Source organism: Salvia miltiorrhiza, chromosome 7 (assembly GCF_028751815.1).
Source record: "Salvia miltiorrhiza cultivar Shanhuang (shh) chromosome 7, IMPLAD_Smil_shh, whole genome shotgun sequence".
Taxonomy (NCBI): Eukaryota; Viridiplantae; Streptophyta; class Magnoliopsida; order Lamiales; family Lamiaceae; genus Salvia; species Salvia miltiorrhiza.
This window is the reverse complement of record NC_080393.1, coordinates 14407925-14477992: the sequence shown is the minus strand read 5'-3', so window position 1 is coordinate 14477992 and position 70068 is coordinate 14407925. Positions and strand designations below refer to the sequence as shown.

The window sequence follows — 70068 nt, the reverse complement described above, 5'->3', positions numbered from 1 at the left end:
GAGCAAAGTAGAAAGACATCAAATATAACAAAGTAGCAAATCATAAAATATGTCAACAAGTTTAGAAATTCAGTATTCAAAGTATAGTATCAAACAAACGATAGTAAATAATATAATCAGAGGTCCGGGTGGGTCCCATCAGAGGCGTCGGAGGGGGACTGTGCATGATATCCTCGCATGAGGAGGGCGATCTGGGCTTGCATCTCCTGTATAGCCTTGCTCTGAGCCTCCTCGCTCGCTCTCCTGACCTCTAGCTCCCTCTGTGTGGAGCTCAGCTCCTCCCTCAATGTAATGAGCTCATCTCTCGAGGCAACAGGGAAAGGAAACTGGGAGGTGCTAGTGGAGTGCGTGCTCGACGAATCGCCGCTCTCAGTAATCGCCCTAGACATCATCATGCCTAATCCCATGATGCGCCCCCTCGAATCAGGAGCGACGACCTCTCGGAAGATGCGCTCTACATCTACGGGCGTGACGTCTTCCTGTGTTTGGCGAAGCTCTGCCAATCGCCTCTCGACCTCCAACTACAATACAAAAATAGTTAGAATAGTTGTAAAATAATTTATTCGAACAAAGGAATTTAAACATACTAAATTAACGTCATACCCCGTGCTGCGCAGGTCGTCCAGCGGTATACTGTCCATTCTTATAATGCATCCGTCGAAAAGTCGCCCAAGTAGCCTCGTCAAAAGAAATATTGCTCTCCCGAGCCTGACAAAACACATTAAAAATATAAGTAACAATTTAGTAATGCATAAAAATTTTAAATAAAACGTTGTAAAGTTACCAGATGCTCAGCATGATCTAAAGCACTGCGCGACCCTCCATGATGGATAGCCATCCCTGTACCCGGACCGCCTGGCTCTGAGCGGCGATTCCTGGACGCCTGAGCAGACCTTGCCTGAGTATCAGGCAAAGCCCAATAAGCCCTCCAAGCTGCCTCAATGTTAGGCTGAAGATATTCAATCTTCTTCTTATGTATCAACAGGACCTTCTTGCAATTGCTGATGTAATCCTTGTACGCCACTCGAGCTGACTTAACCCACGCTTTCTTAATAACATGCCTGGTATGTTGCGTTTTATCCCAACAAAATGCTTTCTATTTAAAGATATTGCAAATAAGAAAAAAATTAGTATTGTGATTGTTTGTTTAGAATATAAAAATTGTATATGAGATGATCGTACCTCAAACTCATCAAAATAAAAATCCCTCATCCCCTCAGTCAAATTCTTCCAATTGGTGCCACTTTCATGTGGCATACCTTGAAAGCTATCAGTCGCCCTAGCCCGAATAGCTCCAGTCGGCCTCAGAATACTTAAAGTGTTGAAATTAAATTTAGAATTAATGTACAAAACAATTTGAAGTTAACTGATACATTGTGAAACGTACCTACGAGTGAAATAAACCCATGTCCGCCCATCACTAGCAACACGTTCCTCCTCCACATTAGGGTTTTCATCCACTGGCGGCCTATTATCGAAAATAGGACCAGAACCGGATGGACCCGAACCAGATGGAGTAGAACCGGATGGACCCGAACCAGATGGAGTAGAACCGGATGGATTAGACCCGGATTGAGTAGAAGCATCCATCTATATCCAAATTTGAAGTAATTAGTACATTAGTTTATTATTTAACACATTAAATATATAAAATGTTCAAATATGTTTTATTTGAAGTCATTAATTACTCAATCTGATTCAGTGTTAGAAGACTCGGGGGATTGTAAAATAAGGTCTTCATCATCTTCATCATCATCATCATCATGATCTATGTCCACCTCGCCTCCATGTGGATGAACCATTGTTGAAATGTCATCTATATTCGTAAGAGATATTCTGCCTACGACTTCCTCTTGAAAAGGCAAAGACGTTGTTGGAAGTTCAGTTGTGGAAACTTCAACAACTGGCCTTGCTTTCACTTTACAAGCGGCCAACCAATTGCTTCTGTTGTTATTTTTACTTGGATACAAGCAATAATAAACTTGTGCAGCTTGATTGGCGAGGATAAATGGTTCGTATTTGGAATAACGACGATTCTTGTGCACCGAAACCAGATTGAAGTCACGATCAATGTCGGTTCCAGTTGGAGTTTGAGGGTCAAACCACTCACATTTGAATAATGTGGTTGTTTTTATTGGTAGCCCAGGATACTCTAGGACAACAACCTCTAACAAACGACCATAGAAATCTAACTGGACACCGTTCAACACTGAACCCTTAACGCACAATCCACTATTATCAGTTGATTTCTTCGAGCCATAAGAAACCGTATGAAATTTGAATCCGTTGACAAAGAATCCTTGGTATGTAGTAACTCTGTGCAGAGGTCCCAATGACAAATGATGCAAAAATGAATTGACTAGCCCATTTGTTGGATTTGAAGCCTATTCAATGAAAGAAACTGATTAGTTACAAACAATTGTAGTATACTTTGACATAATACGTTGAGTTGAAGTTCATTGGATGAAAGAACTTACATATGCTTTGAACCATGTGGGAAATTCTTTCTCAAGTTTCTGTTGAAGTTCATTGGATGAAATATCACGAAATTTGGCCCGCATTTCATCCTCAAACAACCTATTGATTAATATATATCATATTTATTAAACAACCTATGTGTAGATTAATAAATTTAATAACATATGCTTTGTACATACCCTGTGTAGGTTTCTGTAACTTCTGTGCAATTGTTTAGCACGTACAAATGGGCGGCGTCGTGCTCTTTAGGTTCTAGAAATCTAGTTGTCATCTTTCCAAATGGTCTCCCAACATACTTGAAGACAGACAACATGTCAGGGATCACATCAACACCACTACCTTCAAAGTTTCGAGGTACATTCCGTTGCTTTGTCTTAACATGATCTTCAAAGTAATAACAACAGAATGCTGTAGCCTCTTCCACAAGATAAGCATTTGTAATTGATCCTTCAACTTTGGCTTTGTTTTTAACTGTTTTCTTCAACTTTCCCAAGTACCTCTCAAATGGATACATCCATCTATACTGTACAGGGCCTGCCATCATAGCCTCATCGGCCAAGTGTATTGGAAGATGCTCCATAGAGTCGAAGAAACTAGGAGGGAAGATTCTTTCCAACTTACAGAGAATGACAGGAATATTTTTTTGCATCTGAAGAAGATTGTCAACTTGAATGTTTGGTGAAGTCAAATCTTTGAAAAAGAGACAAAGATCTGTAATTGTTTTCCACACATTGAATGGTAGAAGATCTTTTAGTGCGACCGGCAATACTCGTTGCATCATCACGTGACAATCGTGACTCTTCATACCAAACATTTGAAGTGTACTCAAGTTGACACATCTACCCAACGAGGATACATAGCCATCAGGAAATCTAAGCCCTTCAATCCACTTAAGTAAGATTCTTTTCTCATCATTATCAAGCATATAACATGCTTTAGGGTACTTTCCTGTTTGTTCATTGGCTTCTAACTCAGGTCTGCGACAAAACCTATTCAATTCTTCGCGAGATTTGGCCGTATCCTTTGTTTTGCCTTTAGTGTTCATAATGGTGTTGAACAAATTATCAAAGACGTTCTTTTCTATATGCATAACATCAAGATTATGACGTATAAGCAACGAACTCCAATATGGCAAATCCCAGAATATACTTTTTTTCCTCCAACCTGATTCATAAGTTCTTTGTCGTTTAGATATCCGTAATCGAGTCTCTTCAACTGTCAATTCTGTTACTTTTTTAATCCCCAATCCCTCAATCTCAGCCAACAACTGGTACCCATTTTTTGTTTGTGGAGGACCTTTTCTTACTTGAGCATTTTTTATAAACGCATATTTGTTGCGTCGAAAAGGATGATCAGTGGGTAAGAACCTCCTATGACAGTCAAACCAGGATTGTTTACCACTCAAAGGTAATCGAAAAGAATCTGTATCATCACAACAACGTGGACATGCCAATCTACCAGCTGTACTCCAACCAGAAAGCATAGAATAAGCGGGAAAGTCACTAATTGTCCACAAAAGTGCAGCACGCATTTGGAAATTATTCTTCAATGATATGTCATACGCTTGGACACCCACTTCCCAAAGATGAGATAACTCAGCAATCAACGGTTGAAGAAAAACATCAATCATATCCTTTGGATTGTGTGGCCCAGGGACGACAGCAGTGAGAAATATGTGTTGTTCTCTCATGCACATCCAAGGAGGAAGATTGTATGGAGTAAGTAGGATTGGCCATGAGGAATATTGCTTTCCAAAATTGTTGAATGGCGAGAATCCGCCAGTACAAAGCCCCAATCTCACATTTCTGACCTCAGCCGCAAAATCAGGAAATGTGTTGTCAAAATGTTTCCATGCAGGTGAGTCTGCAGGGTGTCTCACCACACCATCATTAACTGATGTAGCATGCCATCGCATATCAGCTGCTGTTGCTTTAGATGCATATAACCTTTGCAATCTTGGAGTGATGGGAAAGTAATGCATCTGACTTACTGCAACTAGGCGTCGTTGACGACTACCACTGGGACCAGAAGATTCTTTGTAACGGTTTGCATCGCAAAACTTACACTCGTTCAAGCTTTCATCATCCCCCCAAAAAAGCATACAATTATTACGACAACAATCAATCTTCTCAACTGGCAAACCCATCCCACGAAGCAATTTCTTTGCACTGTAGAAATCTCCAGTCACCAAATTATTATCGGGAACTATTTCTTTAATCAACTCCAAAATCTGATCAAAACATCGCTCAGACATATTATTATCAGATTTTAAACTCATCAATCGAGCTACAAGAGATAATTGGGTATGGGTTTTACAGCCAGGCCACAACTCTCTATCAGCCGCCTTTAACATATCATACAAATGTTGGGCTGTTGGGTTTGGAGATTCTTCAATTAGATCATCGACATTGTGAAATTGAGCTGTCGCTACATCCATCACCATCGTCTCATAACGATTAACTTCTCTATCTTCCTCAATGGTTACAATACGCCTAGCAACATCAGGGACTTGCACTAACGCTTCACCATGCATCGTCCATATATGGTATCTAGGGATAAAACCATTCTTTGCCAAGTGAACCCTAACAGTCATTGGAGTATCAAATTTTTTGTTCTTACATTTCGTGCATGGGCATTTGATCTTATTTCCAATCATTAAGTCCGGTCGAGAAAGTGCATAATGGATAAATACTTCCAATCCATCCATGAACTCTCCTGTTAGACTACCTTGAGCATATCGCCTATACATCCACCCTCTATCTAAACTCATGTTTATATTTCCTGCATTCATATATTATTAATGTTTTAATTAGTTCACACATTAGATATAAAATTAAGATGATGAATAAGAGTGGAAATTAAGATTAGAAATTAAGATTAAGATTAAGATAAGGATTAGGAATTAAGATTAAGATTATGAAATGAGATTAATATTTGAATTAGGAATTAAGATTAAGATTAGGATTATGAAAGGAGATTAAGATTAGTATTTGGAATTAAAATTAAGAGTATGATTAAGAAAGGAGATTAAGATTTGGATTAGGAATTAAGAACTCAAATAAGGTCGGAGATTAGGATTATAGAAGGATGACCGAAGATTACGATTAGGATTTCAAGAAGGATGATTGAAGATTGAAATTTCAACACAACAACAAAACCAAGGCGGTAGTCATTGCTACCGCCTCCGCCTCTCCCCCACCGGCGGCCCAAACTCCAATTAATCACAATCATACTTAATCGCCTCTCCCCCACCGGCGAAACTATCATGCTTAATTATAATTAAAACATGCTCAACGCAATTAATCATGCTAAATCATATATTTCGCCTCTCCCCCACCGGCGATAAAGCGAATTAAATAAATTTAAACATTATAAGTTCTTTAAATAGAAATTAAGCTTCCTAAGTTCTTTAAATAGAAATGAACCTAACTAAGTTCTTTAAATAGAAATGAACCTAACTAAGTTCTTTAAATAGAGATTAACCTAACTAAGTTCTTTAACTAAATCTAATATATATAAACCTAACTAAGTTATTTAAATAAATCTAATATTTACAAATAAACCTAACTAAGTTCTTTAAATAAATCTTATAAAATAAATTATCTTACTAAGTTCTTGTTCTTTAAACAAATCAAATACAAATGAACATATATATAATTAACATATAATTTCACATTACATTCAAACTAAATTCACATTAATTCACATATACTATACAACACAACAACCAAATTTCACATTAATTCATACTAATATAATTAACATAAATTTGAAACATAGCCTACATTAATTCACATATAATTTATACTAAGTTCTATGTAAATTTCACATTAATTCACATATAATTAACCTAAATTCATATATACTAACATATCAATATTAACCTAAATTCAAATTAATAGCCTACATTATATAAGTTACACGAACTAACCTACAATCTCTTATTCCGGCAACGGCAGGAGCTTTCCGGCGAGGGCAGGGGCGGTCCGGCGAGGGCAGGGGGCTGGGAATTAGAGTTAGGGTTAATAATTGATGAAATCTATAAAAAATAATTAATTAACTTACCGTAGAGTATCACGTCGACGGAGAGCAGCGGCGTCGGACGGAGAGCGGCGGCGGCGGCGCGTCGGACGGAGAGGAGCAGCAGCGGTCGCGTCGCGTCGGACGGAGAGAAGCAGCAGCGGTCGCGTCGGACGGAGAGGAGCAGCAGCGGCGGCGTCCGGTGGAGGTGGCCGTTCGATGGACGGAGGCGGCGGTGTCGGGAACGGCGAAATCGGCGGAAGGAGGTGGAGAATCGGAGGAGGAAAGGGTGGAGAAGAAAATGGGGGAAAAATTAGAAAACCTAAGTTAAGTCCGCGAATTCAACGACCGAATTTCAATTTAACGACCGTTTTTCGGTCGTTGCTAATTTTAATTAAAATATTAATAATTTTCGGTATACAACGACCGAAACACGGTCGTTATAAATAATTATTTCGGTCGTTAATATTAAATATATTTAAATAAATTAAAATACAACGACCGTTAAAAAACGGTCGTTAAATATTTCCGAAAACTTAAAAATATCAGAACTCAAATTTAAATAAATTAAAATACAACGACCGTTAGAAACGGTCGTTACATTAAAAATATATCAAAATTCAAAAAAAAAACCAACGACCGTAAAAACGGTCGTAGTTACGGTCGTTATAAGTTAACGACCGTTTCGTTCGGTCGTAGGAAATAAAAAAAATAAGATTTAAAATATTAAACAAAACGGTCGTTAATATTAAAATTTCGGTCGTTACGGCCGCCTTTTTAACGACCGAAATTTTCGGTCGTTAATTTCGGTCGTTGGAGTCGCTGTTTCTTGTAGTGATAATTCCCCGATTTAGTGGAGATAAATGTACAAATATATTTGAAAATAATAAATTATCAACGAGAATTAATGTAATTTTAACTACTAGTATATGATATTATCTTCGTCCACTAATTGTTGATTCATTTTGTCATTTTGGTTCGTCCACCAATTCTTAAACCCAATTATATAACAACATGAGGAGAAATATTTTATTTCAAAACATATACTCCCTTCGTTCCACTATTTGCATCACGTTTTTCATTTTGATTCGTCTCATTATTTTTATTTATTTTTGCATAAGATAAGAATTAACTCTTGAAAAGAGACGAATCCTATCAATTTTATTCCATTTTTATACTTTTTCTTATTTTTTGTGCTGAAAAGAAAGAGCCACAAATATCTGGATAGAAAGAATAGTAGGAGTATTCAAAATTCCTAATCAATGCTGACTTGCAATACAGAAAGCTTCTGTTAGAAAAACAACAAAATAATTCCACTACTTATTTCCTGTATATGAGACTATGAGTAATACTCAGAGCTTCAACATATCTAAAAAAAATGCCTCAAAAGAGTCCAAAATTGCCACAAAAGGAAAAAGAAAAGAAACGAATCCAAATTCACAAACAATGTGTATGGCACAATGCAATAACCAACTTCTAGGTTGATCCCTTTTCATTATACTGCAGATACGATATTTGCCTTTGAAGCTTCATCTGCTTATAAAAATTAGCGATAAATTCTTCCGCCTTCAAATCAACTTCTTCATCGCCAATATTCACTTCCTCATCCTCATCATCCTCCTCCTCCGCGCCGTAGCCATAAATTTCATCACGATCGTCGTCAAACTCGAAATCGTAGTCGAAGTCGACGTGGGGTTTGATGCATGGTATGTGCGGCATCTTGAATCGAAGCGAGGAAGGGCGGTGCATCTTGACGTGTATCACCGGAGTGTCGTCGAACGACAGCTCCCGCTCGCCGTAGACGAGCGGCGGCGCGTGGTGGTGCGAGTGGCGGAGCTTCCTGATCCCCTTCTGCAGCAGGCTCATGTTTATCGCCAACCGATTTTTGAAAACCCCGCCCCTCCGGGCCCACAGCAGAGCCAGCCGGATCACGTCCCACGCCCTCCGGCTTCTCACTGAACTCTTTCTCGACATTTTTCTTTTTTGCCGATCTCCAACTTTTGTGTTATTTGCGTGTGTGTGTGTGTGAAAAAAAGAGTTTTGCTTTCGTGAGATGTGATGGGAAAATGTGGAGGTATTTATAGAGGAGCTGTGATTGGATTTTTGTTAACGTTACGCGGTCTGAACGTAGGAAAATAAATATTTTTTAATTTTAATTTTGTTTTATTTTCGAATTTAGGGTGGTTGTGTGGAAAATAATGTCTTGTGTTAATGTTTTTAAGTAAAATGGGCGGCGCGAAACCTGGTTGTCGACGCGTCTCTACGCGGCCATAGCATGTTATTTTGTTTCCTAAATTGCCCCTGGACCAGCAGCAAAAAGGAAAGTTTTGTGGAAAATTAAGCAGCAATTCACGAAAATAAATGCCGTACCACTGTACCAGTAATTACTAGAAAAATAAGATTTATTTTCAAGAGAATTTCCCATCTATAGAAAAATTAGTTATACATATTTTAGGTTTAGTATAGTGAGTGACAGACTTTTCGTTTGTTACAAATTTAATTTCATGTATGATACTAGGCCTAATTTGCTCGAATGTGAGAACCACCATTTATAACTTCCGCGTCTAATTAAAAAATTAACACAAAAACTCTTGTAAAATCGATTTTACGGTAACATCGATTTCACAATGACACTACTTCAACATACAAATGACACTGTAACATTTTAAAGTGTCATTTATATGTTGAAGAAATGTCATTCGCAAAACCGATTTCACGAGAGACCACCAGAAAAATTAAACCAATTGTCAAATATATAAATTAATAGTACTATATTTGTGTATGAAGATGAAAATTAAAGTAATGCTCCAACAAAAACGAAGGGATGTACCTCATTCGTTTTTTATTGAATGTCTTCATCGGTTAAATTACACATCAATAAAATGAGGAAATTTGCATTTGTAATTTTATTAATTATCATGATAAATGCATGTACACAACTTATTTATTTATTTATTTATTTCAAAAATATTAATTAAAGATAAAATGAACAAAATGTCATAATTATATTTTTAAATTTTAAAATGAAACACTTGTTAGAAAATAAAAAATATATACTCCTACAAAGTAGAAACTCAATACTCAATAAAAAATGGAGGGAGTATAGTTCAAGATCTAACTTAAGGGTATCTCCAGTGAAAATAAATTAATTCGTTTCGGTCGTATCATGTTGCAATAATTAATTCCTACTACAATTTTATCAACATTTTCTGCTACATGATTTAACTCGGCACGGTGCAATCATTAATAGCTTACTTAACAGTACAATGATACAATGGATTCATAAATTCGTAAGTACAATAATTGTGGGCACTTATTTTATAAAAAAATAAAATAATAACATATATACATATAAGAGCATCCGCAATGGCCAATGGGCTTACTTGATAGCTTACTTGATAGGGGAGGATCACATTGAATAAGTAGTGCTGCATTGGGGTTACTTGATAGCCTACTTGATTTTTTTAGTTTTTAAAGAGAAGAGAGAGATTTTTAAAGAGGAGAAAAGAATTTAAAAAAAATAAATTAAATTACTCGTGCATACTCGAATGATCGAGTAGGCCTCGAGTAAGGCCCCCCTGTAACGCCTTACTCAAGTGCAACGCTCTACTCGAGTAGGCGCTCGAGTAGATGCGTTGCAAATGCTCTAATGTCCGTTTTGTTATTTTTTTTAGGTGGTCTCCTGTACACCTAAGTGTACCGTACACCCGAGTTGTACCCGACATGAATCCTGACCCATTTGAACTATATTCATGATTCATTTTTTCTTGAAATAACACTAACACTAACACGATCTTAGAATGACACTAACACTATTTTGTTTTGCAAATTACACAATTTCGAAAATAACACTAACATTATTTTGTTTTACAAATGACACTATTTCGAAAATGACACTAATATTGTATTAATGAAATGACACTAACACTATATCGAAATGACACTAACACTTGACATTCGAGTAGGATAATCCAGTTAAGTCAGATCCAGATCAGGATCCGTATACGACCTAGATATACTGTACACCTGGATGTACAGGAGATTTTTTTTTTTTTTTTTCTATGTAACTTGACTCTTAATTGATATAAATATTTTCTTTGAAATAATAGGAACATTTGCAGTCATATACTTATATATTAACCAAAACAAAATTTTTAGACAATTATGAAAAGAAAAACCCATTAAGTAATAAAAGGGGCAGTTTTGGGCAAAGGTAAAAATCGGTGGATGATTTTTTTTTCTTTTTTCTTTTACAAGAAATCGGTGGATGATTAGAAAGTGGAAAAACGCAGTTATCCAGCTAAGCATATAATTTGTTGAGGTTAGTTATATTCCATATTTTTATACATAGTTCACGTATTAGTAAGTTTGTTTCTATTTACGTTCTCAAAAAAAAAAGTTTCTATTTACGTGTATTCAACGCGTTTCTATTTACAATTATGTACATAAAAAAGCTAATCTATATCTATATATATAAAAGCTCAACTACTTATATAAATAGTAAATTATGTTTTTTCGCCAAAATCACTTCACATTATGATTGTGTATCAATTATAATTTCAAAAAATTAATTATAACATAATCATAGCTCTATAATTTATTAGATTAGTTATTTTTAATCTCTTAAATATGATATAGGTAATAGTTATATTATATACTCCCTCCGTCCCGGCTTTTGGTATCCAGTTGAGAACGACACGAATTTTAATAAAGTAATTGATGTGTTGTGAGTGGAATAAGGGTCACACATTTTATGTGAGAGTTAAAATAATTAAAGTGGAGTAAGGGCCCTACCTACTTTTACCAAAAATAGAAATGGATACTAAAATATGGGACGACCAAAAAAGGAAAGTTGGATACTAAAAGCTGGGATGGAGGGAGTATAATTTTTTAAAATGAAATATATAGTACATATTTTTGTATAAAATGATCACGCATGTTCAGTAAATGTAAATAAAATATTTAGTAAATGTAGGTATTAGAGATGTAACAAGTGGTGGTGATAATGATAATTATGCATCTACCCATCTCCTTGGGGATATATTACTTAAAGCATCTGCCATCTGATGTCATTCCAATACAAGACATCATTTTAAACACTTACTCGTCGTACTCTAACAACATCAACAATATATAATTTTTATTTGAAAGAACGAGCAATAAATGTTCCTACTCATATATTGTACAACATAAATTTTTTAATATTAAAAAAAAATTAAAATTTTAAATCTACATAATACTTTAAAATAATATTTTATTATAAAATAATAATATTTCTCGCACGGGAGCCAAACTACATATGTATATATTTTAGAACTGTATATATTTCAGTAAAAATTGTGTATAAGTTATTGAGGTGGTCTCCTGTACACCCGGGTGGTACGTACACCCGGATGTAAATGACACTAACAATAACACTAACACTAACACTATTTGGTTTACAAATGACACTATCATGTTATACAAATAACATTATCTCGAAATAACACTAACACTATATATAAACTGCGATTTTATTATAAAAAGAAGAAAGACCTAAAGAAAAACCCTTGAAAGCACAAGAAGAGCCGACTAAGGGCCGGGCCTCATTAAAACCTATTTACGGAAAACTCAGAGGGAAAAACCGTAAACAGGAAAAAGAGTACCCGTCTAAAAGACGAAAACAAAAGAGGGAATGAGCGGAAGGGAAAGTTTCCGGAACTCCGGCCTAACCATCGTTCCCAAATAGACCCGGCTCCCACCCCACGAGAACAGAACGAAGGCAGAAGGCCGGTTAGACGCCGTCGCCTAAAGCCAACCACAACAGACCGAAAAGACGCCGTCGTCGCGAGCACAAACCACAACAAGAAGAAAAAGCCTAACCAAACTAAGAAGAACTACACGGCCGGTTATATGCCGTCGCCGTGAGCTCACAAGGGGAGACGCCTTACCCAACAAAGGAACAACACGGCCGGTTAGACGTCGTCGCCGTGTGTCCACAGAAGGCAACTCGTCACTATTGAAAAAATGAAGCGGCGAAGGAGCATAGCGGAACCCACCCCGGCAGGGCCGCAAGAGAGTGAGAGCAGCGCCGCCCCAAACCCACCAGCAGCAACACCAGTAGAGACCAACACCAAGAAACCCAAAACGACCGACCGGGGCAGCAGAAGCAGCCATCAGTCCAACCTCCCAACACCTCCATAGCAAAGAGCACACTCACGCTCCAACAACAACCAGCAAACATCCCCCCCAAGTGTTCGACAAAACGACCCACTGAAGGTAGGACTACAACTTCACCCGATCGAGGCAGCAGAACCTCCGAACAGCCCCACAACAACAAACGCGCCAGCGAAACCTGTCGACCCTCTTCTCCCAAGAGTTCGAAAAAACGCCCCACCCAAAGATACGAGTATGACTGTGCGACGACATGTCCAACCGCACCGCCTCCTTAATGACACTAACACTATATTGAAATGACACTAACACTAAATGACACTATTATATTATCGAAATGACACTAATACTCTGGGTGTACAGGAGATTTTGTGTAAGTTATCTTAATACGATGTGTATATATTATATCATCTTTAATTTTGTCATATATTTTTAAATTTGAACGAAATTAAAATTCAAGGCAAATTTTGAAATGGGCTAAAGTTTATGTATTTATATTACAACTGTATATAGTTGAAAAAATACCAAAATTCACTAATACATTGTGGATTTACAGTCAATTAATGCCTAAAAAAATATATGTTGTTAAATGCAAATAAGTAAAAAGTAGTAATTAAAAGTTCCAAAAACTCTTTCAAGACTAATAGAAAAATTGAAAGAAAAATATTTAGATATTTTGGTGAAAATTTTAAATAAATAATAATAATCATTAGATAAAAAGTTTTTGTCAAAATCCTCATCATTCATTTGATTAGCCTCCAACTATAAGATGGTTTCATCTTCATTTAATGTTATTATCGTTATTAGAGCTATTTTATAAAATAATACTATAGAATTTTATAATCTAAACATAATATTTTAAAAAAATATTTTTTTTACTATTTTGATTAAGTAGGTATCACCGTGCATCGCACGAGAGTTATACTAATATAACTTACAATGTCAGTTGACAACATGCTAACTGAGACATTCCTCATTTTAATTAAGTTTAGTTCTCTTAGGTCTTAATTTTTTTATAAGAAATGAAGAATATAAAAAGATTTCAAAATTTTATCATCCTCATTTTTCTATCTCGTGATCTTTAAAATGAAAAACATAGTTTATCACATCAATATACTCCAAGACAAATGTTATCACATCAATCGCCTATGATAATTGAAATAATCACATACTCCCTCCGTCCACGAAAAAGTGCCCCATTTGGGTGCCGGCACGGATACTAAGAAAGCTGATAAAGTTGTTTTGAGTGGGGTAAAAATTACAATAAGGGTAGTTCTAATGACATTGATTAGTTTGTTAATATTTTCTTTTCTTTTAGTTGTTGAGAGTTTAATCAATCATATTCTTTATTGAGTTCGATTTTAATGTTAAAGACTAGTATTTAATTTTTATGCCTCTTTTAATTCTTGCGTTTTTTTTAACATATTCATTCTTGTTTTTTTTATGCCTATTTTAATGTTAAAGACTATTTAATTTTTATTTTATTGTGTAATTGTAGAGAAATCAATTGATTAGTTGGCACTAATATATAAAAATAAAATTAAATTTACTTTAATTTGTCAAAATATAAATATGAAAATTATTATCCACACATATATTATGTGTGGTTTAAAAAAAATAATAGAGGTGCACACCAAATATAAAAATAAACTTTATTAAATAAAATAAAACTTAAAAAAGAATTACCGCCATATAATAATTGTACAAATAAATTTTCTGCTACACGTTTTAAATGTCAATAATTAATTGAAAGTTTCAAATTGTTTCACCTACACATTTTTCAAAATATGTGTGGGTAAAACATCAATTAAAATTTACATAAATAATTAATTAAAGCCAAAATATAAATGTAGCTAAAAATATTTTCCCACGTTTCTTACATGTCAATAATAAATAATGATAAAAATTCATTACCCACGCATACATAATTTAGAATTATGTGTGGTTAATAACTTTTATTAGTTTGCCACGTTGGCACAACAAATTTAAAAATAAATTTTATTATACATAAATAAAACTTAAAAATAACCGTAAAATAATAAATGTCACGAAAATATTTTTGCCACGCATTTTAAATGTCAATAACTAATGAAATTTTTTTGTGTGAATTACCTACACATTTTGAAATTATGTGTGGCTAAACTACCACACATTATATTATGTGTGAGTAAAAACTCAATTTCTTGTAGTGAGGAATTCACACGTGAAGTCGAGTTAATTTTCAGAACATATTTATTATTCCATTGAGCTAATCAACAAACACACATAGCCCAAAAGCAATTAAATCGGGTTGTAGATACAATTGGAGATACAATTTGGAGGGTTTGTGTGTATTTCTTCCACTTGTTTGAGTTCAGAGAAAGAATAATTTAATTTTGGGAGAAATAGGATTGATTAAGCGTGGGGGAGTTGGTTTTGTAGTTTTAATTAGTGAGTTAATTGTGTGGGTTAATTGCATAGATTAAATAAAAGTGTGGATTTATTAATAGCATAAGTTGTAAATAAATTGAAAAGTAAAGGGTATGAATGTACAAAAAGGTAAACATGACACTTTTTCGTGGACAAAAAAAAAAAGGTAAGTAGGGCACTTTTTCGTGGACAGAGAGAGTACTATTCAAGCACATAAAATCCCACATACACAAAACGTGAATATTTGTAGATAGACTGAATCAATAAATGTATTACGAAAAATAAAGAACAGTATACCAAGATTATTTACTCAATTCGATAATTAAATATAAAAAATAAAATATATGAGTTTTATAATTATTTTATCATATTATAGCTAGCCATGGCCATACAGCCTTTTCCAATTTTTATTGGGGAGGAATTTATGATGCTGGAAGATTTTTAATGGGAGACATGTCAAATTTTCTCTCTAATCATTAATGTGTTTGAAAACTTCCACTCAATCATTGCATCATAGATTTTGAAAATAGCGGGTTTCACACGGTATTTTTTTTTAAATTATTAATTGCTCCAAAAAATATTACTCCCTCCGTCCACGAAAGAACTTCCTATTTTTCTATTTCGGGACGTCCACGAAAGAACTTCCTACTTTTTCCTATTTTGGGACAATACCCCACCACTTAAAAAATACTCCCCTTTTAAGACAATTCTCACCACTCAAATAACATTAATTAAAACAACATAATAAATTATTAATACTTTTTCACAATTCTCAATACACTTTACAACTTTTTCTCCACTCTCAATACACTATACAACATTTTATTAAAACTCGTGTCACTCCCTCCTAGGAAGTTCTTTCATGGACGGAGGGAGTACTATAAAAAGTAAAGTTGTATTCATATATAAATATTGTTGAAAGTTGAAACATTACCAACCTGACAACAGTCAGCTAATAATTTAAATTTAAACCTAACAACTGCCAATATTTGTTTAGTTTATTAAATCTATCAATTCTATAAAGCAATACATTTTAGACACACCACATTCATCCTCAATCCTAGGTGGCATCTTCTCCATTCACTATTCTTTGCTATCTTAATTCATTTGTCCCACATTGAAAACATATCAAACTTTAGCAATTCATTACCTAAATAAAAGGTCATTCACACATTCTTACATTAGTCATTCATTATTCCCACATTGATATTATATTTAACTTTATCATGAGAAAATTTGAATTACTACAAAATATAATTTTTTGTATCCACCAAGTGAATTAAAATTGTATGTTTGGTATATAACTATGACTTTCATTATAATACATCCATAACATAAAATTAAATATGAGAAAATAAATTAAATTCCTGCAAGATATGAATATAATAGGCTTCAAATGAAACATTTAAAATCTATATAGTAAGAAAATGATTACAAAAATAGTAATAATGAAAATACGTCACAATTAAATTTATAATTTTTTATTTTTATTCATCAAGAAAATTAGTCCCCGCGTCAAAATTTTAGTAGACCTAATCATTTAGATATAACTTAATCAAAAAAATAATAACATTAAATTTCGATTTCACAAGAGAATATATTCATCCTCAATCATGGTTCAATCAATTAAGATGATGACTATTATTCTATTAATCTTATTGTTCTTTTGATTACGTTATCTAAATGATTAGGTCTACTCAAAGTTTGACATGGGATCTAAATTTTTGATAAGTTTAAATAAAAAAATTATAATTTAATTATGATGTATTTTCATTATTACTATTTTTGCAATTATTTTCTTACTATGTTATATTTTAAATGTGTCATTTCATATCTTGCAACAATTTAATTTATTTTCTCATATTTTATGTTATGGATGTATTATAATGAAAGTCATAGTTATATACCAAACATACAATTTTAATTAACTTGGTGGATATAAAAATTTATATTTTGTAGTAATTCAAATTTTTCCATGATAAAGTTTAATATAATATTAATGTGAGAATCTTCTTTATAATAGGAAAATGGTTTACTATGTGGCATATCTAGAACATCACCATTTCAAAAATTATCTATTATCTTTATTCTCATTTTTTTTCACAAGTTATCCCACATTGATTTTTAATCAAACTCCATCTTGATCACATACTATATAAATACTTGTGTAGTATTTCATTTCATTATGTATATATTTGCCCCATCAATTTAATTTGGTTAATTAACTTTTAGTTGACCAAATAGGTAGTTATATTTTTTATTAAAAAATAATTTAATTTATCTAGCATTATTTTGACCAATAATAAAATTTAGTCAATAATGTGAGTCCACGTATTAAAATAATGAATTAATAAATTTAATTTTTCTTACATTATTTATATTTTTATTAATTCTATAATTCAATATTTAGCGTTATGATATTTTAAAAAAGTGTAAAATCTATATAAAAACATATTTATAAAAATAAAATTATGCAATTTGAATTTCATAATGATTTTCATGACACTTTTTTTATTTCTTTTTAGAAAATGTAGAATCTTTGTAGAAAAAAGTATATATTAAGATACTCCACATGTCTTATGACATTGGAACCTATTTATTCGCAAGTTCATATTGACTACAACCTATATAATATTTGTATGTGGTATCTCATCTTTTATATATTTGCAACGCCAATTTAATTTCGTCAATTAACTTTCAGTTTGTCAAATAAATAGTTATATTCATATTAAAAATTAATTCAATTTATCTAATATTACTTTGGCTATAATTATATTTAATGAATAATGTGAGTTGATATATTAAAATAATGACGTAATACATTGCATTTTTCATATGTTATTTATATTTGTTAAATAGTTATATTTAAAAAAGATCAAATAATTTAGCTTTGTTATTTCCTATAATATTAAATCAACCAACTATAGTACATTATTACTATTGAATTTTTAAAAGCTAAATATGCTACTTAGTTTGATTGGATTAATTAATAATCGGATTGAAAAATTCAATTATTTGATATATGTTTAAGGAAAATGTAGTTTGGCGTAGATGTGAAAACTCTAAATTTTTAGTTATCTAATTCAATTTTAAAAAATGACGAGTTTACAACAATATTAACATTGAGAAAGCTGAAAATTATAATTGTGCGTTAAACATAAGATGATTTTCTAATCACTAACATTTATATAAATAAACTAAAATATAGTAAATTTTGGCTTATTATATTTAAAACTAATTTATCTTGATATGTCTGCATAAGTTTTTTATTTATTCAACGTAGAAAATTGTCAATTGTACTAAATTAGTGATAATACAAATTGATTAATTTATTTATAAGCATTTTCGCTTGGTATATGTTTTTGTATAGCTCTAAACAAGATGATTCTTAAAATTCACTTTTGATCTTTCAAACTCCGGTTGAAAGATAATGTTAAAAAATCAGAGATGGTCTATCAAGCTTCATTTGAGATGTACTCAAAACTCAATTTTGGCTCCAAACAATATAATGCTCATAAGTTATAAGTGCTTTGTCAAACTCCAAAGGAGATGATGTTTATAACTAAATTTTGGTCCTTTAAGATTCAAATAAGATAATTCTTAGTACTCATCTGCGGTCCTTCAAGCTCCAAATGACTGATGCTTAGAACTCAGATTCAATCTATATCAAACTATGAATGAGATGATGCTTACAAGTCAATTATATAGTCTTTCAAGTTCTACACGAGATGATACTTACAAGTCAGTTATAGTCTTACAAGTATTTTGGCTTCTAACAATATGATGCTCACAAATTAGATATAGTTTGTCAAGTTCCAAACAAAATGATGTTCACAACTTAATTTCGGCCTTTGAAGCTTTAAATAAGATAATGGTTAGCACTCAGCTCCAGCCTTTCAAGCTCCAAGTGAGTAATGCTTAGAACTAAGCTCTGTCCATCAAACTATAGACGAGATGATGTTCACAAATCAGTTATGGTCTTTCAAGTTCCACACAAGAAGATGCTCACAAGTTATAGTCTTTCAAGCTTCGCACGAGATGATGCTCACAAATCAGTTATGGTCTTATGAGCTCCAAAGATGTTGCTTATGAGTTAAGTTTTATCTTTTCAAGAATAAGATGAGATGATACCCATAAGCCAAATCTCATATAACAAGCTTCAAAAAAAGATAATGATTAGAAGTTCAATGTACAAAGTTTAATGTGATATTTCAAGCTACAGATAAGATGATGTTCAAAAGTTTTATAAGGTTCCGATGAGATGATATTCATATATAAGACATGGTCTTAAATTTTGTCTATCAATTTATAAAAATTACACTCCTGAAAATTAGTAATTTTTTTTATATATAATTAACAAAAAAATACGATGTGTCAATTCTTCATCATATATTATGTCAAATAGACCTAAATCTTTTTCTTATTATTTTTTAAAATCGTCAAGCTTACATCAACTTTTTATGAAATTTCATCAAATAATGTATAAAAAGACAATCTATTTTAACTCTCAATAAGAACTATAACTAGCCAAAAGGCTTGATCTATACTAGCAATTTATTTTGATAAAATAAAATTAAAATTTTAAATAATTTATATAAAAATTATTTATATGTTGTAATAAAAAAATGTACAATAATAATTACAACATAAAGTGGCTCCCCGTCGAATTTCGACGGGTTACACACTAGTTTAATTGAAAGGACCAGATGAAATGAATGGCTAGGATCCTATGAAATCTTAGAAGAAAATGTTGCGCACCATTTCACTTTATTATTATTATTATTATTAAGAGCGTGACCTCGAATTCAATAACATCATTTTGTTAGAATGAAATAATATAATTCGCACTAAGTTGATTGTTTCCAATAAATTGACAGAAAAATAATTTCAGTTACAAATTAATAAGGGAGAGCTGGCAGAATTGGATCATTATTGTGTAATCAAGCTAATCAACGAACATTCTAATATGTACTGTAGTCCTAGTCAAAGGTAACTAGAAAGTGGTGGATCATATGGAAGAAGTTAGAATATGCGAGTGATTATGAGATGATGGTTATGTTGTTAATTACTACTCATGCAATGTACGACTTTTATTTATATTTTTATTCATCGTCATATTTGGTTATTGAATGACTCGAATCATTAATCAACTAGTTCAAAAAAAAAAAAAAAAACATCTTCAACAATTGCACTTCATCATTATAGGCTTGCCACGATTAAACCGGAACCGGCGGGCCGACCCTGAATCGGCCCCAAAATCAACGGTCCGGTTCGGGGACCGGCCCGCCTAGACGCACGGTCCGGTTACGGTTCAGGGGAGGAGAGGCCCGCGGCCCGCTGGTTCGGCCCAAAACCGCCGGTTCAAGCCCTTAATTATTTTTTTCCCCTCTTAGACAACTTAATTCATTTTGGAAATTGAAATTAGTATAGTCAAAGTTAATCAAATATCAATTACTAGTTATTTAGTTAGTATTAGTTAGTTTACTTATTCAATTTTTAAGATTATGTAATTTGTATTCTTGTAATATTTTTTTGGTACATAGAATAAATTCAATAAAGAGCTCTATTTTTATGAATTCATTTGAATATTTGATTGTCAATGTCTGTTAAATATTTTTCTTTTATTGTATTTCAATTCAATTGTCATTTAAAAAAAATATGGCATAAAAAATAGAACAAACTAACTAGTAAGTTAGTTTCCACGCATAAAGAAATAAAGACTAACTAGTAAGTAGTAAGTTAGTTTTCAATTCAATTGGTATTTTTCCTTTATTATAAATTTCCACACATAAAGAAATAAAGAATAAGATTTGTTTTGCATTTTTGATTGTCACTTGTAAGTTACTAAGTTATTATATTATTTAATATTTTTAAGTTGAGTAAATTTGAAAATTATTTTACTTGAGTAATTACAAGCTTTAAAAAACACAACATATATTTAAAAATTATATGACTATAGACTATAGTATAAGATTAAGTTATTAAGTAATTTAAGACTTTAAGTTGAGTAATTTTAACATTTAAAGTTTTTTACATCATAATTTATAAGACTATATAGTATAAGTTGAGTAATTTTAACATTTTCAACATTTGTAAAGTAAAAATTATGAAATTTAAACACAAATCATTTAATTTCATTAAAAAGAATACAAAAAAAATTAAAAAAGAAAAAAGACCGGAAACCACCGATTTTCGACCGGCCCGGAACCGGCAGTTTCAGGCCCGAAAACCGGCCCACTTAAAGACCAAAAGGGCCAGTTCAGGTTCGAAGATTTGGCGGCCCGGAACCGATGGGCCGAGGCCCGGTGGCAAGCTTACATCATTATACGTATTGATATAATAAAAAATATTCATATATTTTAGGACGCGCGAGAAAAATATTTCTTAATTTCATTCTCCGCATGAGTTTATATAGATTTATGTCTTATTTCTTCTCTAAGGATGCTTTTGCTTTGATGAAGAAAGAGAGAAAATATATTTTCATCATTTTTTTTTATCATTCTCATATGTTTATTATGATCAATATTTTCTCATATTTTCATAATTTAGTAAACATATGATAAAAACGGAGGAAAATATAATATTTTCAGATATATTTTATTCATTATTTTCAAATTATATATACAATTAAAGCAGACGCGCTCTACTTAGAGCAACTCCAGTGCTTGAGGCGAAGCTCGCGTCGATCCGGTGCGCTGGAGTGTTGCTCGCGCTGGAGACCCAGCCAGTTCCGAGGCCGAGGCGAAGCAGAGATCCGGGGCGAAGGCGAGGCGTGTTTGGCACGTCCGGCGGACGCGCCCTTTTTTTTTTTAAAAAAAATCGAAATTCCTATATTTTTTCGTTTGATAATTATTGTAATTTTATTTTATTTATAATTTTTTATCGAAATTTATGATAATTATCGAAATTCCTATTTATTATAATTTTTTTTCTTTAAAATATGACCGTTTGATACACATTTGGTCTCGTTTTGGTCCGATTGAGCCCTAGAAAATTATTGTAATTTTTTATTATTATTATTGTATTTAAATTATGTCTTTAAATTATTGTAATGTAGAATTTTAATTTTAATAAAATATGAATTTTAAAAATAAAAGTGTAGAAATATGAATTTTGTGGAAATGAGGATCTAAGCACCCACCTAAGACACAATGCATTGGAGAGGGGTGTGTCTTAGGTGGGGCCCACTCCTAAGACACCCCTCTAAGCAACAAGCATTGTGGACGCTCTTAGTTTGATTTTGATTGTCACGCAAATATGATAATGTATACATAGTGGAGTATATATTATGCGTGGGTTGCAATTGTTGCATAGGAGTAGCTACAAATTTCCATGACATAAAGAGGAAATTATATAAAGTTTAATATTTGCCTTCACATCTAAAAAACATAAATTTTGGTCATTTTTTTTTTATATTTTAAGATGGTTTTGCCCTTAATTAGGGCGGATCGGATTTAGATTTTCGCGCAGGTTGGGGTTTGTGTTGGAGCATGCGGATTATAATGGTACAATTGGTACAAAAGAGTAAATTCGTGCCAATTGTGTTATTCATAATGTACACTTGACACAATTATGTCTATTTGTCCCAAATGTGACTGAAAATTGAATGATGGTACAATTGATATAAATGGATAAATTCATGCCAATTGTATCATTCATTAGGTACACTTAGCACAATTATGCCAATTTATACCGAGAAGGGGAAGGGGGGAGACAGAGGGATAATCACGTGTACGCGTTGGGCTGGGTACAGTAGGATCCGCGTGGTCAAGGGTATTTTGGACTAAAGTTGTAAAAAATGATCATAATTTGTATTTTTCATATGAGTGACCAAAAATTAAGTTTTATTGCTCAATATGATTATATCAATGCATACTCTCTAAATTTCTTAAAGTGTCATTTTTGTTAAGTTCTTTAAGTTAAAACTCCACAAACTTAAGAAAAGTAAAAGTTTAACGGCACATAGTAATAAAAGAAGCATGTGATCAAGAAACTATTATTGTTTTTATATTTTTTTTCAAATAAAATTATGTATACGTATATACTATATAGGAATGAGTTTTAGTGGAAATCATTTCTTCTATTGAACTAACAGGCCATCATACCTATTCTATTTAATAATTTGGAATATACGGCTAAGATAAATTTCAAAATGAAGCGCACAAGAATGAACAATATTTATTTGGTGTTGATGTTGTAGCGCAAGTAAAGGTGAAACAAACTTATATATATGGTTATTCCTATATGACTTCCTCGGTTCCTCTAATCATCCTACTATTAGAATTTAGATTATATAGTTATTTATCGTCCTACTATTAGAATTCAGATTTAGAATTCATCGTGAATTTATATAAGAATTGATATTTTAACTTTTATAAGCTAGTAATATTCTTTACATTTAACATAATATGTTGAATTGTTTAAATTTCTCGAGCTATTACGCATTGTTTGTTTAGTTATTTATAGTGAATTAACTTATTAGATTATTTCAAGATATACTATGTGATAATTATATCATATAATTAAAGATCATTTAGTTATTTGAAATATGAATTAAGGCATATTTAAAAAAAATGAATTTAATTATGAGCGCTATATTCTAATTTTAATATTGTGATATGGTACTATGGTTGTATTAAAACACCCACTCACACACCGAAAGAGAGAGAGGGAGAGAGAGATGGCATGATTGATATTTGAGGAGAGTGATATTAATGAAGCAGGCTGAATCTTCTTTGATGGACTGACTATTCATCATTTCCCATAAATAATTCTTTTCATATCAATGTCTTTCGTCGATATTAACAATAATCTAATCGGAATGTCTCATTGTCTTTACCTCTACTCCTTGTTCATCTATGTATATCTTCTTTCTATCTATCTCTCATTTGTTACTACAACTTATGCTCCTTTTTAACTTGGTCTATAATTGTTTGAAATAGTAAGATTTATTGTCACATTGCGGGGATAGCTCAGTTGGGAGAGCGTCAGACTGAAGATCTGAAGGTCACGTGTTCGATCCACGTTCACCGCAAAATTATTTTGTTTTTTCGTTTCTCCCTCTCCCTCTTTTTGGGCTACAAATATTCTAAGTTTGTTTTTAAGGCCCAAATGGCTATGAGCAAGTTCTTTTTAAGGCCCAAATGACTAGCTCTGCTTTTGGGTGGCCTACAAATGTTTTTTAATTAACATCTTCATGTGGGCTGCAAATATCTAAAATTTGGATTATTTATTTTCTGCCCAATTGAATCAATTGACTATGAGTGGGCTTTTATGAGCACACCTAACCGAATATGAGCACCAAATTCTTTCACTAACTCAAGTACTCACTCTAATAAACTCTAATAAATCAACCGTTACCCCAATCAAATTGTTCAATATTGATTTCACATCACATTTTTTTGGCTGATTATTAAACAAATATTCATTGAAAAAACACAACTTTGCCCCTAGGATACAACTTGTTTTACTTGTGCCATCTGTAAAATGTTTTGCACGATGCTGAAATATAAAATAATCTAAAATAAAATTAGTTGTAGAATTTAAAAATAAAAATATAATGAAATACAAAGGCAAAACACAAACACACGAAGTATGTCGTCCATAAACAATTTGGGCCTGAAAGAAAAAAATAGCATAACCTGTTGCCCACCGCATTACACCAAACATAATCCTACGGTGTCGTAGAGCTTGCTGAATCACGGCCGTTGGATATCATGCACCAGTGATGGTCCCACCTGATGTCAATCTCCAATCGGACGGCAGATATTTGGCACTCATGCGCACGATAACCCCCTCCCACCGTTCGGCGCACGATAGTTCACCCGCGCCACTGACGAAGTGACGATTATCTTCCTCCATGGATGAGCACTCTCCCTCTTCCCGATCTTCGCCGCCCTTCCGATTTCGCCTAAATTTTTCTAATTTTGAAAACTAAGGCAGTTTCCCCAATTTTTGCTTATCCCATCCTGTTCTATACTAGACATTGCATTGGAAGTTTTTTTTTTAAAAAAAAAGATTTTTGGAGCTGGTGCTCATTCCGACTGCTTTGATGCTCCTTGAAATTATTTTTCAACTGGATTTTCAGTTGCTCAGAGTCACATATGAAAATGTTTACGAGTCGTTTTGGAGAAGCATTTGGAGGTTTTAGGGTTTGGATGATCCGGAGACTTTAGCTGGTAAACAATACTTGACTTATTTATTTGGATTATGTTCGAATTTATGAATGATTTGACTGAAGATACTTTACGATTGTGATTATTTCACAGAATGCAATTGTTGATGATTATTCCGATTCTTAAAGGATATATTTTTTTAATGTTGCATAAGTTTTTGGTTTTTTCATAATATTATTTCGTGATTGTAGAGTCGTTTATTAGTTGCGCAGATTGATTAGGCTTATTTGATAAAAATTCTATTTGAAGGAAACTAGGGTTATATCACATCTGAAATTTGGACTATTTTATTTGCAGTCGCCATATGTGGATATTGTTCTGACTGTGGTGCTTAAGATGACTGAGCAAACTGATATACTAAATGAAACATCTGAGAATGGATCAGATTCATCTCGAGATGACAATGGCACTATAGAGGAAATGCCAGAAGACACCATCTTGTCACGACAAACGTCGGTGAATCTCGTGCCTTTCATTGGACAGAGATTTGTATCACAGGATGCTGCCTATGAATTCTACTGTAGCTTTGCTAAGCAATGTGGCTTTTCAATTAGGCGCCACCGGACTCGTGGGAAAGATGGCGTGGGTAGAGGTATTACGAGAAGGGATTTTACCTGCCATCGTGGCGGTTATCCGCAGCTAAAGCCTTCAGCGGACGGGAAAATACAGAGAAATAGGAAGTCGTCGCGCTGTGGGTGTCAAGCTTATATGAGGATTGTTAAGAGGGCTGATTTCGATGTCCCTGAATGGCGAGTCACTGGTTTTAGCAATGTCCACAATCATGAATTGTTGAAGTTCAATGAGGTTCAGCTGCTTCCAGCATATTGTACGATGACTCCTGATGACAAGAGCCGTATTTGTATGTATGCTAAAGCTGGGATGTCTGTTAGGCAAATGTTGAGGTTGATGGAGCTAGAGAAAGGCATTAAGCTAGGTTGTTTGCCATTCTCTGAGGTTGATGTCAGAAATTTGCTCCAGTCATTTAGAAATGTGGAACGGGATCATGATCCAATTGACCTTCTCAAAATGTGTAAGGAGAAGAAAGATAGAGATCCAAGCTTCAAATACAACTACCGCATAGATGCCAATAACAGGTTGGAGCATATTGCGTGGTCCTATGCTTCATCTATCAGACTGTACGAGACTTTTGGAGATGTTGTAGTATTTGATACAACTCATCGCTTGGATGCTTATGATATGCTTCTTGGTATTTGGATTGGAGTGGACAATCATGGCAGTTATTGCTTCTTTGGTTGCTTGCTCATTCGAGATGAGAACGTGCAGTCGTTCTCTTGGGGAATGAAGGTACTCGACTGCATCTTGGGTTTTGTTTGAGCATATATATCATCGATTATTCCTGCCCTTACATTCACTTGGTTTGCTGATTTTCCTTGTAATTGAAGGAAACTCAACTCGTATCTTCTGTCATCTAATGGAATGTTTTGTTAGAACACTGCCTAATGTTTACTTCTGTATCTTAAAGAATCCAATGAAACCAGTGGGATATAATTACCTGATTTGAAAAAGAATAAGATTTTTCTGGTGCCAGTTAACAAAGATACAAAAGTGGAGTTGTTTAAAATTAGTTCAATCCCTCTCATGTTCACTCGTTTTGGTTGTGGTTGGCAGACATTCTTGGATTTCATGAATGGGAAAGCTCCGGGAACAATTTTGACTGATCAGAACACATGGCTAAAAGAAGCACTTGCTATGGAAATGCCAGGGACCAAACATGCCTTCTCGATTTGGCATATCATATCAAAGTTTTCTGATTGGTTTTCTGTCACGCTAGGGTCTCACTATGATAACTGGAAAGCTGAATTTCATCGCCTTTATAATCTACACAATGTCGATGAGTTTGAAATTGGATGGAGGGAGATGGTTGACATATATGGCTTACATGGAAACAAGCATATTGTCAGCTTGTACGCCCTTCGTACATATTGGGCACTACCATTTCTAAGATCGTATTTCTTTGCAGGAATGTCAAATACCTTTCAGTCGGAGACGATTAACTCCTATATCCAACGGTTTCTTAGTGCACAATCTATGCTTGATGATTTCGTAGAACAGGTACCAACATCTTGACATCTTCTTTTATTCATCTTCTCTCTTTCTCTTTTTCATGGATAATTAAGATTCTGACATTTTGCTCTTTCACAGGTGGCCTCACTTTTAGATGCTAGGGATCGAGGAGCAAAACCAAAGACGTTACAAAAGGTCCCAAAAACATCCCTCAAGACAGGATCACCAATTGAATCGCATGCTGCTACTGTGCTTACACCATATGCCTTCTGCAAACTACAAGAAGAACTAGTGCTGGCACCACAGTATGCAACAATGTTGGTGGATGATAGTTATTTCATTGTGAGGCACCATACAGAAGTTGATGGTGGGTGCAAAGTCTTATGGGTCCCACAAGACGAGTTCATCACATGCAGCTGTTGTCATTTTGAGTTCTCAGGCATCCTCTGCAGGCATATTCTCCGTGTCCTGTCAACCAATAATTGCTTCCAGATTCCAGATCAATACCTACCATTGCGTTGGCGTGACTCGTTGTTTACAAAACCTGCACGGACATCTTCAGGGAAGGTGCAGTTGTTGCAATCAATGATTTCGTCTCTAATTACAGAATCTATAGAGACTGAAGATCGCCTTAATGTTGCCTGCGATCATATTGCTTTGGTTTTGGCCCGCATCAAAGACTTCCCTTCTGCTGCAGCAGATGACAGTAATGGTGTTGCTTATACCAGCCCTTCTGGCTCTTTCATTCTCCCAGATGTCGAAGATTCTGATAGTATTGCTCAAAGTTTCAGCGGAAATCCCCACGAATGTTTAGCATTCGCCAAGTTAAAAGACAGAACAACTAGGGATGAAATAGACATGTACAGGAAGAGAAGGCGTTGTACAGTCCCTTGTTGCGGGCAATTTGGCCATGAAATTGGAAATTGCACCATGGTGGCAGATGACGATTTAAACACAGATGGGCTAGGGTTTCTGTAGGATTTTTGTAAATGTGGCGCCTCAATGTCTATGCAGTGACAGCTTGGAAAAAATTCTCAAGTAACAGCCACAAAGGTTGAATATATTCTTGTCTCTTACAATATATTCATCGCGTGATTAAATAGATTCATGATATCACATAATTTGTGCTATTCAGAACTGAAACTAATGCATTTATCTTTACTATGCTATGAGAGAGAGAATTGCATATAAAATCTGAAAATTCTAGAGTCATGACATGCTAGAACTATTTTAATTTCTCTGAACTCGTACATTAGAGAAGATAGACTGCTAGTTTTCAGTTTCATCAGCTACGGTAACTTTGCTCAGCCTACTTGGTAGTCTCGTATTGTTGATATTTCTGACCCTTCTACCCCTTCTTCGTCGTGGGCTCGACCCATATACCGCCCTTTGTGCTACTGCTTTTCCCAAACTGGATTCAGTTATTTCTTCACTGTCTTGCCAGATCTCAGGAGCATCGGTGTTGTTGCTACTGTAGTTAGTAACGATTTCACTACTTCCCTTTTCTGTTTCCATTTTTGAAACTGCAGCAGGGAGATTTCTTGTTTGCTTTGATAAAAAACAGGAAGCAGATGAGAAAATTGTGGGATTTAAATATCAATGAATTATTTTGCTGTATTTGAAGAAAATGGAGTGGAAGATTATGACTGCAGGCGGTGGTGGGATGAAAAAGATATGGTTTTGAAGAGTTTTTAAGCAAAGTTTTGTCGTGGCGGAAAGTTTCTCTCTCTCTCTCTCTCTCTCTCAGCTATCTTCAGTATGAAGAAAATATGCGTACTGTTGTATAGTAGTGTGTTTGTGTATTTACTTTTGCAGGGGACTCTTTCACTAAGCACATCTAAGTGTGGTGGAGAAATATATATATATATATATATATATATATATATATATATTAGAAGAAAAAATACGAGACGAAATACATTAGTTGTTTCATCGTTTTGTAACTTGTTTCATTGTCAACCGGAATGAAATGTTTTGATGATTCGTACAGACTAAAATAAGGTTTTTGTTTCCCTGAAGAGTTTATATCATAATTGACAAGTGGGTTGGGTTTGCTTAAAGGAATTTCATGTTAGATTATAAACTTGGCTGTTATAATGCTCCACCTGTAGCCAATAATGAGCACAGTCATAATTTTATTTTATTGTGTGCCGTGACTTTATTATAGTAATACTTGTTTACCTACATAAGTAAATTAGGTTTTAATTACGGCCATATCCAGCCACTAGCAATTATTCTGAGTGTTAATCATAGTTTATGGTCTCAATTTCAATTTTTTTTGTATGTTCAGAACTGTGATAAATTGTAATTATGATCATAATCAGAAACTGTGGGCATTATAAGTTGTTTGTTTACAAAGCTGGATGACATCTCGTGGTGATGCAGCCCAAGGTTCGTTGGTGCAAGACCCGGTGCATGTTCCTGTTGGTCCGGTTACAAGAGCACGAGCCAAGAAGTTCAAGGAGAGCTTGATGAGCTTAGTTCAAGAAGTGTGGGCTCAAGAGTTGATGAAGAAACCAATTGGAGATAGTGGAGTCGGTCCAAGTTTAATTAATATCATCAAGTGCGAGTGGGCCGAAGCGTGAAGACTTTACATGTTTTGAAGACTTATGTTTTATTTATTTTCGGATTTTTAGCCCATAGTTTTCAGCTTGGCTTTTCGAAAATAAGGGCCTTGTTTGGGCAGCCCAGTTAATTTTCGAATTAGGGCTTCTTTGCTTGGTAGTTAATTTGTTTCCTTATTATTTTAGGTTTAGCCTTTGCCTATATATAGGCCACCATATGGACGAATTTTGCAGCCTACTTTTATCAATAAACTTGTGAGTTTTATTTCTCTCTTGAGAATTTCGAATTCCTCTTGATTGTTCCAAGACGAATTCATTTATCGACGTATCGACGAGTCAACCAACCCTCGTCGGGTGTCATTCAGCGTCCCCGAGTTGCTGCGTCAACTTCACGTTGGGGTATAGGGCATTCAGTCGCCTATATCATTCCGTGGTTAGATTCAGAGGTTTTGGGATTCCATCCTTTCCGTTCCAGTTCAGTCTTCCGCGTGCGTGGCGTATTCGATTTGATCGGCCAGGATCATATCACGTGGTTGGTTTTACAACCAAAATAGTCGTATGATGATGGATGTGTATAAGCGTGTATGTTTATGAGTAAATCAGGCCACGCAGATAACTGAATTCAAAAGATATTATGGTATTGAATTCACAGCAGAAGAAAAAAAAATCGAATACGCCACGCACGCGGAAGACTGAACTGGAACGGAAAGGATGGAATCCCAAAACCTCTGAATCTAACCACGGAATGATATAGGCGACTGAATGCCCTATACCCCAACGTGAAGTTGACGCAGCAACTCGGGGACGCTGAATGACACCCGACGAGGGTTGGTTGACTCGTCGATACGTCGATAAATGAATTCGTCTTGGAACAATCAAGAGGAATTCGAAATTCTCAAGAGAGAAATAAAACTCACAAGTTTATTGATAAAAGTAGGCTGCAAAATTCGTCCATATGGTGGCCTATATATAGGCAAAGGCTAAACCTAAAATAATAAGGAAACAAATTAACTACCAAGCAAAGAAGCCCTAATTCGAAAATTAACTGGGCTGCCCAAACAAGGCCCTTATTTTCGAAAAGCCAAGCTGAAAACTATGGGCTAAAAATCCGAAAATAAATAAAACATAAGTCTTCAAAACATGTAAAGTCTTCACGCTTCGGCCCACTCGCACTTGATGATATTAATTAAACTTGGACCGACTCCACTATCTCCAATTGGTTTCTTCATCAACTCTTGAGCCCACACTTCTTGAACTAAGCTCATCAAGCTCTCCTTGAACTTCTTGGCTCGTGCTCTTGTAACCGGACCAACAGGAACATGCACCGGGTCTTGCACCAACGAACCTTGGGCTGCATCATAGTGTCACTGATTCATCTGAATTTCGTCAAAGTTAATGGCTTTTTATCCCTTCATTCAAAATTTTGTTAATTTTAACATACTTTTATAGAAATTGATATTTTTACATATACACTATCAAGTGTGAGTAGTGTTACCCATTAGCACATAATTAATTATGGATATATAAAACATAAAAAAATATGCTATAATTCATTCGTCCATGAAAAGTATGATACTTTTGATGTTCATCAAAAGTATCACGATTTCCTTTTTATAACATGATTAACATTTTTTTCTTATCTTTTATCCTTACACATAATCCTTATTTATATAAAAAAAAAACTAATATTAGTTCAATCTCAACTACAAAATTAATATTAATTCAATTTCAACCACTAATCTCATATAATGGTGGAACCATTTCTTCAAGACATAAAAATCACCCCTCATTAAAATTTGTGCCCACCAAAAGTGTCTTAGTGGGCTGGAGGAGTATAATTTTCTGTAAGTTTGAATGATACTATTTCATATGAATACAATAGAGTTGAATTATTTTTCTTTAGATAAAGTGTAAAATAAAAATAAATCATGAAGAATAATTATTTAGAAAAAGAACAAGACAAACCCACCTAAAGCTCGGCTTAAGCACAACCAACTTTGTAAAACCAGAAGCCAACGCGAGATGAGTCATGGCCGGCCGACTCAACAAAAGTAAACATCCCCACATGATGGGAAAAAAATTGACCATCAATCCAAAAATCGAAAGAATAGGAATAACTATTTTGAGAAAAAATAAGTCCAAAAGCCTCGGAATTTAATCCGATATAATTGAGTCAATTCAAGTTCAAGTGAATTGATCCGACTAAACACACAATACTCCATTTTTGGAGTTTTCCTTTTCCCTAAAACAAATGGGGAAAAGAATTCAAACTCCGTGGCACAAGCGTTAATAATCACACAAACAAGCCCAGGTTTGTATATATAAAAAAGTAGGCACCGCTGTTCTCTGGTGTGATCATCGGCCTCCATTTCCTCACCAAAAATCATCTCTACTCTCACACTGCCGCTCCAAAATCTCCTCTCTCCAAAACACCCAAAATTCATATCTCCATTATCCGTCGTGTCGGAAGAATTCACTGATAATTAATCACAATCCGATTTCCCCTTCCCTTTTTTTGTGTGAATCGACGGAACAATGTCGTTGAGGCCGAACGCGAGGACGGAGGTCCGCCGGAACCGGTACAAGGTGGTGGTGGACGCCGAGGAAGGCCGCCGCCGGCGAGAGGATAACATGGTGGAGATCCGGAAGAATAAGAGGGAGGAGAACTTGCAGAAGAAGCGGCGCGAGGGGCTTCCACCGCCTCAATCCCAACCCGCAGTCAGTGTTCCGCAGCTCGATAAGAAGGTAATATCCATGGCCTGATTGAATCGCATCGTTTTCTTTCCCTGACTTTGAATGGATTGTTGTAGGGTTTTATGTGTATTTTTTATCCGATCATATTGGATTTTTTTTTTTTTTTACAATTGTTGGATTAGCTGCTGCCTAGTAGAATTACCCTAAGTTTGGTGATGAGTTTATTGATACTCTGTTTCTTGTGGTTTTTAGTTCTAGGTAATAGAATAAGATCAGAAATTCTTTAGGTGTTGGAAGTGATTCTTCCCTATAGATTTCTGTGTATGTGATTGAGTTTTGTTAGTGGATTAAATCGAGATTGAGTTCTATATACCTTGTAGACAATTGTTAAAGTCCTAATTAATAATTGGTGGATCAAGTGAAAAGGAAATTGTATAGGGTAATGTATTCGTTTTCTTTCTCCAGTTGGAAAGCCTCCCAGCAATGATTGCTGGGATTTGGTCAAATGATGCTGCTCTTCAACTCGAAGCCACAACTCAGTTCCGCAAGCTTCTTTCGATAGGTAAGTAAACGTGATTCATGTTTGGGAGATTTATTTGCTATTTGTATTTCTCTTTTGGTTGAAGCTCATTGGGTTTATTATGCTTATTTTGTTTTGACAGAGCGGAATCCACCAATTGAGGAAGTAATACAGTCTGGAGTAGTTCCGCGCTTCGTGGAGTTTCTTGCCAGAGATGATTATCCTCAGCTTCAGGTATTAGCTTTTTTCAAATAACTGTGCACAATTTGTCTCCTTATAAATATTCTCATATGATGTGTTCTCATTTCTCAAGTAGTAGTTTTTTTAATTTTCTAGTTTGAGGCGGCATGGGCTCTCACCAACATTGCTTCTGGGACATCTGAGAACACAAAAGTTGTGATTGATCATAATGCTGTTCCAATTTTTGTGAGACTTCTTAGTTCTCCGAGTGATGATGTTCGTGAACAGGTACTTAAAATGTATAAGTGAATATTACATGGTCCGTTTGGGTTTTAAATTCTGCTTCAATTCTAGTACAGTATTGATTAAATTTTTTGGCTTACTGCGTTTGATTTAAACAATGACAATTGTTCAGGCAGTTTGGGCACTAGGAAATGTTGCTGGTGATTCACCAAAGTGTCGTGATCTTGTCCTTAGTTACGGAGCTTTAGCACCTTTGTTGGCACAATTTAGTGATCAGGCAAAGCTATCTATGCTTCGGAATGCAACATGGACACTGTCAAATTTTTGCCGGGGAAAGCCACAGCCGCAGTTTGAGCAGGTATGTACTTATTATGTTAATTGAGATGCCATTATATGATGTTTCCTTACCCCGGCCTCTCATATTTGATGTCCATTGGCAGGTGAAACCAGCATTACCGGCTCTTACACATCTTATACATACGACTGATGAGGAAGTCCTTACGGATGCATGCTGGGCACTTTCATATCTATCTGATGGCACCAATGATAAAATCCAAGCTGTGATTGAGGCTGGAGTGTGCCCTCGATTGGTTGAGCTTTTAATGTAAGTGCCTGGCAATTTATGTAATGTTATTCCCAAACACTGTGTTTATGGTTGGCAGGGATTGTTTAAGTATTGACTGGTCTTTTGAACTGCCCTATTGTTTCTGGTTTGTAGGCATCCTTCTCCATCTGTTTTAATTCCTGCTCTGCGCACTGTCGGTAATATTGTGACGGGTGATGATGTCCAAACTCAGGTTTGCTGCTGGATTCATTTACTTCAATTTCTGGCAAGAGAGTGTTTTTGTTTTATAGTTAAGGAGATGTATTACATGGTTAGAAAGTGATCCTTGGTAGTCTTTTAGACCTACATTCTCCTTGTTCTCGCCATATAATGTGCTGGAAGAAGAAGAAATAAAGGAAATCATGAATTTCGGAGGGTACCACAATTTTGTAATGTTATTTTACGAAGTTATGAGTACACTTGCAAAAGATCTCTGACATAATTTTATCATCTTTGTGAAACTTCCGTCTGTTGTGCTGCGTGTGCAGCTATCTTTGAGCCCTTCTCCTTGAATTTACCCCATTGTGCAGCTATGATTTGACATTTGTAGTTTTATAATTTGCTGAACTCTTCTGTTGCAGGTTATCATTGATAATAGGGCGCTTCCGTGTCTGCTTAACTTGTTGACGCAAAATTATAAGAAAAGCATAAAAAAAGAAGCCTGTTGGACTATCTCAAACATCACTGCAGGAAATAGAGATCAAATTCAGGTATCCAGAACATACTGGAGTTATTTTGCTCTGATTATATGCTCAGTGCTTAATACCATTTCATGGAATACTAACCAAAGTGTTGGGGAAATTTGCCTTTGTTTTGTTCATTAATATCCATTCATGTGGAAGCATGTTAGTTTGAAGAATCAGCTATTGTTATTTATCTTTGATAAGTATATCCTATTTTCCCTCTTTGTTAATGACCGAGGCCTTGTCATTTGAATGAGCAGGCTGTGATTGAGGCTGGTCTCATTGCCCCTCTTGTTGTTTTGCTCCAAACTGCTGAGTTTGAGATAAAGAAAGAAGCTGCTTGGGCTATTTCGAATGCCACTTCTGGTGGAACTCATGAGCAAATCAAGTACAATATTTTACCAATGTTGCCGCATATATCTTCGATTGTAGTGGATCTGCATAAGATGCTGACTTAACTTATCTGGCAGGTTCTTGGTACGCGAGGGATGTATAAAGCCACTTTGTGATCTCCTACTTTGTCCAGACCCAAGAATTGTCACAGTGTGCTTGGAAGGCCTTGAAAACATTTTGAAGGTTGGAGAAGCAGAGAAGAATCAAGGTAACTCTGGAGATGTGAATGTTTTTGCTCAGATGATTGATGATGCAGAGGGTCTAGAAAAGATTGAAAATCTTCAGAGTCACGATAATAATGAAATCTACGAGAAGGCAGTGAAGATACTTGAAACATACTGGTTGGAAGAAGACGATGAGCAGTTAGTTTCTGGTGATGCTGCACAAGAAGGGTTCAATTTTGGAGGTGGTGATCATCCTGTTCCTTCTGGGGGTTTCAAATTCGGTTGAAGGTAAATCTGTAATCCAATTATTTGTTTTATATAGACATTGCTGTTTAAATTTCAGCGAGCAATGATGTGATATAGGTAGATTTTACTTTTACAGGAGGCATTATATTTATCTTGTTATGCTCAAAGTGCGTCTGAGCTGGCTAGTTGAATAGTCATCAGAGTCGGTGAACTGCAAGTTAGAGTCACAGTTGAAGAGAAGCAGCTCGTCTTAGTTTAGTCGTCTAATGTGGCTGAATACTATAGAGGGTCATTGGGATTTGTGATAGTATCAGCCTGTCTGTGATGAGCCGTTAGGTTTTACAACTTTTGTGATGCAATGCAAAATTGCCATGAAAGTTGCACTCTATTTATAGTCTTCTTTTCGGGGGGTAGTTTCACCCCTAGAGTCAGAAAGAGTCTAGACGACAAGTCTGGTATATATTGTCCAGGTGGAATTCATTTCCATGTTAAGTTGGAATAAGGGGAAAAAAGCGCAGTCATATATATGTAATTTTGTGAAAGTGTCGAGTCGGTTATACCTTGTGGTCTGAAAATTATTGTTCTGGCGGAAGTATGAGTATGCTTCTTGCTTATTCCATGTAAACTTGATGAATGTTTTGTTTTTCTGAGAACTACTACATTTTATTGGATTTGTTTGTTCACTTATTTCTTTGGCAGTCGATTCTCTTTGATTTGCAACATCTTTTATTGCGTATACCGAATTTTGCTTTTTGGAAATTCATGAAAATGGTAAGATCTTGCATGTGTAAAAATAATTATGAATTTTCATTAGCAAAATTATGTACATTTTTAAAGTTTAGTTCATAGGGATCTGTAGCCGCTTTATTCAGCTTAAAAACAGCCAATAGTTAAATGTTCATGATCTGCTATTTTGTTTTTAAAATCAACATCTTCATATTTTTGTAAGCCTTGTTATTGTTGTCCATCTGCAGCTCCCAAAAGCTACTTGTAATACATCTATTCCATTATATGGTGATCATTATTCATTAGATCATCATAGGAAACTGCAAGACATTGAGTAGTCCCTCGTAACAAATCTATATCTATATAAAAGCTCAACTAGTTACGTAAATAGTAAATTATATTTTCCTGCCAAAATCACTTTACTATTTTTAAAAATAATTATTTATTTAAAAAATTTTTGTTTGTTCTTATTTTCGTCTACTTAAGATTATATGAAATATTTTTTTGTTATAATTTTTCATATTGCCCCAATTTAAGTATTATTGAATTTTTTATCCTTTAAATATTTTATATTTGTTAGTCATACAAATAAATGTAAATAAATTATTCAATAAATATTTAAACAATTATTGAAATATTTATATTCGTAACATCTATGATTAAAATAGACTTTAAGATATTTTTTTTCTTGAATATTTAATCAACATATGTAAAATATTTAAAATTTAAGATTAATCAATCATTATGATTGTGTATCAATTTAAAAATCCCAACAAATTAATTATAATATAATCATAGCACTATAATTTATTGCATTAGTAATTTTTAATCTTTTAAATATTTTATAGGTAATAGACTAATAGTTATATTATATACATAATTTTAATTAATAAAATATAGGGGTAATTGCCCCTAATACATTACATTTCCCCATTTTCTAGAATTGCACATCACCTTTCAGGACGGGATCGCCAAGGAGCTCGGTCCAGTTACGGTTCAAGGGGAGGGTGGCCCACAGCCCGCCAGGCCAGCCCATCGATTCGGCCCGAAGTCATCGGGTCCGGCCAAATTTTTATTTATTTTTTAATTTTATATTCACATCCTACATATTTTAATGTAGGATAATTTTAACTAAATGTAGTTTCACTATTTATAGTGTACTACACATGGTAGAGAATCCTACATTATTCAATGTGGGATAATGCAGCTTCATTATTTATAGTGTACTACACATGGTAGAGAATCCTATATTTTTCAATGTGGGATAATTTCAATTTAATGTAGCTTCACTATCTATAATGTACTACACATTGTAAAGAATCCTATATTTTTCAATGTGGGATCACTCAACCTAACTTATAAATATATAACTTATATTCATGTAATAACTTATAACTTATAAATATGTAACTTATAACTTATAAGGTCTAGGGATCAATTAGTTATTTAGTTAGTACCCCCTCCGTCCATCAAAGATATGCCACAATTTCCTTTTTCGTCCTTCCACAAAAAATATGCCACATCCATTTTTAGTAGTAGGGTCCACACCATTCCACTCACATTTAAAGTGGGGCCCTTACTCCACTACCAACTTCACTCACATTTTACTAAAACTCGTGCCGAAAGTAAAGTGACATATCTTTGGTGGACGGAGGGAGTATTAGTTAGTTTACTTATTCAATTTTGAAGATTATGTAATTTGTATCCTTTTAATATTTTTTTGGTACATAGAATAAATTCAATAAAGATATCTATTTTTATGAATTCATTTGAATTTTTGATTCTCAATGTGTTAATTATTTTTCCTTTATTTTATTTCAATTCAATTGTCATTTAAAAAAAAGATGACATAAAAAATATTATTATATTATTAAGATTTTTAAGTTAAGTAAATTTGAAAATTATTTTACTTGGTAACTTGAGTAATTACAAGCTTTAAAAAATATAACATATATTTAAAAATTATATATTTATATGACAATAGTATATAAGTTATTAAGTAATTTAAGACTTTAAGTTGGGTAATTTTAACATTTTAAGTTTTTAACATCATAATTTATAAAACTATATAGTATAAGTTAAGTAATTTTAATATTTTTTCAACATTTGTAAAGTAAAAACTATTACATGAATATAAGTTATAAGTTACAAGTTATATTTATAAGTTATAAGTTACTCCCTCCGCCCCGCTCCAAATGTCTCCTTACTTTTGGGCACGGAGATTAAGAAATAGGTATAAAGTAGATAAAGTGGGTTGATGGAAATTGTTTAAATATTAAGTATAGAGAAAGAGTGTATTGCCAAAAAAGGTATGAGACATTTGGAGTGGGACACCCCATTATGGAAAGTGGGACATTTGGAGTGGGACGGAGGGAGTATATATTACATGAATATAAGTTATATATTTATAAGTTAGGTTGAGTGATCCCACATTGAAAAATGTAGTATTATTTACAATGTGTAGTACACTATAGATAGTGAAGCTACATTAAGTTGAAATTATCCCACATTGAAAAATGTAGGATTCTCTACTATGTGTAATATACTATAAATAGTGAAGCTACATTTAGTTGAAATTAACACAAATCATTAAATTTCATTAAAAATAATACAAAAAAAAAGAAAAAAATTGGGAACCGTCGGTTTTCGGCTCGGCCCGTAATTGCCGGTTCCGGGCCTAAAAATCGGCCCGCCCAGAGACCCTAAGGGCCGGTTTAGGTTCCAGCATTCCGGCGGCCTGGAACTGCCGGTTCCGGCCCGAAACCGGTGGCACCACTACACATGGTCAGCCAACCACCAACCGAAAAAATGACGTGGATGTTGGAAAAGCCACATATACACGCCAGAAAAAAAAATTAATTGATGTGGCAGCAATGTAGGAAATTATAATTTTTTTTGCTATTAAATTTGAATTTCCAAAATATAGAATTAAGGCGTTAATTTCTCAAATCCCCTAGTTTTACAATTTTCCCATTCGCAACAAATTGTCGAACGGACAGATCTTTATCGGCTTGCGCCGAACCCGATGGTTGGCCTCCTGACATCGCTGATCGCAACCTTCCATCACTAAATCCCACGAAAACAACAATTTCCCATCAGCCATACAGTTCTACCATAATCAACAACACGACAACGATAAATGAATTTAAACCAACCAAAAAAGAATTATATCAACTAAGTTTTCAGCACAGTAGGCCCTAGATAAAGAAAGCAACCCATGCCAAATGCACAATGAATAATTCAAATTGCCGGCTTGTTCGCTTTAATTGAGTTCGTGGAATCTATCCAAATTAGCAGCTGATGTTAGAGAAAAATCGCAATCTATGTTAAATCAACGACGACACGTTCGTCTCCCTGCCTGGTTCGTCCCGTGAGCCAGAGCCTTGGTCGCTGGTTCGTCGCGTGCGCCAGAGCCTTCACCGCCGATTCGTGTTGGTGTAATCGCTGGAGCAAGTGTAATCGCTGGAGCTGGAGCCTCTCTTGGTGTTGGTGTAATCGCTGGAGCTAGGGCAATGTGGAGCAGATCGAAATTCAAGTCTGAACGCTAGGGCAATTGTAATATGGGGGAAATTGTAAAATTAGGGAATTTAGGGAAAAATTGGAGTTTTGGGAAATTAATACCTTAATTCTATATTTTGGAAATTCGAATTTAATAGAAAAAAAAAATTATAATTTCCTACATGGCTGCCACATCAATTAATTTTTTCTTCGGCGTGTATATGTGGCGTTTCCGGCATCCATGTCATTTTTCCGGTTGCTGGTTGGTTGACCATGTGCAATTCAAGAAGAAAAAGAAAGGTTATGTATTATGAGGCGGATTTTAAAGGTGATGTGCAATTCCAGAAAATGAGGAAATGTAATGTATTTAGGGGCAATTACCCCTAAAATATATAATAACACATTTTTGTATAAAATGATCACGCATGTTCAGTAAATGTAAATAAAATACGTCATTCGTCCCCATATTTATGCATATCTTTTCTTTTTGGTACACCGCCCAAATTTATGCATATTCTATTTTTGGAAACTACCCCACACATATTTTTTACAATTTTACTCTTCTAACTTACACTATTTACACATAATCCATTTAATAATATCATCAGCGTGTGACCATTTTCTCCACTATCAATAATTCAAATAACTTTTTATTAAAACCCGTGTCGCGGTCAACCATGCATATTTCTAGGGGACGGAGGAAGTGTTTAGTAAATGTAAGTATTGCAAATTTAACAACTACGTTGGGATGTGTAGAGTAGAATTCGTGGGGCAAGGGGCATTTAAGAGACAACGGGAGAGTCGTGTATACGAGGTTGGGATGAGTATAGTAGAATTTGCGGGGTCAAAGGTATTTTGGTCCGAAATTGATTTTTTTTTATGAAGCGTGAAAACAAGAATGTGAAAATGTCAATTCAAAATAATTTCATTTTTCATTGAATTATTAAAAAAAATTACTTTCTTAAAAAAAGTCTTAAACTGTTATATTATCTTATGTTATTTTCCTCATTCAATTTATTTCATTAAAAAAATTAATTCATTTTAGTTTTAAATTTATCTAAAAAATATATAAATTCACAACGAAAAAGAGTATAAATTTTGGTGTGCTCAAAATAATCATCCAACTTCTACGCATCTCTATTGTCCTCATCCGCGTTGATAAAATATACTCTATCCATCTCAATTAAATATACTTATTTTCTTAATGAAAAAAAATTATTCATTAAAAGTTCTAGATTTTTTTTTTGCTAATATGCATAAAAAACAATTTTAGAAAATATTACTAATTTTATTATAGTTATATAATATAAAAAGACATTCAACTTCAAAACTATAAATTACTTATATTTTTTAATAATTTAGTTAAATAATTATTGTTGTGCATCGCACAGGAGCAAAACTAATGAAGAAAAATACCTAGTGACGATGAGAACGGAGGCGTGAGTGAAGGTTGCAGGCGTGAGTGGGAATTGAAATGCCCTAGTTTTTACTAAATGTAATACAAAATTAAATTTGTTAATTAATTTATGAATTAAACCGGTTAATCGGTTTAACCGGTTAACCGACCGGTTAAACAGATTAACCGGTTAACTATAAGAACACTAACCGGTAACCGAACCGAACCGGTAAAAACCGGTTTTCGGTTAACCGATAACCGATTTTTTCCGGTTCGGTTACGATTCTAACCGAAAAACCGGCACCGATTTACCAGCCCTATTCTTCGCATCTCTATTGTCCTCATCCGCGTTGATAAAATATACTCTATCCATCTCCATTAAATATACTTATTTTCTTAATGAAAAAAAAATTATTCATTAAAAGTTCTAGAATTTTTTTTTTGCTAATATGCATAAAAAAATAGTTTTAGAAAATATTACTAATTTTATTATAGTTATATAATATAGAAAGACATTCAACTTCAAAACTATAAATTACTTATATTTTTTAATAATTTAGTTAAATAATTATTGTTGTGCATCGCACAGGAGCAAAACTAATGAAGAAAAATACCTAGTGACAATGAGAACGGAGGTCAGGGACGGAGCTTGTGTGCTTTCTCTGATGAGATTCACTCGTTCATTATGCCTGAGTGCTTTTCTGAGGGCATGTATACGAGATGGTACTAAAAAGTTACTGAATGTCTTGGATACTCCTTATTTATAGAGGTTTGCAACTTTAGAACATTGAATGATAAAATATGATTGATAAAATAATTCAACTTAAAAGTGTTTGATTTGCATGATGGGTAATTCGACTTGCACTTTAATCATACAATTGGACGAGTATTTATCACATCAAAGTTGAATTGATTATTTAATCATCATACCATCTTATCTATCTCATTCATTAAATCAAATATCTCCTAGGAGTATTGGGGTATTTCATCCAATTTTATCTATCTAGCCTTGATTGATAAAATTAGTAATGTTAATCTCTTGTTTACTTTGATGGATTGCAACTTTGGGATATCCCAAGGTCCTTGATTATTTATATCATTCAAGTTAGTTTTGCTTGATTTTTATCCCATCAAAATGGTGGGATTGGAGTAATTATACTCTGAAGGATAAAAATACTCAATCATTCATTTTATCATTCATGCAAAGTAAACAACCCCAGGAGTATTGGGGATTTCGTGCCTTGCAAATGTCTGTGCATGTCACTCTCGCATTGTCCAACATTTCTACGATTAGTTAGAATATTTATATGATAACGCTTTTGAATTTTGAAGAGGAGGTGCCGATAAATTGATGAGACCTGCTGAAAGGGGGGTCTGTCTAGGCTAGACCCTCGCAGGCCTCTCGATGTTGATTTCTCCCTTGGTTACTACTTATAAAAGGGAATTACACCTTTTACCCCATTAGAGAAGAAGCATATACTCCCCTTTTTCTCTTCGGGGACAATTATTTGCATCATCATAACATTTTGTATAATAGATTACAGATAGGCAGGGATGTCAGTGGGTGGATATTACCCGGACCAGAACCAGAACCGCTCATTACCCGTTGAGCTATAAAGCAACGGTTCTGGTTCTGGTTCTAGACCCGACCCATTTAGACCCAAAACCTGACGGGTCAGATTCGACCCGACCCGTTTGTTATGGGTCCGGTCCGACCCGACATGTTTTGCCGCTAACCCACCACCACCCACCCCCACGCCCACCCCATCCACCCCACCCCCCCCACCCCAAATTTTTTTTTTTAATTTTTTTAAAAAAAAATTCTCCCCAATCCCCAGCCCCGCCACCCCCACCCACCACCCCCCTCCCAAAATTTTTTTTTTTTAAATTTTTTTAAAATTTTTTCCTCCCCAATCCCACCCAGCCCCGCCACCCCCACCCACCCCACCCCACCCACCCCCCTCCCAAAATTTTTTTTTTCTTAATTTTTTTAAAATTTTTTCCTCCCCAATCCCACCCCAGCCCCGCCACCCCCACCCACCCCACCCACCCACCCACCACCCAAAAAATTTTTTTTTTTAATTTTTTTAAAATTTTTTCCTCCCAATCCCACCCCAGCCCCGCCACCCCCACCCACCCCACCCACCTCCCAAATTTTTTTTTTTTTTTTAATTTTTTCCTCCCCAATCCCACCCCAGCCCCGCCACCCCACCCACCCCCCACCCCCCCCACCAATTTTTTTTTTTTTTTTTTTAATTTTTTTTTAAAATTTTCCTCCCCAATTCCACCCTAGCCCCGCCACCCCCACCCCCCATCCACCGCACCGCCCTCACCCCTACCCCCCCCCCAATTTTTTTTTTAATTTTTTCTCCCCATCCCTCCGTCCAAAAAAATTATTTTTTTATTTTTTAAAAATTTTCTACCCAGCCCCACCCCACCCCCACCGACCGCAACCCCTTCCCCATTTTTTTAAATTATATTTATGTCGTTCGGCTCTATAGCTTCCGATCAACACTCGCACTTTTGTTACGTAATTTCTAATATAATAGATCGAACTATTTAATAAACGATAACAAAAAATTACAAAATGATACACGCCGTTTTCATTGTTCAATCAAATTCTTGACCTATAAAGCGGTGGGGAGAAAATTTTAAAAGGGGGGGCGGGGTTGGTGGATGGGTGGGGATGGGGAGAAATTTTTTTAAAAAAAAGTAATTTTTTTTAGGTAGGGGTGGGGGTGGCAGAGGTGGGATTGGGGAGAAATTTTTTTTAAAAAAATTAGGGGGTGGGGGTGGGTGGGGTTAGGGAGGAAAAATTAAAAAAACAAAATGGGGGGGAGGGGGGTTGGTGGGGGTGGCGGGGCTAGTGTGGGATTGGGGAGGAAAATTTTTATAAAAAAAATAAAAAAAAAAATTTTTTTTGGGGGGGGGGGTGGGTGGGGGTGGCGGGGCTGGGGTGGAATTGGGGAGGAAAATTTTTAAAAAAAAATTAAAATTTTTTTTTGGGGGGTGGGGGGGGAGTTGGGGGGTAGGTGGGGGGTGGCGGGGCTGGTGTGAGATTTGAGGAGGAAATAATTTTAAAAAAAATTAAAAAAAAAAATTTTGGGGGGGGGGGGGTTGGGGGGGGGGGGTGGGTGGGGGGGGCGGGGCTGGGGTGGGATTGGGGAGGAAAAATTTTAAAAAAAATTAAAAAAAAAAATTTGGGGGGGGGGGGTGGGGGTGGCGGGGCTGGGGTGGGATTGGGGAGGAAAAATTTTTTGGGACTTGGTGTATCGAGACCATGGGTTTTTTTGGTCTTTTTTGGGCATTTTTAAGTTTGGTAATGGGTATTATTGGATCTATGGGTCTTATAATACCCATGGGTAATTAACCTACCCGCACCATTTAATTTTTCACTTAATGGTCTGGTCCGGTGTGGATCCATTAAGCAATGGGTCGGTTCTGGTTCCGGAACCGTAGCAATTTTAATGGTTCTGGTCCGGGTAAAACCCACCCATTGACATCCCTACAGATAGGTTCGTTGGACCACATAGTTTATTCTCATTTTTTTGTTAAGTACACTACTTTTGGGTGTAGCTTTGATTTTGAAATTTTGTTGTTATTCCATTCGTAATCTTTCATACACCCTGTCCATGGGGAGACAAATTTTAACTTAAATGGATTCATATAGATTACAACAACCTGACGAAACTCATTAAATTAATATCTTCAAGTTATAGTAATAATTTGTATATCTATTCCGTTTTTTTTTTTTAATATTTTTGTGTAATACTAGTATTAACAAATAAAAGTGATTTAAGAATGTAGTATGGAGTTTAGAAAGAAATTGTCTTATGTAGCTCAATAGATAATGAGGTGTTTGTAGTGAAAGGTCGTACCTTTATGTAATAGAGGTCTCATAAAGAGATATGTACCATAGTCTTTTCCTGCTGCCTACCTGACTAACAATCTGCCACCCCATGTTCTGTCTTTGTTTTTACCATTTTTTCAAAAATTCCATCATACTTTTTCCTATGAAACACTCCTTTCGTACTAGCCTACTTATTTTCGGCACGGTCGATTACAAATAAAGTGTTATGTTTTACTTAGTTTTTTGTGACAATACATAGTAGTAGCATTTTTGATAAAATAAATAAGTTTTGTATCACACCCCATAAATAAATAAGTTTTGTAGCACATTTGACCTAAAGTACATAAGTACAAATCAATAAAGTGAATGATAGTGACATATTACTTATTTTTGATTTAAAAATAACCAAATAAAATCAAAATCTGATTCTCTCTCTCTCTCTATTCACGTTAAAATTAAAACTGAGTAAGCAAACCATATCTTATGGCATTATGGCGTGAATTTATGTGATCAAAATCTGATTCTCTCTCTTTGATTTAAAAATAACCGAAATCACGTTAAAATGTGATTTAAAAATAAGCAAAATCTGATTCTCTCTCTCTCTATTCACGTTTATGGCGTGATTTTATGTGATATTATGGTTGTTGGGTGCATTTACACCAACTCAAACACTTGTTAAGGAAACAACCTTAAATTCACGAAATTAAATGCTCCGTACACGGCTGCTGTGGGTAGTTAATGAAGGATACCAACCAAATGTTCATTCATCAGACATTTGAACAAGAAAGAAGAAGAAAATCCTCTCAATATACATACACGACTCATACACGGTTGCTCAAAAATTCAAAAAAAAATCATCTAAAGGCTTGTATTACATAAGGTATGTGAAATACATATTTTTTTTTAATTTTCGGATGTACACGGTTGGTGTTCTAGAGTACACGGTTGTACACGGTTTGAGTTTTAGTGATTTTTTGTTGTTTATTTCAATAATTATGTTATATATATATGACTTATTACATGTTTTGGACTAAAAAACGGCATAAAAAAACACTCTGTACGCAAATTACCTTATTTTTGAACCCTTAGTGTTCTGCTGTACACGGTTAGGGTTTCTGTATACACGGTTGTGTACACGGTTGTACACGGTGGTCGAATTTGCTGTACACGGTTGGGTTGAATATGATTTTGAGGTTATTTTTAGCATGTTTGTATATTCAGTTGATGTATTGGGGTACACGGTTTCCTGTTTGTGTGTATTTAAATGTTGTATTTTTGTCGTTTTGAAGCAGATGTCGTTTCAAGCAATCGTTATACGGCACAGTGGTCAGTGGAAATTAACCGAGTATGAAGGAGGCGATGAGGTTGTCGTGTACATGTCTAAGGAAGACCTTTGTCATGCGAAGTTGATGCAAGAGGTGCACGATCAATTAAACGAGGATGGTCGATCCACTTATATGCTTTTCTACACATCGACCACGGACGAAGGGCGAAGAATAAAAGTGGCTTTGAAGACTGATTCGGATTTGAACCGACTGATTTCCGAGCATAAGAAATATCCCGTTGTTTACGTGATCGAGAAGGGCAAACAATCTGCGGCTCCGGTTCCTCAGACTCAAGAGCGGGTATATTATGAGGGACATCGGTCTACTGTGTTTCCTATCGAGACGGACGTTGGAAGAAGTATCCCTACACACGATGATAGTAGGGACGATTCATCGTCGCAGGAGGAGGAAGACGAGTCCGAGTCTTCGGATGAGGAAGAAGAGGCGATACGACGCAGAGAGATATTGGATTCAGTGTCGACTGAACAGGAAGCGTGGAGACAGATAGGGCCTCAGAATTTCACATCGGATGATCAGCCCGATGTCGAGCCTCGTGTTGGAGTTCAGCAGCTTGAGGCACGTGACTGGGGGATTCCAGTCCTCGATTTTGATGATGCGCCGGCATTAGGTTGGGAGGATTGTAACGTATTGGAGAGCGGGATATTATCAGTGGGGGCTCTATTCCGGTCGAAGGATGATTTGACAATCGCTGTTGGCCTGTACCATATGGAGAATCACGTGGAGTACGCCGTGCATCGTTCCAGTACGACCCGTTTGTGGTTTGTTTGCAAGCATGGCAACGGTTGTCCGTTCATGCTGCGAGCCGTTCAGAGTGCATCGATCTGGAGAGTGATCAAGGTGGTGATGGATCATACCTGCCACACGGATTTGAATCGCACTGCCCCGAGACAGATTCCGGCGAGGGTTGTTGGAAGATATTTTGCACGAAAATTGGTAGGCGAGGGGGTCGTTTTGAAGCCGAAGGAGATGATTTCAGAGATGCAGCGCTTATTCGGTATTGAGATCAATTGCAGCTTCGCTCTCCGTGCAAGAAACATCGCGATTGAGATGACGTATGGTGATTTTGGGAACTCGTATCAGATGCTTCCATCGTATTTGTATATGCTGAGAATGAGTAATCCCGGCACATTATACGACCTTGAGATGAAGGACGATGGCAAGTTTCATCATATGTTTGTTGCACTTGGACAGAGCGTGGCTGCCTTTGAGAAGGGTTACTTGAGGCCGGTCATCGTCTTAGACGGGACCCATCTAAAGGGAAGGAACGGCGGCATTTTGTTCGTCGCTGTTACAAAGGATGGGAACGAAGCAATATTTCCTCTCGCAGTTGGGCTTGGTCCTATCGAGAACGACGAGTCTTGGACTTGGTTCTTCCACCGACTGCGGACTTGCTTTGGTCAGCCGGATGATCTCTTAATTGTGTCTGATCAGCACAAGAGCATCAGAAATGCTGTGGAGTATGTCTACCCGAACGTCCCTCACGGGTTGTGCTATTACCATATCCAGAAGAATCTCGCGCATTATGGGCAGCATGTAGCTGCAGTCTTCAAAGCAGCGGCATATTCCTATCGATCAGACGACTTTCAAAGGAATTTTTCTGCGCTTCAATTACTGAAAGTCAACGCGCACACACGCCTCGACACTATTGGTGTGGAGAGATGGGCCAGGTCCAAGTGCCATGTACGACGCACGAGCTTCATGACGTCGAATGCTGCCGAGACGATGAACAGTAGACTTTTGTGGGCACGACGACTCCCGGTTGCTTCATTGATCGAGACCTATCGAGCCATTATGGAGAAATGGTTCGATAGGCGACGCATCTCGGCTGCATCGAGGTCACATGAGTTGACTGAGGTAGTAGAGGGAAAGTTGCATGTGGCTGTCGAAGCGGGTCGACAATTGGCCGTTCGAGGGACGACGACGCACATGTTTAGTGTTGAGGATGATCATGCATTCTACATTGTCGATCTCGAGAATCGGACTTGTAGTTGTGCTCAGTTCGACCTGGATGACATTCCGTGTCGTCATGTTTGTGCCGCTATTAGGTATCTCATTTATTACAAATTTTGCATATTGAAGTAATTTTTTGTAAATTTATCTTTTTATCTTTGCATTTTATTAGGCGTGCAGGACTGCAAGTCACGGATTTTGTTGGAGGATATTTCAAACAATCCGTGCTGTTGGCCACATATATGGAGCGTATTGTTCCCGTTCCACATCCTACGTATTGGAATGTGCCCGATGAGATATCAGCCTATGTTGTGAAACCCCCGGATATCACGGTCCATGCGGGACGACCGAAGTTGAGTAGGGCTCGTTCAGCAGTTGAGGGTCCTCCTAATTCGGGTACTCCTAATTCTCGACCTCAAGTATGCTCACGTTGCAAGGGTGGAGGTCACAATGCCTGGAGATGCAAAGCGCAAGTGGGACCATTGGACTTGAACGTGCCGGTGGAAGGTGTCGAGCAACCACCCGATGCACGAAGGCGGCGAAAGAAGAAATGCGGCATTTGTAGGAGTGGAACACACACTAGGAATGCATGTCCTCAAAATGTTGGGTCGTGAGTGATTTTGAATCTTTGATCTTCAAAATAATTGTTGGAATGTTGTTGGATGTTTACTTGTTGTTTGGGGTCTGATTTTGTTGTTGGTATTTGTTGAATTTGCTTTAAAATTCGAAAAACAGGGGTTTTGAGGGTGAACAAGGGCTGAATGAGCTCTGTACACGGTTAGACCCTAACCGTGTATAGTTTCACGAAACTGTGCACGCAACCGTGCACGGAAGAACTCGCAACCGTGTACGGTTACACGGTTAGGGTCTGTCCGTGTGCGGTACACGGTTCCGAGTTCTTCCGTGCACGGTTTCGTGCACGGTTTCGAGCCACGGTACACGGTTTCACCCCAAAAACACCAACAAAATGATCAAATCAATGACAATTACAAAATGATAATCAAATCAATGACAAAATGATAATCAAATCAAAGCAGCGGGAATTGGGGTACACAATTCCCATATCCTAAAAGCTACCATGTAGCGATATTTTTCTACATCCCTATTGGTTCTCATCCGTTCCCGTTTCGGTTTTCCACATACCAGACGATCTAAGTAAGCACATGCATCACTACAAGAATTCAGCTCATAGACAACATAATATAGACAACATGCTTCTAAACCTGTTGTCTATGATAATTATAGACAACGGTTTTGGAAAAACCGTTGTCTATTTAGGGCGGTCATAGACAACGGTTCTGAAACTCGTTGTCTATGATAACTATAGACAACGGTTTTGGAAAAACCGTTGTCTATTTAGGGCGGTCATAGACAACGGTTGTGGAACTCGTTGTCTATTATAACTATAGACAACGGTTTTTCAAAACCGTTGTCTATTTAGGGCGGTCATAGACAACGAGTCTGAAAACCGTTGTCTATTATAACTATAGACAACGGTTTTGAAAAACCGTTGTCTATTTAGGGCGGTCATAGACAACGGTTTTGGAAAAATCGTTGTCTATAAAAGAGGAGTTTTTTCCTACATTTTTCTCTCTCTTCTTTCACTAATTTTTTTTTACTATTTTTTTCTTTAATTTTTTTTAAGAACATCATCAAATTTAATTCATAAAAAAAATACTTAATACTACATCTTAAATTTAAGTTAATGAAAAAATATTTAATATGGTATAAAAATCATAAAAAATAAATAAATTATTAAAAAACAAAATTAAAAATATTTTATTTTTTTTCTCTTCATTAACATTTTATACCCATATTAAACATTTAAACCCAACACTAACCCAATTTCCATATACTAAAAAAGTTCTATTTTTTTAAATTCATAAATTTTCACTTTAAATTCATAATATTTCATAGAACATTAAAATTAACCTATTCTCTACAATAACTATGATTTGTATAATAATCAATCCCCATATATATCCTTTTGATTTTTAGTGAGTTAGTAATTCCGCCTCTATAATTTGCTAGTATTTCTTATTGGGCAATTTGATAGTTTTTATTTATTTAATATGATTAATAGTATTTAAGTATTAACATATTCTAGAATGTGGGGTTAAGTTTGTATACAATTTAAAATTAAGTTAATGTCTAAAAAACAAACAATATAAGGTAATAATATATCTCTCTCTCACTATTCCCCTTATCTGCGCCGCGCCCCCTCCCCTCCCATCTCACTATCTCTCTCTCAGATTTCATCCCTCTCTCTCAGCCCTAGGTCCCGCCGGCCAGCCACTTTGCTCCATCGCCGGAGCCCGGCAGCTCCATCGCGGCCAACCGCCATCTTCTCCCTCCTCTCCCTTTTCTTTCTATCACTTTCTCTCTTCTCACACCCAACGCACACACCCAGATCCGCACTCAAATCAGCGGCGTGGGTGCCGCCGCTCGTCCTTCCCGGCAAAGCAACGGCGATAAGCCGCTGACACGCCAGGCTCTCCCTTCTCTCTCTCGGCGGCATAACCGCCTCATCTCCTTTACCCCTCTGACTTAGATCGGCGACGGTGAGAGCCTCCGCCGTCTGAGCCCTAGCCCCAATCACGGCTCCCACAGAATCCTTCGGCCGCCGCCACCGCTCGTTCTCCCCTTCAAATCTTCAACCGACAGCAGCAGAGTCGCGGCCGCCGCCGTCCGTCTGCCTTGGTACAGCCTCATCGGCGATGCTGTCACTCAAGGTAAGCTTCAATCTACGATTCCACTCTTCCGAGTTGCGAGTATGTTAACTCAGTTCTCGGTCTTTTTGTTTGCGTAGGGAAAGAGAGCAGCACAGATCTGGTGGCCTTGGGGTGGTTGAAGTGGAGGAAGCCGCGCGGAGAGGTCGAGGTGCCGAGGTACTGCGATAAGGCGCCGGAGACTACTATTATAAAAGGGTGTTAAAGCTCATATTTTCCTTTCAAACTCAGACGAAAATCTGCATCCTAATCATTCTTCTCCTGATTTTCTTCTGCTGGTAGCTTTTGGTGTTATATTCTTGGCGATTCATCTTCTTTATAGCTTTGAGAAATCGCTTGTGTAGTTTGCCCGCTAGATGTTCGACAGAATGCTTGATAGAGTGTTCTCTTTTCTTCAATCCTTTTTTCTTATTTTCTGCTGCATTTTTTTTAATACCAAGCTTACAAAGCTGTTCTTGTTAATGCAGCGGCTACTAGAAGTGATCGAGTCGCGGATGGTGGAGCAATCGGAGGAGAGACCGGAATACATGAAGGTGTCCTTGGATATGTTCTCGTTGATCTCCTGCGTTAGAGGGACGTTCTTCACCATATTCTAGTTTGATGAATAATAAGTTCAAATGTTGGATGAAATTTGTGATGTTGGATTAAATTTGTTTGAATGTAATATTGGATTAATAATGTTTGAATGAAGATTCAAATGTTCGATGAAATTTGTGATGTTGGATGAAATTTATTTGAATGTAATATTGGATTAATAATGTTTGAATGAATGTATGGATTTTTATTATTAATATATGCATTTTTAGTTTTCTATTATGAGTTTTTAGTATTGGTAAATATATATTTAAAAAAATCAGAAAATAAAAATAAATTATAAAAAAAATATTTTAAAAACCATTGCCTATATTAGAATAGACAACGGTTTTTTGAACGTTGTCTATCAGAGAATAGACAACGGGTTTCCGACTCGTTGTCTATTAGAGAATAGACAACGGTCAGAAAACCGTTGTCTATGACCGCCCTCCAATAGACAATACTCTCATTTACAACAGTTGATTTTCTAATAGACAACGGGTTTTGTCCGTTGTCTATTGGCGTTTTTCTTGTAGTGCATACACACCACAACTAAGGCTGTCCTGTTGCACAAATTGCTGGTTGTGGGGCATCATCACATACGCCATCTCTGCATCAGCAGCATGGACAAACCTGTTGGGATTGTTATCCCAATACCCCACAGTGTGCAACAATCTAGGCATCAAACGAGTTATGCACCTCATTGAAGCTTGTCGACGTTGTGTGATCCCTTCAACATGTGACAGAGAATCATACACTCGAACCTCCCATCGTTCGATAGAAATGACCACAGTGCACCAATGACTCGCGTTGACATTGCAAATAGTAAGAATCTGCATTGATAGTGATGATTCGATAAAAACTTAGAAACTAAACCCCATTGATAGTAATGTCGCATTGCCCTTAAGAATTACTAAGCTTACCTCATTAGCCTCCAACCAATGCCACGTATGATCTGCATCAGTGCCCTGGAACATTGTGATGAGATTGTAGGGCACATTCCAATGTGTGTATGCATCTCGCGGTTGTGGATGATTCCCCTGGGGATCCTCTGGATGCAGCTTACCATACTCTCTGTATAGGGTATCCTGAACAGGAATAATTGAGATGATGAATGTAACAATATATTGGAAGCCTCAAAATAAATCAAAGTCACATTAAACTTACATATAAAATGGTTGCAGCCACTGGAGTTCTAACTCGACTAATACCCGGCTGGAGTTGAGTTCGAGCCCGATGCACTATATATTCCTGGTTAACTCTGATCCTTCGATTTTGCTTCAAAATCCAGAGGTCTATAATCTGCATCCAAAATAATATGACTTCGTTAGTAACACAACGCATATTAAACAATACAATATTACGAATATATTATACCTCAGCATCGAACTCAGCCCGACGATCCAAAATACGCCCAAAAAAGCCCTGGGTCATGATATATCCAGTCTCCACTACAGCAACACATGCATCGTCGCCCATCTCTCTAAATCTGCGGAAAGCAACCTTCTTTGCCGTAGGAGTGTCAAGTGGGCCATCGGTCACATACGGACTCTGTAGAAGAGCAGACGGCTTAATCGGGCGTCGTGGCCGCCCTACATCCTGGGCCTCTTCCTCGTCAGTAGTCCAGCTGAACTGGACATCGTCATCTCCCTCTCCATGCATAGGCGTCACTGGACTCCGCTGACGAGCTGACCTCTCACTGTGACGTGAGGCAGATCGCCTCAAAGATGTCTGCCTCTCACCACGATGTGAGGCTGATCGCCTCATAGATGCCTCCCTCTCACTGTGACGTGAGGCAGATCGCCGCTGACTCGCATGGGGTGGATCATCTCCATGCTGTGATCGACTGTGACCCCGATGCTGCCGATCCAGGTCTCCAACTGAGTGCCTATGGCTCACATGAGGCGGATCCTCATGACCCCGATGCCCAGGACTAGGAATGTGAGATGTAGACCGTCTGTGACTGGGTCTCGGCTGGTCCAACTCCTCACTCCCGTGTCTATGACGACTGGCATGGCTGGATGATGATCTATGCTTCCTCGAAGAAGATCGCCCACCGAATATATCCTTCACAGCGGCCACGACCTTCCGTGTAATTTTGGCAACCAGTCCATGCTCGGAGTCGTTGTCTACAATCGCCCGCCGCACCTCAGGGATCACGGTCCGGATCTGCTCCCGTGTCACGCTCTCAGTGACACGGGCAATCAAGTCCTCATCACGTCGCCTCCAATAATCAGCATCTGGATCTGCTCGAGGCACTGAATCATCGAACTCCTGCGGCCTGGGCCGCTTCGATGGGCTACCAGTCGGATCAACATACGTCTGTCTATGCCGCTCAACATGGACAGGCTGCTTCTCACGAGCCCTCTCTGCTCGTGAGCTACTCCTCGGGACAGGGACAGGCTGCTTCTCACGAGTCATCTCTGCTCGTGAGATACTCCTCTGCACAGGGGGAGGCCTAACAGGAGGAGGCGGCTCCGGTACAACTGGCTCTATCAAGCCGGCATATTTCCCTCCAGGATGGTATCGTACAGAAAAAGGCTCTGGATGCCTCAGGGTCTGCAAATACCATGAATCATTCTCCTCTTCGACCGGTTCGAGTGTCCGGTGACACTCGGCCTGCACAAAGATGAATCGATCATTTCTCATTATTCGTTAATCATAACATAATAAAAGGATTGAAACTGTAAAAAACAACAATAATTACCTCATGAGCATCAAAAAAGTGGGTGAAGTCAGAAGCCGACTTCCAAGTCGTCCAGTTCACCAACCGTGGCATCTGCAACCTCGGGTCACGCATCCCACACGCGCGGCCCAACCTCGGAATGGCCTCGTACGACCAAATCTGTAATGCCCATATGGGCCCATAGAAGTGGTACGTCTTCCTATTACCGGTAATCTCGTTGGGATGCTTCTTCAACACACTCATCCCATGACACAACATCTGGAATGAGTAAGAGCCCCACGGGAAGTCGGACCATTTCTGATCTTCCTCTACCAGTGCCCACACCCAATCGTGCACGTATTTATAATCCCGACAGAAGAGGAGATCAACGCCACGAGAATATTGGCCGCCTTCAAATAATCCTGGGCACTGTTGCCCAGACTGCGGTTAACGAACCGCTTCCGCAGATCCTTCACTTCCACCTTCTTGCCTTTCAAAACTCCGTGCCATAGACTCTGCTTCCCAACACGGTGATCCACATTAGGATCAAAACGCTACGGGGATGGCCCGAAACACAACCCCATCACCAGACAATACTCCACTGCGCCGAATCGAATGTCGTGTCCACCAACGTGGAACCACTTCTCCCACGGACCGAATGCTTCGTCATACAACTCCCGTGCAAGAAGATGGTGCAGTGCGGCATTCGCACTATCCTGCCTCTTCAACTGAAGTAAATGCCCAAACGGACCTTTCTTAAATTGTTCTAAACGCTGGTAGTGCGTCAGACAGGTCTCTACTTCCTTCAGTGTCGTGTCCTTTACATAGTGATTGATTCGTCCGGCATAACCTTGCATGCACGGACGTAACCAAGCATGCCTCGGAGGCTGCAATTAATTCAAAATGATGATCAGTATCAAAAAATATCAACCGTGTACAGATTCTAGACCAACCGTGTACAACCGTTTCAGACTATAGACCAACCGTGTACAACCGTGTACGGATGAACAAACCGTGTACGGTTGTACACGGTTAAATCTAGCACGAAAAATACATCTATACGTTGAAAATACATAATTAGGGCATATTAAATCATTTAATACTAATCGTGTAACATAAATACCTAATCGTGTACAACCGTGTACTGAAGAACCATACACGGTTGTACACGGTTGTTCAAATTACTTTCCAGATTCAAAATTTCGCAAATTACCAACATTATGCCATACATAAACACCTAATAATCAACTATTGTGCACAATTTAACAATACAAAACACATAAATTCAAATTTAAACAAATATATTTCACGGTTACTTACCGGATTCGGCATCGGGTATTTTTCCCTCCTCGATGTACTCGGGCGATGGCCTCGTTCTACAGGCTGTTCTTCCTCTCTGGAGTAGTCGGATTCAGTTTCACTCATTGTTAATTGAGAAGATAGAATAATTCACCAAGTTGTTTTTGCTCTATTATGGAGTACACGGCTTTGGGGTTTCAATTTTCAAACCACACACGGTAGGTAGTTTGTAGAAAAGAGTGAGAGGCGTGAAATTGGGTGAAATTTTGCTCTCAAATTGGATGAAATTTGAGCTTGTACAAGAGAGGAAATGGTGTGCACACACGGTAGTTTCACTTGGAAATTTTCTTGAGCAAAAGAGTGAGAGGCGTGAAAAATAGCTTCATACACGGGAGGCTAGGGTTTCGTGTAGGAAGAGAGAGAGAAAGACAATATAGGACAAAATTGATTTTGATAGAAGATTCGAAAATTGACTTACTTTTCATTTGAATGCTGTGGCCGAGATTCTGTGGGATGTGGACATTTTTAATAATTATTTTTATTAGATATTGAGAGAGAGAAGTGATATGTGTGGGGACCATTAGATATTGAGAGAGAATGTGCTACAAAACTTATTTTTTTATGAACCTTGATACATAACTTATTTATTTTATAGAAAGTGCTACATAAAAATCTCACCCTAGTTTTTTCACTTTGACGTGGATAGTGATTCTATATGTGTTTGATTATTTTTCATCTTTTTTAGTGTAGAGGTTTCATCTGCTTAGACTACAAATAACGGCGACCACAAGACCTCTTGGTCGACCGCCACCTAGACAAATAGGAAATTAAAAAAAAAAAATCTTACTTATTGTTTGGAAGAGACCAACCGTGGTCTGCTGGAGATGGAGATGAGACCTTGTGGTCTCTCTACTATTTTGCATGAAGGAAGCCACATGTCACCATTTTATTGGTGATAAATTTAATTTAAATATTATATATAATATTGTGGTTGGGATGGTCATTGATAAATCAACAAAAATAGAGATGGTTGGGTTGGGATAAATATAGTGATGTGGAAGAGAGAGAAATTAATTAAATATTAAAGATGGTTGGATGATTGGGTGGTTGCTGATAAATATAGCCTTACGGGTTGCTTATCTAATTATATAATAAATACCTCTTGTAATTCTAAAAAAAAAAAATTAACTATCCTTATTTTGACCAAAGATGAACTAAGCCAAGTTGGATGAGATAGCCTAAACAAGAATGCAAGCAAGTGAAGTGGAACAAATGAAGTATAAATGATTCAATATACTCTACATTGTAATTATTTTTTTATTCTCAAAATTATTATGTGTTTGATCCCATTATTTCCATGCGATAAAAATCAAATAAAACTAAGTTAAATGATAAATAATCATGAGTTTTGGGATGTTAGAAAGTTTCAATTCATGACGATGAAGTGCAGTCTGTTGGTAAGACGCTTTTCCTCCAATCAATAGGTCAGGACTTCGAGTCACCTAGAAGGCTATAGTATGAGTGTGTTTTTCCTTTATTTTGGAGTAACAATTTTTTTTTAAAAAAGAAAGAAAGTTTCAATCCATTTAAATAAAATAATAAATTAATTTTTTTATTTTTATATCCATGAAAGTGAATGAATTACTCCCTGCGTCCCAACAAAGTTGAATCGTATTCTTTTTCATGTCGTCTCAACAAAGTTGGATCGTATTCATTTTTGAAATAAATTAAAACTGTTTTTTCATTCACTCTTTCTTTCATTTTATTTTTCATTCACTTTTTTTTTATTTTAATTTTTTTTCAATAAACACTAATTTTTTAAATCTCATGCCCAAAAGATACGTATTTAGGTTCACGCCGAGGAAAGGAGTAGTATATTACTCCCTCCGTCCCAAACGAAATGTTCTGTTTTCCTTTTTGGGCTGTCCCAAACGAAATGTCCTATTTCCTTTTTTGGCAATACACTCTCTCTCTATACTTAATATTTAAATAATTTCCACCAACTCACTTTATCTACTTTATACACATTTCTTAATTTTCGTGCCGAAAAGAAATAGGGCATTTCGTTTGGGACGGAGAGAATACTAATTAAGCAGTGCAGCAGCTTTCTAGGACATGTTTTAGTAGCTTTCACTCTAGAAACTGATCCAGTATACCAACTAATGAGTACCATATCACAATCGCAATTGTATGAAGAATGTCAACTCTATTGGACTGTCAAATCAACAATTCTGAGTTTCTTTTATTCCTTGCGCTTAATCTCACAATTACTAATTTCCTCTTTTTTCTTTAGAATTTACTTATGATGGCTTAGTAATAGTAGTAGGAAGAAAGTATATACTCCGTCCATCTTTAAATAAGAGTTATAAATTAGAGTTTTTTTTGTCTTGTGGATTTTTAGAGTAAAACTGAGCTAAACTTTCAATTTTACCCATGTCTTAATATATAATTAAATAAAATTTTGAAATTAGAAAATATAATTAAGGGTATGCATGTAAAATTATACTCCTCCTTAATATATGTAATTTTATGTCATACAACGCTTATTTAAAGATGGAGGGAGAATGTATTAATAGGACTGGGAGAGGCTCACAAATGTTATTGTAATATTGGGAGAATATTTTATGAAATCGTTTCACGAGTTAAAATTTAAGATTCAAATACGAACATACTCAAATTTCAACACAAGTCACCAAAATAATATAAAATATGCAATTAAATATAAATTTGAATTTCGGATATTAACCCCTTTGACACGATCTTTTCGACACGAGTTTTAATAAGTTAGTATTTTGTATTAAGCGTGATAGTTGAAAAAGTGAAAAGGTGAATAAAGAGGAAAAAAATCATATAAGAAAAGTGTTTAAGTTTCGTGAAACAATTAAAGAAGAATTAAATATTATTCAAGTTTCACGTAACGAAGGAAGTAAAAGGTTCTCGACTCCAGCCTCATCTAACTCTTTTTAGATAGATGTCTTGTGTGCTTATATAATAGTAATGGCTACATTTTCTTTAAGATCACCCATGAGTAAGCCGATGTGGATGGCTGCTTACTCGATCCCTACTCATCCGCCTTTATGTAAGCATGCGTCACTTTTATGCTCACTCGAGTCTTATTTAACGGATGTAGAGGGCTTACTCATAGCTTACTCATCTATTTTTATATGGACGAGTCGATTCTTGAATGAGTCTTCCTAATGTAAGCTGCTTACTCATAAGTGGTCCCCTTCTTGAATGAGTAAGCTACTTACTCAACGGATGTGAATGCTCTAAGAATGATCAAGTGATTAAGCAAAATATTCCCTTTGTGCCACGAAGCATGACACAATTTCCTTTTTGGTTTGTCCCACGAAGCTTGACCTGTTTCTAAAAATGACAAAAAAATTATTTTTTATTAACTTTTTCACTTTTTCAACTATTACGCTTAAAATACCTGTGTTTGACTTTTTAAAATATTGTTTGCTTAAAAAGAGCTATAGAAAAATGCATAAAAAAAAAAGAGCTATAGAAAAAAGAAAAAAAACAAAACGAAAAAGTTATATCGATTGTGGGCAAATAATAGACGGCGGAGATTGTTCCAAAATTTGGAAGTAGAGGAAGGGTAAAACCGTCAGTTGAGAGGGAAGCGTAGAGTCAGCTAGGGTTTCGTGTATGTCTGACTAGTGTCCGCCAGATACCATCTCTCTTTTTCAATATTTTCTTTTCCGCATTCCATTAACTCTCTCTCCCTCTCTCTAAAAAAGAGTGTAAACACACTAGCAGTGAAAATTACGCCCATAAAACCCTCATCACTAAAAGAAATATTCATTTTACTACAGATTTGTTATACTGATCATGTTATTGTTACCGCCCAAATAAAATCATTCATCGCGGACCATCTGCTCTACTCGGAGATCATTTTTTCAATTCTTGAGCAGCGTTCGATCGCATGGATCTGAAGCAGGACACGGTCAGAAATCTAGTTTTCTCGCCGTTTTTCTTCCTTTTCTCCGATCATATTTTTATTTTCATTTTTTTTGTTGAATCTCCAGCAACAAATTTCCGAGGAGAAGAAAAACAGCAGCAGCAGCAGTTCTTCCCCTAAAAGCTGCACTGATTGTCGCACCACCAGAACTCCTCTCTGGCGCGGCGGTCCTCACGGACCTAAGGTGACTACTTGTGCTTTAAATTTCTCCAAAACTAATTGCAAAAAATACGATCTATTTTCTACTTTTTTTTATAATTTGATTTTGACTCGATTTCGATTTTTCGGCGGTTGAATCTGCAGTCATTGTGCAATGCGTGCGGTATCAAGTACAATAAGAAGAGGAGAGAGAGTCTGGGTTTGGAAACCGGAAAGAACTGCCGGAAAAAGAAGAGGAGGGGCAGCGCCTCTGGCGGCGGCGAAGATCGGAGCAGTGAAATCAGAGAGATTTTGAAGATGCGATTCATGTCGTTTGGGAGTGAAGTGCTGCTGCAGAGATCAAGGAAGCTGATGAGCAAACTGAGGGAGGAAGAGCAGGCAGCGATTCTGCTCATGGCTCTCTCTTGTGGATCCGTTTCTGCATAGTTGAGCTGTACGTCGCGCTTAGCTGGTAGTACTCGGGAGAAACAAAAATAAAATAAAAATTCTAACTATAATGTAATGCTAGTGGAGTAGTAGTGTGAGTAATTAGGGTTTTTCATTTATTTGATTTAATTTAATGCTTGTGTTTGGATGAATGGATTTGAACCTATTTTTATTTTCATTTTTTAGTGAGAAGAGGAGTGATGTAATCCACTAACAATGATTGTTTGACTATGTTTTTTGGAGTATGATTTAATTTCTTTATTTTAATTTCTTTGACTTGTACTATAGTTGCTTGTTGTGTCCTTTTATTTTGGTTTGATTTTGTGTGATTGGGAAAGTTGTATTAAAAGAAGTAAAAAAAAAACATTGCAATCAAAAGATTCCTAAGTGAAGGTTGTTGAGAAGTTTTTTAAGTCAAAGTGCTTTTGAGGAAAAATTGGGATTAAAAAGGGGTTAGAGTGGAAAGTTAAATTCTATTTTAGCAATTAATTATGGACTAAGTTGCAGCTTTCTTTGGGTTGAAGCAAAAGAAATGATCTGTGTTATGGCATCAAGATGGTCACTAATTTTCGTATGTTTCCATGGTCCAAGCAAACAAAATCCTCTAATTCATTTAATGTGTTACATTCCCCACGTTGAGAGGATTAGATCCTTTAAGGACCTGTCTTCAGATTCTGCCATTGGGATGTTCCGAAAAGTTTGCCATATGACCTATTGTATAAACATCTCATTCTCTTAGATCCTCTTTTCAGCCGCGGAGTACAAGAGAATACAGCCTCTTTGCCAATTCTTAAATTTGGATAATTTATTTATAGTTGAAAAAAAAATTCCCTTCATTCATAATACAACATTCTATAAAATAGTGATACGGGTTTTGAGACGAGTTATTGAGTCTATTAAAACTAGTGAAAATATGTTGTAATTATTAAAAGTTAAGATAAATAGGATATTATTAGTGGTGGAGTATAATTTAAAAATAGCAATAGAAGATTTTTTGTGGACATCCCGAAAAAAAAATTTAGGAAGTTTTTATTGTGGACGAAGAAAGTATAAACTAAAAATATTTAATTAGATAATACTCAGTATATACTTTTTGTCACCTTGGGACGTCCCACAAGAGTGGGCACTTTTTTTTTTTTTTTACCATTCTTCTACTAATAAAAGTGGGCCCTTTCTTATACTAATAAGAGCATCACCAACGCTGGGTGCGAAAGCCGGATCGAACCCGGCCTATCGCACCCAGCGGCGTTGCTGCACCCGGGTGCGAAGGGAGGGGGGCGATGGAACGCACCAGGCTGCTGTGGGAGCGAAGGAGGGGGTGTGTTTACACGCGCCCCTTTTCAAACCAAAAAAAAAAGGAAAATTGAAAAAAAAAATTAAAATCGGCAGTAGCCGTTTTTTTTCTATCCGTCTTTTTTGTATCCGTTGGCTTTTTTTTATTATTCTTATAGCACCTCTATATATATATCTCAACAAATACCTCAAACATTCATCATTTTCCTCATTTTCTACTTATTTTATTTCAACAAATAGCAATGGAAGGCGATTGGAGCAACTATTGGCGTGAACACCCTCAAAATCCATCCCCCGGCGAATCAAATGCTTCCAGGCAAGGATTCTCGCCGTTCACGCAAGAATCGAATGCCTTTCAAGCGGCGGCCACCAATTTGAACCCCCGCTTTGTCGCCGTTGCCGACCCCGAGCCCGACGTGGAGGAGATTGCTTCTATGCCGGCGGCCAAACGTAGCAACTATTATCCGCCAAAAACGGTGCTAATTTGCCGTTTGTATTGCGAGCACACCCACGACTCTGTGGTGGGTGTCGACCAAAAAGGGGCGAAGTTTTGGGGCTCCCTCTGCACCCAATACAACGCTGAAAAGCCCCGAGGATCTATTTCACGCGATGTCACGCAAATCAAATCTCACTTTCAACGGGTGGCGAAGGATTCGAAGAGGTTTGAGGCCATGCACAAAAAATGTCACGATCAATGGAAATCAGGCATGAGTGATGGTCAAATCGTGGAGCAAGCAGAGGCAATGTGGCTAGCCGAGTACCGTGTTCCGTTCCGGTATCCGCATGCATGGAAGATCTTGCGCGAGTCCAAGAAATTTGCAAGTCTCGGCGAGGATGTTCACTCCGATGTCCATTCGGACAAACGATCAAAGGGCTCCGACGGTCTTCCCACAACGACTTCTAGCGACGCGAGTATCTCCACCCGGCCCCAAGGGCAAAAGGCGGCCAAGAGAGACAAACAGAAAGGCAAGAAAAAGGCCGAAGAGACGTCGGAGGATAACCAAAAAGCTCTCGGGTACATGGCGAATATGGTGACTGCAATGGAAACGTTCTCCCAAGTTCAACGTGACCTCGCCGATAGCATGTTGATGAGCCGGGACACCTCTCAAATGAATCCCGACGAATTGGCGTTTCACATGTGTAAGGTGGCGGAGATCAAGCAACGAAACAACATCCGCTAGATTTTTAGGATTTTTTATTTTATGTTTGTTTTAATTTAAGTAATTTAGGATTTTAATTTCTTGTATTGCAACTTTATTTCAATCAATGTAGGATTTGAATTTTAATTCAATGAAATTTTAATTTATCAATTATTGTAACTTTAAAATGAAAACTAAAATAAAACTAATTCAAAAATAAAATTAAATCTATTGCACCCAAGTGAGTGCAATACCATTGTTGGAGTGGGTGCAAGCATTGGTGATGCTCTAACACACTCACCTAACTTTTTTTAAAATCCGTGCCACCAACAATCATGCACACTTTTATGGAATGTATGGAGTACACTTTTATGGAATGTATGGAGTACGTCTTTTAGTTAAACTACTTAATAAATAGTACTTCCTTCATCCACAAAAATTTGTCACAACGAAGGGTGACACGAGTTTTAAGAAAATTTGTATTATTTATTTAGTTAATAGAGAAAGGGGCCCACAAATGAAGAAAAGTTGAAAAATTAATTAAGTTAGTGAGTGGAGAATGAGGCCCACATGTTAGTAAGTGAAGAAAGTGATCCATAAATTTACTAAAAATATATTAGGACAACTTTTTTGTGTACAAACCAAAATGACAAATTATGACAACATTTTGTGAATGGAGGGAGTATATAAAAACTAAGACATCACTTAAAAAGTGTTGTTCTGCTTACAAGTTTTGAAATAAAATGATTAATATGTAAACTAGTAACAATAATTAATGAAAAAAATATATAATAATATAAAATATAATTAATTTTTTTAATAAAATTACCTTGCTTTAAACATGGGAGATTGTTGAAGAAAACTTAGAGAAAAGAAGATGAGAGTGAGAACATCGAGAGCGAATACCTATATAGATTTATATATTTTGGGGACTTTATTTTTTCATGCATCTATTAAACACGTTCGTTTAGGTAATGTAAGGTAGGATGTATAAATAATGTGGTCTTATCACCCTGTTTCCGTGCCAAGATTATTAGTTGGGATGGCCTCAGATGAAGGCCAGACCAGCTGCAAATTCATTGTTCCCTTAAGAAAATCAATACCTTACGCACTCTTGAATAACTCATCCAATCCTTTGAAATTTACTATTCTCTTTCTTCTCCATTTTTTTTTGTGGGCGGCAACTGTTGGGTGACCACTAGTGAGGGTGGCACTAACCCTTTGGAGGGGGGGGAGGGAGCAAGGGGAGGAATTTCGAGGGAGGTTTTGAGGAGGAGGGAAGAGTTGGGGGGTGGAGGCGTACAGTGCAACCAAATTTTTTTAGGGCGGCACAAACCCTTTCGTTGGAAGGCGGTAGCGGGTGACGAGGATTTTCGTTGGGCCAGTGATAACCAATTTCTTCCTACGAATGGGGGATCATCTTGTTTTTAGTTTCATTTAAGGGATCTGGGGAGGGAAAAGAGGAGGGGGCTGTTGGCAAGCAATCATCTTGTTTTCTGGGAAGAGATGCCGGAAACTATTTTATAAGGATAAGGGAGATGGTGTTATTTTGCAGCAATCTTTGCATGTAGGAGGTGTAAATAATTTTCTGGGGAGAGGGGAGTTGTTTTGAGAGAATTTGGGGAGAGTGGGGATTATTCTCTGTTGGGCAACATTGGCGAGATGTCGTTGTTCAGCAATAATTCTTGTTGTGGAATTTGTTCGGGAAAACAATCAACGCAGCAAGATCATAAAAGAAAAGAACACGAAGTCGATTTACGTGGTTCGGATTTTTCAATTCTACATCCACGGTGCAGAAACAATCAATTCTATTTCACTATGAACACTCAAAAACTTTACAATTACAATTGAGAACACTCAACACTAGAAGAAGTGTATAGCCTACAAATCTATCAAGATTGCTATAATTCCTCACTCTCAACTAGTTACAGTAATAGAAATTCTTAAGCTACAACTCAACAACTAATCTAGGTATTTAAACAAAAGAAATAGCAGTTGAGAAGATTTGAGCTACGCGCTGACTTCTGGAATGAAGGAACAGATCCGTTGGAACTGTTGTAACTAACCTAAAACTGATCTCCCTTAACTCTTGCATATTTACAAACTGATCCCTTAGCTATAAACTAAACACCCGTGTGTATTTTACCCGTCAGAGGAATCGAACGCTAGAGCAGAGAAATCAATACGCCAGAGGAATCAATATGCCAGAGCAGCATAATGCTTTACCAGAGAAATCAGGTTCAGAGAAATCAAGTCCAGAGTCGTGAACAACATTGCCAGAGAAATCAAGTCCAGAGTAGCGAAATCATCATTCCGCTGGCGACCTATTTCTCTGGCGAGATCATAGAAATCGTATAGACTAATTGTATGTAGATACTTTACTCACAATTCTCCACCTTATCTAAGACAATTAGAATACACCGAGCTACCTGCATGAATTAGACAAACACCTTGCTCTCCTCAAGAGAGCTCATACCAATCAACGAACAACATTTTTGGAACTTAACAGTTGGTAATGCTTTAGTAAGCACATCTGCCGCATTATCATCAGTTGAAACTTTCTTGACTACCACATCACCTTTTTCAACTAAATCTCTAACAAAATGAAATTTAACATCTATATGCTTAGACCTCTCATGAAAAGATTGATGTTTAACAAGATGAATGGCACTTTGATTATCACAAAGAATAGAGACAACCTGTTGATTAATGCCTAACTCAGATAGCATACCTCTCAGCCATATACCTTCTTTCACTGCTTCTGTAACAGCTATAAATTCAGCTTCTGTAGTGGAAAGAGCTACCACAGATTGTAGTGTAGATTTCCAGCTCACTGCTGTTCCATAAAGTGTAAATACATATCCAGATTGGGACTTCCTTGTATCTGTACTTCCTGCATAACCCGAGTCAGCAAAGCCAACTAAAACTTGTTCTAACTTAGTGGCTCCACCTTGAAACATAATTCATTTATTAACAGTTGCTTTCAAGTATCTTAATACTCCTTTTAAAGCATCCCAGTGTGCCTTACCAGGATTTGACATGTACCTGCTTACAAGACTTACAGCATAAGCCAAATCAGGCCGAGTACAAAGCATAGAATACATGATGCTTCCTACCAAATTTGCATAAGGAATAACACTCATGTCTTTAATTTCTTCAATAGTAACAGGACATTGCTTATTAGACAATTGAATATGTTGAGCTATAGGGACCTGAGCAACTTTTGCTTCGTTCATATTGAATTTTAACAAAACTTTCTTCAAGTAATCAGATTGAACAAGCATAAGTTTCATATTTTTCCTATCTCTCTTGATATCCATACCAAGAATTCTTCTAGCAGTCCCTAGATCTTTCATATCAAACTCAGCACTCAGTGATTGCTTTACTTTATCAATCTCATTACTAGAACTACTAGCAATAAGCATATCATCAACATACAAGAGTAAGTAAACAACCACAGACTCAACAACTTCTTTCAAGTATACACATCTATCATGCAATGTTCTCTTGAAACCTATACTTATCATGAATTCATCAAACCTTTTATTCCACTGTCTTGGACTTTGCTTCAGTCCATACAAAAACTTTTTCAAGAGACATACCTGACCTTCACAGCCAGCTACTTCAAATCCCTCTGGTTGATTCATGTATATAGTTTCCTCTAACTCACTATTTAGAAAAGCTGTTTTAACATCCATCTGTTGCAATTCTAAATCTAGGTGTGCAGTTAGAGCAAGTATAAGTCTAATAGAACAGTGTTTAACAACAGGAGAAAAGATTTCATTAAAATCTATACCTTCTTGCTGAGAGAAACCTCTAGCAACTAACCTTGCTTTATACCTGATTACCTCAATGCCTTTGTGAACCTCCACCTTTTTCTTGTATAACCATCTACATGTTACACATTTCTGGTTCTTAGGTCTGTCCACCATGATCCAAGTCTTATTTTTCAATAAAGACTCTATTTCCTCCTCCATAGCTTTGATCCATTGCTTGCTTTCAGAACATTGAATTGCTTCTTTATAAGACTTAGGCTCTCTGTAATTTACCTCTTCAGCTGCAGAGAAAGCAAAGCTAACTTGATCTGCTTCAGAGTATCTGGCTGGAGGTTTGATTACTTTTCTAGCTTTGTCTCTAGCTAGATGATACTCACTGAGGTCCTCAGTATTAGCCTTTTGTTGATCATCTTCTTCCTGTTTTATACCCGTCACTTCTGATACTCTAGACACTACATCATTAATAGTAGAGCTGTCAAACATTGCGGGCCGGGCCGGCCCGGCCCAACCCAGCGGGCCTAGGCAATTTTTTGGGCCGGGTCGGGCCGGGCCAAAACAGGCCAAAATTAATAAATTAATATATATATATATATATATATATATATTTCCAAAAATTAATTAATTAAATCAAATTTAAAGAAAAAAATTGAAGACAAATTCGATGAAATAAAAAGGGCCTTAAATAATCTACATCTAAATTACGTAATTGACTAAAATTAAATGTAAACAAATATGACTAAAACTAAATGTAAACAATATGAATACAAGTAAAAAACAAAAACTAATTGCAAAAACAACAAAAACTGAAAACGATTTATTCACAAATGAATTAATACAGTAATCAAATCAATTGGAATCAAATAACAACCACAAAAAATAATCAAAAATAAATAAATCTTTCAAGTAAAAATAATTTAATATTGATTGTTGATTGGTAATTTAAATCTTAAGTTAGACTTTGACTCGTCATTGTCGTCAATTGAAGAAATGGACTTAGATTGGGTTGGGTCCATTGGGATTTGGGAGGAGATATAAATTTTTGAAATTTTCACATAATATACTGACGGGCCGATTTGGGCCCGAAAGCCTGGCGGGCTTTATGGCCCGCAGGCCGCGTGACCCGGCGGGCTGCATGGGCCGGGCCAGGGAGGCCCGGATTTTTTTGGGCCTTGAAAATCCTAGCCCAGCCCGGCCAAAACTACGGGCGGGCCGAGCGGGCCTATCGGGCCGGGCCATTCTCGGCCCATTTTGAGACCCCTAATTAATAGGATTGTTATCACTAGTTTTATCAGTGTTTACTTCAACTCCTCTACCAGTATACTCAGTAGTAGATTGCTCCTTAAGAGGCATTATGTTTTCTTTAAACACTACATCTCTACTGACTAGGTGTTTTCCCTTTCCAGATTCTATGCACCAGAGCCTATACCCTTTAACCCCTGTTGGATATCCCACCATAACACATTTCAATGCTCGGGGTTCCAACTTATCCTGCCTAACATGCATATATGCTAAGCATCCAAATTTCCTCAAGTTTGAGTAATTAGCAGCCCTACCAGTCCACAGTTCTTCAGGAGTTTTAAAATCAATAGCACTAGAAGGGCATCTATTTATAAGATAAGCAGCAGTGGTGACTGCTTCTCCCCAAAATTTAGGTGGCAAACCTGAGCTAGCTAGAGAGCATACACCTAACTCTCTCAAGGAGAGTTCTATTCATTCTCTCTACAACCCCATTCTGTTGAGGATTTCCAGGTACTGATTTATGTCTTTTTATTCCCCTTTCCTTACAAAATTCTTCAAATTTTCCAGAGGTGAATTCTAAGCCATTATCAGTCCTTAAACATTTCAACTTACATCCCTTTTCATTCTCAACAGCACTACACCACTCAACAAATTTATCAAAGGCATCAGACTTGTGTTTTAAAATGTAAACCCAGACTTTCCTAGAAAAATCATCTATTAGAGACATGAAATATACACCTCCACCTATAGTGGTGGTTTTGGATGGACCCCACAGATCACAATGAACATATTGAAGAGGTGCAGATGAGACATGTTTGCCAACAAGATATGAGAGTTTTTTGCTTTTACTTAATTCACATGCATCACAAGTGTTCAGTTTTTCATCAGCAGATAAACTCAGTATACCCTGTTTCTTTAGTTCAATTAACCCTTTTTCACTAACATGCCCCAGTCTCTCATGCCACAATTCAATATCACAAGTAGAGGCAATTTCAGACTCACCAACAATAGTTTCAGCAACTAAATGATACAAAGTCTGTTTTCTGGTTCCTTTCAACACAACTTTATCTTTCTTTAAAACATATATATCATTAACACATGATTTAAACTCATAGCCTTTCATTTGTAGTGATCCAAGGGATATCAAATTCATTTTTAGACTAGGAATATATCTAACTTCAGTTAGGAGCCTTACAGAATTATCATATAGCTTTAACTTGATTGCACCAATGCCTCTGACAGGGCAGACTTGGTTGTTCCCCAAAACTACAGATCCCAGGTCCTTTATCTGCAAATCAACAAACCAATTCAAGTTAGGACACATATGGAAAGAACACCCTGAATCTAATATCCAACTATTCTCAGTTTTAGAAGATGTGATGTTTAAAGCTTCAGCTTCTTGGATATTCTCAGCAAGGTCGGCAGTGTCTGATGAGTCTTTTTGAGCTTGTTTTCTTTTCCAGCTGTAGCAGTCTTTCTTGATATGCCCTGGCTTCTTGCAGAAGTGGCACTTCTTGTTTTCCTTCTCAACATCCTCCTTCTTCCCTGATCCTCCATTCTTTTCTTTGAAAGGCTTCTTGAATTTTCCTTTGTTGGACTTTGCTTTGACATTGAGGCTTTCACTTGCGGTTTCTTGCCTGACATCAGATGCCTTTTGCAACTCCCTAGATTTCAAGGCATTCATGACTTCATCCAGGGAGATAACAGTCTCCCTCCCATACAGCATGGCATCCCTCATGTTGTCATAGGATTTGGGCAGGGCACTCAGGAGCTGGATTGCCTTGTCTTCATCTTCTAGCTTTACATCAATATCAGCCAAATCATCAACGGCTTTATTGAATTCATCCAGTTGATCAGATAGATTCTTATCCTCTGAAACTCTAAAGGAATACAACCTCTTCTTCAAGAAGAGCCGATTTGCCAGAGACTTGGTCATGTAAAGACTCTCCAGTTTAGCCCATACTACAGCTGCAGTGTCTTCTTTTGACACTTCTCTCAGCACTTTATCTCCTAGATGTAGGATGATAGTGCTATGAGCCTTCTTTTGCATTTCAGCGAACTTCGCCTTCCCATCTCCTTCTTTAGGTGCTTTTTCTTGGGTCAGAACATCATCAAGGCCCTGTTGAATGAGAACGACCCTCATCTCCATTCTCCACAGGGAGAAATCATTCTTCCCTGTGAATTTCTCGGTGTCGAATTTAGCAATCGACATTTGGTAGTGAAAAGAATGGCGATTCCTCCACCGATCAAGAACTCCTCCGATTCAGATTTCCTCCGATTCAAATCTCGAACAGTTGGTGTGCGTCGATCTTCCGTTTCCCACAGACGGCGCCACTTGTTGTGGAATTTGTTCGGGAAAACAATCAACGCAGCAAGAACATAAAAGAAAAGAACACGAAGTCGATTTACGTGGTTCGGATTTTTCAATCCTACATCCACGGTGCAGAAACAATCAATTCTATTTCACTATGAACACTCAAGAACTTTAC

General features: G+C 36.5%; 9 protein-coding genes, 1 long non-coding RNA gene and 1 other non-coding gene across 14 annotated transcripts in view; 7 read left to right on the top strand and 4 right to left on the bottom strand.

The window, feature by feature from the left end:
• The window catches only part of LOC130995395 (uncharacterized), a 7131-nt gene extending 1 nt beyond the window's left edge, over window positions 1–7130 (bottom strand). The window contains exons 1-7 of one of the 3 annotated variants that reach the window (XM_057920665.1): window positions 6544–7130; window positions 6410–6481; window positions 1388–1590; window positions 1183–1312; window positions 785–1096; window positions 604–708; window positions 1–521 (exon numbers count right to left, since the gene is read on the bottom strand). The exon at window positions 1–521 is cut by the window's left edge and continues 1 nt beyond it. In XM_057920665.1, coding sequence (XP_057776648.1) covers window positions 117–521; window positions 604–708; window positions 785–1096; window positions 1183–1312; window positions 1388–1590 — 1155 coding nt within the window. In that variant the 5' untranslated portion in view covers window positions 6410–6481; window positions 6544–7130 and the 3' untranslated portion in view covers window positions 1–116. Of the gene's footprint in view, window positions 522–603; window positions 709–784; window positions 1097–1182; window positions 1313–1387; window positions 1591–1688; window positions 2385–2477; window positions 2578–2657; window positions 4229–6409; window positions 6482–6543 lie in introns of those variants that run through there. The other 2 variants (XM_057920666.1, XM_057920664.1) reach the window with 2 other exon arrangements.
• Window positions 7131–7719: 589 nt separating this feature from the next.
• LOC130995399 (uncharacterized) lies at window positions 7720–8566 on the bottom strand. The gene has a single exon (XM_057920670.1). It carries the CDS (start codon window positions 8470–8472, stop codon window positions 7975–7977), a length of 498 nt encoding a protein of 165 aa, XP_057776653.1. The 5' UTR covers window positions 8473–8566; the 3' UTR covers window positions 7720–7974.
• A 15455-nt stretch (window positions 8567–24021) lies between these two features.
• On the top strand, window positions 24022–24094 carry TRNAF-GAA (transfer RNA phenylalanine (anticodon GAA)). The gene has a single exon. It is a non-coding gene; the product is annotated as a tRNA-Phe (tRNA).
• A 545-nt stretch (window positions 24095–24639) lies between these two features.
• LOC130995396 (protein FAR1-RELATED SEQUENCE 11-like) lies at window positions 24640–28376 on the top strand. The gene is made up of 4 exons (XM_057920667.1): window positions 24640–25238; window positions 25533–26540; window positions 26865–27308; window positions 27399–28376. The coding sequence occupies exons 2-4, from the start codon at window positions 25572–25574 to the stop codon at window positions 28236–28238; spliced, it is 2253 nt and encodes a 750-aa protein (XP_057776650.1). The 5' UTR covers window positions 24640–25238; window positions 25533–25571; the 3' UTR covers window positions 28239–28376.
• A 3602-nt stretch (window positions 28377–31978) lies between these two features.
• On the top strand, window positions 31979–36238 carry LOC130995398 (importin subunit alpha-like). 2 transcript variants are annotated; one of them, XM_057920668.1, is made up of 11 exons: window positions 31979–32569; window positions 32984–33080; window positions 33181–33272; window positions 33375–33506; window positions 33634–33819; window positions 33902–34065; window positions 34180–34258; window positions 34647–34775; window positions 35009–35136; window positions 35219–35593; window positions 35688–36238. In XM_057920668.1, the coding sequence occupies exons 1-10, from the start codon at window positions 32360–32362 to the stop codon at window positions 35589–35591; spliced, it is 1590 nt and encodes a 529-aa protein (XP_057776651.1). In that variant the 5' UTR covers window positions 31979–32359; the 3' UTR covers window positions 35592–35593; window positions 35688–36238. The 2 variants fall into 2 exon arrangements, with proteins under 2 accessions (XP_057776651.1, XP_057776652.1); XM_057920669.1 differs by having other exon boundaries at window positions 31984–32569; window positions 35669–36238.
• A 10075-nt stretch (window positions 36239–46313) lies between these two features.
• LOC130993860 (uncharacterized) lies at window positions 46314–48931 on the top strand. The gene is made up of 2 exons (XM_057918897.1): window positions 46314–48412; window positions 48490–48931. The coding sequence occupies exons 1-2, from the start codon at window positions 46314–46316 to the stop codon at window positions 48929–48931; spliced, it is 2541 nt and encodes an 846-aa protein (XP_057774880.1).
• An 844-nt stretch (window positions 48932–49775) lies between these two features.
• LOC130995400 (uncharacterized) lies at window positions 49776–51862 on the top strand. Its single transcript, XR_009092144.1, has 3 exons — window positions 49776–51049; window positions 51127–51324; window positions 51514–51862. It is a non-coding gene; the product is annotated as an uncharacterized LOC130995400 (long non-coding RNA).
• Window positions 51863–52134: 272 nt separating this feature from the next.
• Window positions 52135–52783, bottom strand: LOC130993859 (uncharacterized). Its single transcript, XM_057918896.1, has 2 exons — window positions 52543–52783; window positions 52135–52452 (listed from the first exon to the last, which is right to left on the bottom strand). The coding sequence occupies exons 1-2, from the start codon at window positions 52594–52596 to the stop codon at window positions 52135–52137; spliced, it is 372 nt and encodes a 123-aa protein (XP_057774879.1). The 5' UTR covers window positions 52597–52783.
• Window positions 52772–55709, bottom strand: LOC130993858 (uncharacterized). Its single transcript, XM_057918895.1, has 5 exons — window positions 55605–55709; window positions 54872–55171; window positions 54327–54725; window positions 52997–54238; window positions 52772–52921 (listed from the first exon to the last, which is right to left on the bottom strand). The coding sequence occupies exons 1-5, from the start codon at window positions 55707–55709 to the stop codon at window positions 52772–52774; spliced, it is 2196 nt and encodes a 731-aa protein (XP_057774878.1).
• A 3465-nt stretch (window positions 55710–59174) lies between these two features.
• On the top strand, window positions 59175–60399 carry LOC130995394 (GATA transcription factor 15-like). The gene is made up of 3 exons (XM_057920663.1): window positions 59175–59532; window positions 59615–59731; window positions 59851–60399. Exons 1-3 carry the CDS (start codon window positions 59512–59514, stop codon window positions 60130–60132), a joined length of 420 nt encoding a protein of 139 aa, XP_057776646.1. The 5' UTR covers window positions 59175–59511; the 3' UTR covers window positions 60133–60399.
• Window positions 60400–61859: 1460 nt separating this feature from the next.
• LOC130993857 (uncharacterized) lies at window positions 61860–63549 on the top strand. The gene is made up of 2 exons (XM_057918894.1): window positions 61860–62391; window positions 63536–63549. The coding sequence occupies exons 1-2, from the start codon at window positions 61860–61862 to the stop codon at window positions 63547–63549; spliced, it is 546 nt and encodes a 181-aa protein (XP_057774877.1).
• The last annotated feature ends 6519 nt before the right edge of the window (window positions 63550–70068 follow it).

Coding starts and splice junctions, on each gene's coding strand:
- LOC130995399 (XM_057920670.1), bottom strand. CDS start 8,472: ATGTCGAGAAAGAGTTCAGTGAGAAGCCGGAGGGCGTGGGACGTGATC.
- LOC130995396 (XM_057920667.1), top strand. CDS start 25,572: ATGACTGAGCAAACTGATATACTAAATGAAACATCTGAGAATGGATCA. Junction 26,541..26,864: donor CGTTCTCTTGGGGAATGAAG/GTACTCGACTGC, acceptor TGTGGTTGGCAG/ACATTCTTGGATTTCATGAA. Junction 27,309..27,398: donor TTGATGATTTCGTAGAACAG/GTACCAACATCT, acceptor GCTCTTTCACAG/GTGGCCTCACTTTTAGATGC.
- LOC130995398 (XM_057920668.1), top strand. CDS start 32,360: ATGTCGTTGAGGCCGAACGCGAGGACGGAGGTCCGCCGGAACCGGTAC. Junction 34,066..34,179: donor CGATTGGTTGAGCTTTTAAT/GTAAGTGCCTGG, acceptor TCTGGTTTGTAG/GCATCCTTCTCCATCTGTTT. Junction 35,137..35,218: donor GGAACTCATGAGCAAATCAA/GTACAATATTTT, acceptor CTTATCTGGCAG/GTTCTTGGTACGCGAGGGAT.
- LOC130993860 (XM_057918897.1), top strand. CDS start 46,314: ATGTCGTTTCAAGCAATCGTTATACGGCACAGTGGTCAGTGGAAATTA. Junction 48,413..48,489: donor CATGTTTGTGCCGCTATTAG/GTATCTCATTTA, acceptor GCATTTTATTAG/GCGTGCAGGACTGCAAGTCA.
- LOC130993859 (XM_057918896.1), bottom strand. CDS start 52,596: ATGTTCCAGGGCACTGATGCAGATCATACGTGGCATTGGTTGGAGGCT. Junction 52,453..52,542: donor ATTGGTTGGAGGCTAATGAG/GTAAGCTTAGTA, acceptor CTATCAATGCAG/ATTCTTACTATTTGCAATGT.
- LOC130993858 (XM_057918895.1), bottom strand. CDS start 55,709: ATGAGTGAAACTGAATCCGACTACTCCAGAGAGGAAGAACAGCCTGTA. Junction 54,726..54,871: donor GCGCAGTGGAGTATTGTCTG/GTGATGGGGTTG, acceptor CGTTAACCGCAG/TCTGGGCAACAGTGCCCAGG. Junction 54,239..54,326: donor ACTTTTTTGATGCTCATGAG/GTAATTATTGTT, acceptor ATCTTTGTGCAG/GCCGAGTGTCACCGGACACT.
- LOC130995394 (XM_057920663.1), top strand. CDS start 59,512: ATGGATCTGAAGCAGGACACG. Junction 59,533..59,614: donor TGGATCTGAAGCAGGACACG/GTCAGAAATCTA, acceptor TTGAATCTCCAG/CAACAAATTTCCGAGGAGAA. Junction 59,732..59,850: donor GCGGTCCTCACGGACCTAAG/GTGACTACTTGT, acceptor TTGAATCTGCAG/TCATTGTGCAATGCGTGCGG.
- LOC130993857 (XM_057918894.1), top strand. CDS start 61,860: ATGCCGGCGGCCAAACGTAGCAACTATTATCCGCCAAAAACGGTGCTA.